Source organism: Mustela nivalis (assembly GCF_964662115.1).
Source record: "Mustela nivalis genome assembly, chromosome: 2".
NCBI classification, from domain to species: domain Eukaryota; kingdom Metazoa; phylum Chordata; class Mammalia; order Carnivora; family Mustelidae; genus Mustela; species Mustela nivalis.
The window spans coordinates 138,522,731-138,593,410 of NC_139021.1; the positions used below are offsets into that span (position 1 = coordinate 138,522,731).

The 70,680-nt window shown below is 45.3% G+C and overlaps 2 protein-coding genes across 10 annotated transcripts; one reads left to right on the forward strand and one right to left on the reverse strand.

Moving 5' to 3' along the window:
• Positions 1-3,152: 3,152 nt before the first annotated feature.
• On the reverse strand, positions 3,153-51,558 carry POLR3A (RNA polymerase III subunit A). Its single transcript, XM_082719526.1, has 31 exons — positions 51,363-51,558; positions 49,579-49,714; positions 49,209-49,346; positions 48,377-48,548; positions 47,977-48,131; positions 40,401-40,640; positions 40,128-40,290; positions 39,812-39,948; positions 38,193-38,296; positions 37,448-37,589; positions 34,917-35,057; positions 31,081-31,150; positions 30,530-30,657; positions 30,287-30,425; positions 28,621-28,785; positions 25,340-25,512; positions 23,483-23,594; positions 22,554-22,672; positions 20,583-20,720; positions 18,394-18,564; positions 17,342-17,455; positions 11,894-11,980; positions 11,723-11,805; positions 10,986-11,156; positions 9,945-10,038; positions 9,663-9,755; positions 8,450-8,614; positions 7,788-7,952; positions 7,438-7,569; positions 5,409-5,541; positions 3,153-3,744 (listed from the first exon to the last, which is right to left on the reverse strand). Exons 1-31 carry the CDS (start codon positions 51,404-51,406, stop codon positions 3,596-3,598), a joined length of 4,173 nt encoding a protein of 1,390 aa, XP_082575652.1. The 5' UTR covers positions 51,407-51,558; the 3' UTR covers positions 3,153-3,595.
• A 1,903-nt stretch (positions 51,559-53,461) lies between these two features.
• On the forward strand, positions 53,462-59,186 carry RPS24 (ribosomal protein S24). Of its 9 annotated transcripts, XM_082719529.1 has the most exons (7): positions 53,598-54,302; positions 55,086-55,151; positions 55,243-55,452; positions 56,050-56,160; positions 56,790-56,807; positions 58,681-58,702; positions 59,104-59,186. In XM_082719529.1, the coding sequence occupies exons 1-5, from the start codon at positions 54,261-54,263 to the stop codon at positions 56,793-56,795; spliced, it is 435 nt and encodes a 144-aa protein (XP_082575655.1). In that variant the 5' UTR covers positions 53,598-54,260; the 3' UTR covers positions 56,796-56,807; positions 58,681-58,702; positions 59,104-59,186. The 9 variants fall into 9 exon arrangements, with proteins under 9 accessions (XP_082575661.1, XP_082575659.1, XP_082575655.1 ...); XM_082719530.1 differs by lacking the exon at positions 58,681-58,702 and having other exon boundaries at positions 56,790-56,829; XM_082719531.1 differs by lacking the exon at positions 56,790-56,807.
• The last annotated feature ends 11,494 nt before the right edge of the window (positions 59,187-70,680 follow it).

Consider the following 70,680-nt stretch of genomic DNA (forward strand, 5'->3'; position numbering starts at 1 on the left):
TTTTTAGTTGCATTGGTATCTGATATACCGGTTTTATTTACTGCTGCTTTTAGTACCTAGAATATAGTAGGCCTTTATTCGCTGAATGAACTTCAGAACAGTTAGGCGAGGCACTTGGCCCCAGCTAGGTGGCACTTCCAGGAGGCTCTGCACGGTGTCCCACTGGGCTTGGATTAGCTACATGATGGGGGCGGGGAGGGGCACAGTGCTCACTGCTGACTTCTAGCTCCTGAGAGGTGGGCTTGTGGCAGGGGACACTAATTGCTGTGGGAGATGGAGCCCATATGTATCCCACTCACTCTGTTCCACAACCCATAGGGATGGACTGCTACCGTTATATGCAGTTACGTTTTCCTAAAAAAGTAGTGTTCTATCAAGAGGCAACCAAAATTCAAGAAAAATAATCATTATATGGTGTCAGGTTCAATCAGACATGAATCAATGTGAATACCCATGGATAAACCCTGAAACAGAAACACAGCACTGTAATTTGACTCCAACACAGACACAGAAAGATTCCAGAATGTCTCACCCACACCCAAAGAGCTGAAAAAGCAGGGGGCTATAACTGAGTCAATCGCTACTTGAATCCCTTTGTACAAAAGATGTAAAAAAGGCAAAGGATTAGATAGTATCACCAGTCGGAAATATGAATTTGTTAACGCATGAGACCATTTAAATGCATTTTTATTTTTTCCCCAACAGGCCTAGAGTAAAATCCCAACCTCCTATGGGACTTCCTTTCAAGACACTGCTCTCTGGATCCGGTGTCATGTGCTTGCATAAAACTAATGCCAGGGCAGCAGGTCACTCCACTGGGGAGTTTGCACACCCACCTAGGGCACACACATCAGGGAGCACAGAGTAGGGCCCACCAGCCAACACCGCCTATGCTAGGGGTCTCTGCAGGGCTGCCGCAGCGATGAGGACCCATGGTCTCTGAATGGGTGGTGTGTTGCTTCATTAAGCCTTCTATCTCCGCAGTGCCACATGCTGATTGATCCCAGGCCCCTGCCCGCATGTAGCACCATCACACACCGCGTGTCCAGGCACCCAGAGTCCTTGCTCAAGCAGCAGGCAGCTCCTGGCGGGGCTGTCTTTATTACTCACAGCCCTGCACATCAGCACATCAGCTCCCATCCCCACTTCAGAGACATGTCACACATGTCGGGTGCTGGTGCTCCCTCCCACTTGGGGCGTCCACCCTCCCACGGATGTGTCTTCTTGCAGTTCTGGATCTGAGCAGACCCAAGACTTACTCCCCAGGCAGGTTTTTGGGAAGGCAGCTGTGGCACTCTGTGGCTCTTGGCTGGTTGTATGAGGGAAGCAAGGCCTGTGCTGAGGTTTCAGATGGCACCCCTGAGTAAGTCTGTTAATAGGCTTCATCTGTGTTGGAACCAGGCTAGCACAGTTCAGAGATAAGGGGAGTGGATGTGGGAGAGGGAGGAAGATGAAAATTGACTTTTTCACCTTAAGAGAACTTCCTAAGTCAACCTCATGGGTACAGGGCCATGTCCTTAGGGCCAAACTAATTTAAACAGAATTTAAACCAGAGAAGGGCCAAAGGTTCAGGTAAAGAATTCTGGATTCAGGATCCCATCAGGATGCGAAAGAAAGCATTCATCCTGACAGGCCCACAGTTGATGGTTACATGAAGTGCCTCAGCAGCATTAACTCAGAACTTTCAGGAATCAGCTAGAGATGTCCGAAGAAGTAGAGTGTGATTCTGTGTACTACAACTTGAATTGTGAGTGCCTGCCTACTCCCTCCCCACCCACGCACCCACCTCTTTAACAGCCAAACCATTTTCTCCCTCAATAATAAACTTACATCTCTTCAGTCTGCACTGCTGTTTCTTCCAGGGGCGGGATACAAAGAGAGAAATTAGCAATGTTGCTTCAGAAGCAGAGCTTCCTAGGTGCATGGAGCCAGAAGGTAGGGTCAAAGTCCTACTTTTACCATCACCTCACTCCCAACTAAGCATCCTTGGTTTTCCAAGGCCCCCGGGCAAGGAAGGAAGAGCCAGGGCAGTGGGACTTGGCTCTGGATAGGAGAGGGAAGGGCAGGCTTCACGGAATATTCTCCAGAGGGAGTAGTGAGCGGCAGCCATACCACTTCTCTTGTGACCTTGGCCCAATCTTACGGAGCAAATTCAGTACAAAGCATCATGGTCTCTGGCAGCAAAACCCTTCTGCTCAGATAAGCTATGTACATTTTCTTCTGTTGCACAAAACCCCATCACAAACCTTGTGGGGTCCTCCTGGGATACCCTGCTAGCGCTCCTCCAGGCCTGACACGTGCTCTCAGTTGTTAGATTTAATTTTTTAGGAACCTGCTACTGCCAAATGGGGCACACCACCAGCTCTAGCTCCCTCTCCACCACCACCTGGGCCTCCTCCCTTCCTGTCTGGGTGGCCCTTTCACCTCTGCCTGTACCCAGAAGGGCCTTACCCCACCTCTGCCCCCAGGCACTTTTTAGCCCAGAGCTCTGCACCTGCCCTGCTTGCTCTGCAGCTATGGGAGGCAGGGCCCCTGCATGGATACCTCAGGGGGTGTGGTCACCGCCCAAGCAATGCAGGGGCCTGGACCAGCTTCACCCCATTACCTCCACGCATACTGACCATCCCCACCGCAGTGGGCTCCAAATTCTGGCAAGACTTCTAATGGCCATGAAGAATGGGTCCCACTCTTGTCACAAAGGCATGGTCCACCCATGGAGGTCAGTGGTAGACAAAAACAATGGGGTATGGGGCGCCTGGGTGGCTCAGTGGGTTAAAGCCTCTGCGTTTAGCTCAGGTCATGATCCCAGAGTCCTGAGATCAAGCCCCGAATCGGGCTTTCTGCTCAGCAGGGAGCCTGCCTCCCCCTTTCTCTCTGCCTGCTTCTCTGCCTACTTGTGATCTCTGTTTGTCAAATAAATAAATAAAGTCTTTAAAACAAAAACAAAACAATGGGGTGGCTAGAGGCCTCTGTGGAAGATGTTTCAGAGCAGCTTGGGCCTCATGACGGTTTTAGCTCAGTTACAAATCCTAGGCAGTCCCATCTGCTTAACCAGTTTTTCCGGTGATACTTCAATGCTGGCTTTCTTGGTTTCTATAGCCTCTTGCTTTCAAATTTCAAAAGTAAAGCCAAAATAATAACTCCAAACTCTCCAAACTGAATAAATAAATAATAGTGATAATATTTACATGAGTAGGCCATGTTGAGAGATTCAAGCATGACCAGCAACAGAAAAACCAGAACAGGCCCTGGTCTCAGACCTTACAGCTGGCTCTGGCTCATGGTGGGATACTCCTGAAAGCCGACGGTTGGAAGGATGAGCTGAGAATGAGCAAAGATGCCTGGCTGGGGCCTTCTGGTGAGGCTAGGGTTTCAAACAGACAAACCTCAGTTCTCCTAACCAGGCACTGTGGTGTGATGAGGGACCTGGGTGAGCTGTTCCTGGGGACGTAGAGGCCTTCTCTGCGTGACGGCATTGGGGGTGATATCAGGGACTGTCCCAGAAAGCACAATCTCTCTGGGTCAGCTGCCAGTCTCAACTCCTTTCCAGACAGGACAAGGAGCCGAGGTCAGGAATGGTCTCCTCTTCCCTGAACTATGTGACAAGGGGGATGTGGAATTCGTTTGTGTCGAAGATCAAGGGTCTCCTGGGAGGGCTTGGGTCCCTGTCAGCCTTGTGTAGCAGCTTGAAGAGCCCAGTTCCGATGTTCATGGGGATCCCCATGATGATGCATTCAGACACTCCTGAAATCAAACAGACACGGCATTAGGTGGCTTTTCACCACACAGGTGGGCTCCCAGCTCTCCTCTCCGTCTGGGCCACAGCTGCTCTGTAGGAGCAGAACCCTGACTTTGCCACCCAATGTTTCCTCAGTTTAGGGCCTAGAAGAAAAGCAAACAGGCTGATGGTAAAGACAAGTGCCTGTGGAAACAGCAAGAGAAACTTGTTCCCTATGCTCAGGGGTCAAGGCTGGGTCAAGCCTAACAGCTTACCAGCACCCCTGTGCCTTGGAAACCCACAGCCCTAATGGGAGTCACTTGGAAGGCAAGGCCCCTGCAGAGACAGGAGAAAGGCAATGGAGCAGATTCTTTCTCCGAACTGCAGTCCAGCTTTGGCTCAGACTTCTGGTTCTGTAACAAGCAAGTGCTTGCCTACTCTATTCCAGGCTTTGTGCTATTAGGAGACCAGAGAGACAAACTGCCAAGCTAAAGACCAACGTGGACCGAGGGCTGACTCTTAGTTAACAACAATGTAAAGGGCGAGGAAGGGGAAGATTTCACAGTGCAGGGTGGGGTGACCGTGCCAGGCCACCATCAAGGTGGCAGTTTGTGGGGCTGTAAGGCTCAGCACCCCAATGGTAGGGTCAAAGCACTGGCTATTAATTCCACTGTCAAGCACACTCACTCTTACTTTGGCCTTGGCCTTGTCCTGTTCTTCTGCCCCTATCTCTTCTCCCTTTTTCTTTCCTCTGACTTATCTTAAAAAATGATATAGTAATTTTTCTTTTCCTCTGTCTGCAACCTGTGTCCCTTTTGAAAAGAGAAGAGTTAATCTTAGGAACAAAGCAGCAGCATGTCCCCTGCCCGAGACCTCACCTGGCCAGCACCTGTTCGGCAAATCCATGTAAGACTGGGAGAGGAGACAGGAAATGGCCATGAGGAAGCCAACCTCTGGTGATAAGGATGGCAGCCAGGCTGGGAATCCTTGCTTGAGCCTGATGAGTATGTGACCTTGGCCTAGCTACTGAGCCCCCTGCGGACTCCCTTCTTCGACATGTGGTATGGGAGCCAGGGAAGAGCCAGCCGGGCAGCAGGTAGATGGTGACAGCTCTGCCAAGGCCCTTCTCTCCCAGGCCACCATCAGAGATGCACTGGGTGCTGTGGGGAGGCGGCCGGTGCAGGGCGAGACTCGTCAGCCAGTAAGATAGTTCCCTATGCGACTGGTGCAAAGGTTTAATACCTGTCCCTATAGATGTGCTGTGCTCAGTGCATGCAAGGTGCTGGGCTGGCAGCTCTCCTTCCCCAGAGGTCATGACAGCAGGGCCACCAGACGCTGCTCCCTCCTGTCAGCCCTGGCACCATACAGGAGGAGCAGGATCATACTGGCCCAACGCATCTCTAAGGTCTAGAACACTCACTGGTGCCCAGGTTGATCTTTTCTTCTTTGCCCCAAAAAGCTGTCTGTACTGACAGAGAAGCCTTCTAACAGATGAAGGGGGATACAGGGAGCCACAGCCAGGATGTGGAGATAAAAGATCTTATTTCCAATTCTGTGATCTGTGACTTTATGCCTAAAAAATAAACGCTCTGCCTACTCAGTTTCCTCACCTCCTGGGAATCCTCAGCCACAGTCTCAGCTATAAGCCACAAAGGCCCTCTGATGAAAGTCTTAGAAACACCAAACCTACCACACACGGAGTCCTTTTGCCCGAAGTAGGCAGCATCGAAGAGATGGTCAGCTGTCTTTTCAAAGGAGGCCAGCATCAGCACACTTTCTTTCATCTTGGCCAGGCCAAACCTCGTAATGCCCAGGACTTCACCCTGCATTGGGGGAGAAGGAGTCAGGGTGGTACTCACACCACTTACAGAAGGCCACAGCAAACCACACCCTCTGCCTCCCCTCAACATAGTTAGCCCAAATCGGCGAAGCAGCTGTTCAAGTCAGTCTCGGGTCAGGATAGGACCCTCACTGTAATCTGTCCCATTGGCATCCCCTTGAGGGCTAGCAGTCACTGACGACAGGGATCCTTACACTCCCAACCACATGCTGTTGGAACAAACAGTCACGAACTGAGAGCTAGTATTCAAAATCCAACTTTTAAAAAAGAGTACTTCTGGGACGCCTGGGTGGCTCAGTTGGTTAAGCAGCTGCCTTGGGCTCAGGTCATGATCCCAGCGTCCGGGGATCGAGTCCCACATCGGGCTCCTTGCTTCTCCCTCTGCCTCTGCCTGCCTGCCTGCCTGTGCTTGCTCGCTCTCTCTCCCTCTGTCTCTGACAAATAAATAAATAAAATCTTTAAAAAAAAAAAAAAAAAAGAGTACTTCTGAAGATATTTATTATGGCTCAAAGAAATCCAAACTCAAATAATTTAAAAGCCTCACAGTAGGGAAAGAGTTAAGTAAATTTAGGTGCTTTCGTTCAAGCAAACGCTGCACCATCATTAAAAAAGTATATTTATGGGGCACTTGGGTGGCTCAGTTCTTAAGCGTCTGCCTTTAGCTCAGGTCATGGGACTGAACACCGCACTGGCTCCTTGCTCAGCGGGAAGCCTGCTTCTCCCTCTCCCACTCCCCCTGCTTCTGTTCCCTCTCTCGCTATGTCTCTGTCAAAAAAATAAATAAAATCTTTAAAAAAAAAAAAGTATACTTATGGGGCCCCTGGGTGGCTCAGATGGTTGGATGTCTGCCTTTATTATTCACTTACTTATTTTTAAGGAATCTTTTTTTTTAAAAAAGATTTTATTTATTTATTTGCCAGACAGAGATCACAAGTAGGCAGAGAGGCAGGCAGAGAGAGAGGAAGGGAAGCAGGCTCCCTGCTGAGCAGAGAGCCGGATTCAGGGCTTGATTAAGGCAGAGGCTTTAACCCATTGAGCCACCCAGGCGCCCCTGGGTGTCTGCCTTTAGCTCAGGTCACAATCTCCATCCAGTTCCTGGGATGGAGCCCCACATCGGGCTCCCTGCTCAGTGGGGAGTCTGCGTCTCCCTCTCCCTCTCTCCGTGCTTGTGCTCTCTCAGATGAATAAATAAAATCTTAAAAAAAAACTATGTGACATGGAAAATAGGCAGAAAGTTACATGAAATAAGAGAAAACCCATAAGCCCACTATTCACTGCAAGAACATAACACAATATATGCAGAGAGAATAAGACCAGGAGGCAAGACTTAAAAGTGACAGCCTTTACTACAGGGAGGAGGAAACAGGTCATTTCTCTATCTGCTCTGTCATCAGGGACAGGTTCCTATGGGGAGGCACCATGAAAACCTTATGGCACTGCTACGGGACATGCGTACTACTATGGGGAATGGATACGTTTTGTAGAAAAAGAGAAAGAAAATGACCAACCTCATTTCCCACCTAGCCTCCCCTTCAGATCATGGTAACTTATCCTTTACCTGAAAATGGCTACAGAAATGTGAGGAATGGGTTCAATAGGAAATAAACACCTTGGTTTGCCATGGAAATCCCTGGGCTTTTGGCAATGGCTGGTTTTGCTCTAGGATAACATTTCTAATAAGGACAAAAATAGTAATGCCCCACCTCCTGTCACAAGGCTGTAAGTTTCATACCAGAGTTTCACCAGGACACCCAGCCCAACCCCATGCTTTGGTCTTTGAGCAATGGGGACATCCTGTTTTCTTTCTGCGGTGGTCATCACAGCTGCGTGTTCTCTAGGCAGCTGTGAGCCAGCTGGTGTGCCATGCACACCCACAAACCTTATAGGTCATCAGGTCGGAGAGCAGCATCACATGCCTTCTGTCAATGCTCATGCCATGGTTGACCATTGTGTACTGGATTTCATTGATGATCGTTGTCCGGGCAGCTTCGATGCCCAATGTTTTCTCCACCTACAGAGAGCCAGGCTGAGTGCAAGCAGCCTCTTCTGACACGGCGGCCCAAGTCCTCCCCACATCTTCCTCCGCTCAGCGGCTTCCCAGCACACTATAGGCCCTCTGCCAGAAATAGGCTGCTGGGCAATCTTTCATGCAGACCCAGAAGAAACAGTAGCATTTGTCACACCAGTGTGCTGGGACAACCCTGAGGTGACTCGGGGCATGAATGTTACCTCATAGGTGTTATTGGAGGTGGTGCGGGTACCCTTCACACCGTGGGTGGCCATGACTGCCCGCAGGTTATCACCCTCCACCAGGAGCTTGTATTTCTCCTTTCCGCTTTGCTCGTCGATGTGGATGACAGCTCTGGAAACCTCTGGGATGCCCTGCACCACCACCTGGACTCAGAGACACAGAAGGCTCAAAGCCCAGTGGGGCCGACAGCCACCCCCCTTCCCCCATCCTGGTAGCCTCTGAAATCACATGGCTGTGAGAACTGGGAACGTCATGCCTGGGTTGTCACCTTGACCAGCCCTGTTTCTCAGTGGGGTTTATCGGGAACATAACAAACCTGAAAGTACCCGGGTGCTGTTAGGGCTTAGGGAGAAAGCACAAGTTCAAGCGGCCGAGCCTCAGTCTACACCAGTTTTACCACAGAACACACAGGAATCTAACAGGTAGAGTTTGTGTGGCTGGGCAAAGGGGGATGTGGCAAGAAAGATGTGGGATATGGCAAGAAAGAAGAAATGGGGACCCCTCTCAGTCTCTGTAGTGACACAGTCCTCAGGTTTCCTGACACCTGGGTATTTGGGCCACAAGTAAACACAGTCTCTCCACCTACAAATGTCCAGGCATTAGGCTGGGTGGAGCCTCCAAGAGGGAACTTCTTTCTCACCTTGGGGAGATCCTCTTTCAGGAACTGCAGCACATAGTACATGGAGCTCTTGCTGTTCTCTCTGGGGGTGACACACACCACAGCCTCGCCATGAACAGCTACGTCGCCAGGCTTCACACGGAGCTTGGACATGCAGATGGAATAGCGCACGGTCTCAGCGTTTACCTGCAAGGTGACCAGACACGGCCCACCCACCCAGGATATTACTAACAGGGTTGGAGGCTTTGATTCCAGTGTTTCTTGGCCTTTTTCCATCACTGCCCCCTGACAAGCCTCATTTTTTCCCCTTACTCTTATTCCTCACCATAAAGTCCTAACATGTGACATATCGTATATTTGCTTATGTACCTCATAAGTATGTCTATTTTACTTATAAACAGAGGAGACTTTCTTCACAACCTCCTCTCACCCTAAACCAACTTTCGCCTCGACTGAAAATGCATGTTGCATTCACAGTAACACACACAGGCTCTGAGGTGGTTCCAGGAGGCAGTGGGCTGGAGAGCAGGACAATTTGTGTTAGTGAAGCCTCCCCTTCACCTGACCTCACCACAACTGCTCATGGGTCACATGCCTGGATGCAACTTAGCCCTAGTTCAAGAGTCATAAGGCACATGGCCAGAGGTAAGCCAGAGAAGTCCCTAGCCTGGAGACCTGACTGCTCAATTCTGGAATCATAGTCTTTGGGCAACACGAACTTGATACTTGAGAGAATGGGCTGAGACACAATGTGGCCAGGAAGACGAAAGTGCCAGAAAGTCACTCAGATTGCATCCCTGCCTCAGCTGCTCTGTGAGAAAGGCTGACAATCTCTCGATCTTTACCTGACCATGAACACCAGTAATACTAAGCCAGACTAGTCCATCCAGCCAAAAACATTGGAAGAGCCAGCCAGGCGCCATGCTGGGGCCCACACATGAGTAAGATACAGGTGGCCCTATAATCCTGCCAGACCCTCTAATATGTGTCACAGCAAACGGCTATCGTGGCCTCACAAAATTCCCGTGTGTCTTTAGGTGGGAATGTGTGTGTGAGGGTCAGGTTCAGAAAGAGAGAATTGGAAGGTATGATAGACTCTTACAGAACAGAAACCCAACGAAGCCTCGCCTCCTCGATGCTTCTCACACCTGGCTTAGCTCCTGCTCGGTGATCAGTGCCCAACCTGGGACTCACAGAGGATGACCTCCTACCTACATTTAATGACGTAACTCACTTCTAGTCTCAGAAGTCTGATCCGTTCCAGGGAGAGCTTGACGAGGATAAAGCAATCATCCGGAAGAAACACTTCTTCAATATACTCTGAAATCTGTCATGTCAGAAGATCAGAACATTACACGGTCACTCTCCCCCTTTAAAAAGCATACGCTGCTCATTTTGAGGGACCCAGGACAGAATGGCCCCACTGATTAGAAGGCCCACCACAACCAGAGTTTACATGTGCGTGCTTGCCACACTGCTGCTCCAAGTGTTCTTGTCACCAAGACGGATTTCTTACCTCTCCCAAGAGGGTTTTCTCAATTCTGCCCTTCACGAGGCGAGCGTAGTCTGCGTCATCATCCTTATCCAGCTGTGCTGTGATGATTGGGGTACTGAGAGAAGGCAGGGGTAGCGGTTACAGCCCAGGAAGGAGCCCATGGGGAGGCCGAGGCACTATAGGAATCCTAGTGCTAAAACCAGCTACAATTTCTGAAGCACTCACTGGAGGCTTCACATTCTTATCCAGACTTTCTCTGTTTAGAACTCACATGCAACCGACTCCATCAGTGAATGAGGTGGTTTTCGGAACATTCTTCCTGACCAAGTGAACCGACGTCTTCCTCTCTGGTCCTAGCAGGTAGTTATTTCAATTCTGTACTGACACTTCATGCTCGTGTATCAGAGCTTCTGCCACCCCTCTGTCCAATCCTATCACCCCCTTTCCAGGTTGACACCTGCCAATCACTCCTGGGAGACCAGAGCAATCAGAGCGGCAGTAGAGCTCCTGCCACCCTGGACGCCCACCAGTGCTGCTCTAGAACACAGTGTCGTGTTCCCTCATTGGATGCTATCTGTCATCACTCTGGAGGATTCAGATCACAGGTGAATCATCATGAGGTCACAGAATGCACTGTTAACGTAGTTCTATCTTTTCTGGTCTCAGATGACCTATAAATCCTACCACGAAATCACTAGGGAGTCAAAGACTGTGGCCACAGCTCAAGTGACAAACTCACCAGTCAAGCTTAGGCTGGGAATAACATCTGAAATTTAAACTGATACAGACATATTGATACAGTCTTTCCAGTCATTCTTCTTCTTCTTTTTTTTTTAATGTTTCTTTCTTTCATGTGACTTGTGGCCACAAAGAATGACTGCCTCATTTGTGACTATACCCAGTTTCCACTTATCTTTTTCTCAATGGGGTTTTTAAACAATCTGGATCTGATGAAGGCAAGCATGCCACCAGAGCTGACAATACCGCCCACTAACTACCAGCCGTAGTTAGAGAAGCACATGACAGGCAGCAGGAGAATAGAAGGGAGGTGGAGGGAAGCACCTGATAGCCTTGGAAGCATTGATGATCTCTTTGATCCGGGGCACACCGAGAGTAATGTTCATGGAGGCCACGCCCGCAAAGTGGAAAGTCTTCAGGGTCATCTGGGTGCCTGGTTCACCAATGCTCTGGGCACAAAGCGCGCCCACCGCAGAACCTGGCTCCATCTGCGCCCTAGAAGGTAAGGGCATGGAAGAAGAGTCCAGCAAAACTGTTGGGAAGAGGCTTCTGATTATCTCTTTTCAACAGAAAAAAATGCAGGTGTTGTCTGGGTCAGGAGGGAATATGCTATGAGCCAAGCCATGCTTTGACGGGAAGAACCTGGCATGGATCAGCCAGAGGTGTAGACAGGGGGGTCGGGTGGGGGTGCCACAGTCCAAGGGGCCCAATAATTGACGTGAACGCTGTGTGGCTACTTGTGGTCCGCTTGCAGTGACTGGGCCCAAACATCGACAGCCTGGAGAAGATCCAAGAGCTCTGCTAACAAACGGTGCCAACAGTAGACAGTGTAGCTGGTACCCACAAAGCATACTGGGAGTGACTCCATGGGGTAAAGACACTCAGAAATGCCTTTGCAATTATTTCTGCATCTTGGAACATCCAGCCTGCCTCCCCACTGGAACCCCTAAGAAGAGGTAATGGAACCTGCTCGCATGCTGGCACTGGAAATGCAGTGGGCAACAGGAAGGACAGGAGCCCCATGCGCCTGCCCCACAGTCTAGGCAAATTAGCATCTGTACCTCATGTACTTGTCCCTACAGGTCTCCAGGAACTTTTCGATTTGGGTGGGAGTGATCCGGTCCAACTGGTACAACACACGGGGCTGGAGGGACAGAAACCAAGTGAGGGGTCAGGCTGCGGGACCCGAGCCCATGAAGGCACCAGAGCCCGTTGGGGAAGCCGAGCACTACCTCTGTGGTACCATTGTCGTTGATGCCATATTTATCTCTGGTCTTCTTGATCTTCTCGGAAACGCCCTTGACGAAATTTTTTATTTCCTGAAAGATTACATAGCAAACATCAGTTGTGCATCTGTGGGGATTTGGATGGCAGTTTGTTTTATAAACTTCGGCAGTGTGATGAGCCCACCAGCCTCACGATGGTTCACAATACCCTCTCTGCCCTTTCCACGCAGCCACCTGCACAGCCAGTGGGAGCCACGGCAGGAGAGGCTGACACAGGCATACCTGTCGTCTGTATCCTTCCATCCTCCCAGCTTAGAACGGTTAGAACTTATAAACCTGCAGTTTCTAAACAGGCTTATTTTTGAGGCTTTCTTCGGAAGTTACTGTCAACTGAAGCACCAGCTAAGGCATAGCCTTGTAGATGCCATACACATTTCAAACACATGGTTTCGGCTTGCCTTCATTTCAAAGACACTCCCGAATCCCTACTTCTCTTTCTTTCTCTGACCCTCGCCTCTGCATCACTGCTACCCCCAGTCTTACTTGCCCTTCCCAACAATCAGGACTTGGTAAGGATTCTGAGAAACCAGGCTGGGAATTGAACATCGGGGTGTCTGTGGTCCCCTCTGCATTGCAGAGTAGCACTCTAGCCCCCAGATGGGGACTATATGGAGCAAGGAAGGTGACAAGGACATTATGTGGAGGAAGCACAGGACAGGGCTAGATGCCACAGACCTACATTTTCTCGTAATCACTCAAGCTGTAAAACTTATGTTTTGTAATTTGTGGTGTATCTCTGACACAGACAAGCCCTGCAGTCACCCCTAGAGCCAGGATCTAGAACCAGGATTGGCCAGCACTCAAGGAGAGTTATGGAGGGGGTAATGGGCTTTAGAGAGCTACGCCCATCAAAGCCTTGCTCCCAGGGACTCATGCATCAAGCACTGTGGGACCAACTCTAAGAATACTTTCCAGGTGAGTGGATGGCACACGCCATGCAGTGACAGCAATCTTCCAGAGGCTGCTGTGACACAGGCCTGGGGGCTGGCCATCAGCCACTCTAGTTTGATCCAGGGATGTTTTTTGAGAAAATGGGAAAGAGTGGCTAGACTGCACTTCGCCTCAGTAGCCCCCCTGGAAATGTATTTTCCCTCACTGAGTTTGGACAAATAACAGTGGCAGTGAGCTTAATTGTTTCTCTTGAATGTCAGTGCAGGTACCCAGCTGCTCTGTGTGGCTGGCTGAGGGCAGATCCAAACATGTAGGCAGTCCAAGGATGAAGGGAATACCGTCATGGCTGCAAAGCTTTAGGAAGTCTTATTTCTTGATTCCAAGGCAGGCTGAGGGACCACAAGGAGAAGACCAACATAACCCCCTATCCAAAGTCTACTCCATCTATATCACATAGCTGAAAATACCTGTTTTGTGTGAAATAAATATTTTAAAGCAGATGGAGCCAGCAGCCTACTCTTGGAAAAATAAAACCCTACGGGTATTCACGCAGAGCTTAAAACTTACCAGAACCCAGTTCTACCTTAAGCTTGCAATAATAAGTCTCCTTAGCCTCCCACAGACCACCTGTGGGAGGTGAGTAACAATCCTAGTTACTATGTTTCCTGAAAGCAAAAACCCTAATTCTTAATGTTTGTATTTTAAGTAGCCTTAACTTTTAATATACAAATAGTCCAAGGCTCATGGGCGGTTCCCAGCCAGCTGCTGCCTGGCAAGGTGAGCCCTCCCCGTGAGGTGGCATTGCATCAACCCCATCACTCTAGAGCGGAGGGCACCGATAGGCTCAGGGAGGTCACAGGCTTGGCCAAGGTGGCAGGCATCTCCCTGAAGTCAGATGCTTTCTCTGAAATCTGCTCTTGGGACAGGGGGTTCTGCAATGTCATCCTTGCCCACTGGCGATTTGTTTCCTTGAAGCTCAGCTAACCAAAGGGCTGCTTGTCCATCATATTCTATCCCTTGCTCATGAACGTAGCTTTCTTGTGATGACTGCACTTATGGGCCAACTCTCTTCCTTCTCCTTGAGAAAGTGTGGAATATGTGAGGGGTACTGTGCCTTTCCACTGTCATTCCATACAGGAAAGGACTTTTATTAATTTACAAGATCTTAGGGACGCCTGGGTGGCTCAGTTGGTTAAGCAGCTGCCTTCGGCTCAGGTCATGATCCCAGTGTCCTGGGATCGAGTCCCACATCGGGCTCCTTGCTCAGCGGGGAGCCTGCTTCTCCCTCTGCCTCTGCCTGCCATTCTGTCTGCCTGTGCTCGCTCTCTCCCCCTCTCTCTGATAAAAAAAAGCTCTCCGGGTTTACTTACTGATTGTGAGATGGAGACCACACTTTTAGGTAGTCAGTGACTGCAAACCAGAGGGGGGAATCTAGACTGCAGGGGGCAGTGAGACAATCATTCCTGCACGGCTCTGCTCAACACAGGCAATCTTAGCTGCTGCTGCCTCATCTTCCCTCTGCATCATTCAGTGCAGAGCCTCTCTGGCATTGGTGATTTCCTCCCCCAGCCTACACATCTAGCTGTGGCTGTATTCTTTAGGGCAAGTTGCTGATCGGCAGCTAGTCAAGGCTGCCCCACTGCTGACCTAGTAAAACCAAAGCAGGAGTCGAAGGCTCAGCAGACCCAGGGCATTTTCATCTGAGGAACTCTGCATACACGAGTAAAAGAACACGCACCAAAAACCATTCCTCAGCTTAGGGGAACTGGTAGGGGAACTGGAAAGGAGGTCTTTCAGCTACCACCCAAATGGACATGCTTCCATGGCTTTGCTGAAAGGAACAATTTTCCTTACACAAAAATTAGGGCGGATTTTCTCAAAGTTAGGCTTAAAAAAAAAAGCTCACTTTGTAGAAATGAAAACTGAAATAAGCTACTAAGAGTTCAGCTGAATTGATCCATGCATACTAAAAGGGACTCACAACATGACAACTGGCAGGCAATTAATCACACGGTTAACCAGCAGTTACGTTCTCACACTCACTCCACAGCACACCTGCGAGCACAGGCAGTGGCCTCTGGCGGGCCTCAGCTCTGGCACAGGCTGGGGCTGGAGAACACGTGAGGGGGTCAGACACATCTGTTCTGGCCCATGATTTTGGACCTGAGTTCATTAGGTGATAAGCCCCTAGAGGGTATAGACACATTTAGTCATCTTTTGAGGCGCGTGACACGTATTGAGGGCTAGAAGGAGTGCTCGCTGAGGAAGCACACACTGCGGGTCAGGGGGTGGGCACCCGTTAAACCCTGTCAAAGGCAAGAAGGGAGCCAGAGTGATGGAAAGGGAAGCCACGTGTGCCAGAAGTGAGGCAGAAGCCTGTCGAGTCTGGGGCTGGCCGACAGCCGCACTGCTGCAGACTTCACCCCTAATGCTCAGCATTCCCAGCATGCTCAGTGCAGTACCTCGTTATATTTCTCATAGCCTGTCTCAGTTAAGGTCTTTGAGGATAAACAAAAAAGTAAGTAAGTGAACATAATCATATATAAAAACAAAATCACAATTCTAATGTGTTAAAAAAGAAGAGTAAGGGCGCCTGGGTGGCTCAGTGGGTTAAGCCTCTGCCTTCAGCTCAGGTCATGATCTCAGGGTCCTGGGGTCAAGCCCCATGTCAGGCTCTGCGTGGCAGGGAGCCTGCTTCCCCACCCCCCACGCCTGCCTCTCTGCCTACTTGAGCTCTTTCTCTGTGTGTCAAATAGATAAATAAAATCTTAAAAAACCAAAAAGGTAAGAAGACAAAACAAAAGGCACTCAGCCCAGCCATACTCTGGATTTTAAACTTACTAAAATCTGGAAGAGTCTCTTTTTCCCACCTTAACATATAAAAGAGTCAATATATAAAAAGAGTCAAGAGCTTCCTTACCTAAAACATTTAAGTTTCGTTTTACTGCTGTCATTTCTGACATACTGAAAGGGATAGATTCCAGACAATCCTGTGCTGCATTTGAGTCACCAGTCGGTACACAAAGGTAACTATTTACTGGTTTTTGTACCCCTTTGCTTTTTTTTTTTTTTTAAAGATTTTATTTATTTATTTGACAGAGAGAAATCACAAGTAGGCAGAGAGGCAGGCAGAGAGAGAGAGAGGAGGAAGCAGGCTCCCTGCAGAGCAGAGAGCCTGATGCGGGACTCGATCCCAGGACCCTAAGATCATGACCTGAGCCGAAGGCAGCAGCTTAACCACTGAGCCACTCAGGCGCCCGTGTACCCCTTTGCTTTTGATTGTAACCATCATTATAAACAGGAAGGAGCTGCCTGAGCAGGTCAGTGACATTAAAAAAACAAAAAAACCCAACAAACTAAAAAGCCCTAAGAGAGGGGCGTCTGGGTGGCTCAGTGGCTTAAGCCTCTGCCTTTGGCTCAGGTCATGATCTCAGGGTCCTGAGATGGAGCCCCGCTCCATGAGCAGGGGGCCAGCTTCCCTCCTCTCTGTCTACTTGTGATCTCTCTCTCTGTGTCAAATAAATAAATAAATAATATTCAAACAAACAAACAAACAAAAAACATTAAGAGGCTATCACGGTAACAGTTCCCTGGAAGAAGGAGGCTGACTAACTCAATAAACTTCGGATTCACACTATGGTAACAGGAAGAGCAATTTAAAACATCACCACTAGGGGCGCTTGGTCAGCTCAGTGGGTAGGGCAGGTGACTCTGGGTTCCAGGCCTGCATTGGTGTGGAGATAACTTACAAATTAAATTTTTACTTATTTATTCATTCATTCAACAGACAGAGATCACAAGTAGGCAGGAAGGCAGGCAGAGAGAGGGGAAGCAAGCAGGCTCCCCACCGAGCAGAGAGCCCGATGCAGGGCTCGATCTCAGGTACCCGGGATCATGACCTGAGCTGAAGGCAGAGGCTTTAAACCACTGAGCCACTGAGGCACCCCACAAATTAAATCTTTGAAAAAGAAAAAGTAAACACACCATAGGAAAAAATCACTAGGGATTCACAACAACTGTGAAAGAGCTGGTTCCTCCAGATGGGGAAGTAAATAAAGGGGTTGATAGGACAAGGTTAAAAAAAATGAGTTCTAAAGGAGTATTTTTCTAGCAGGGTATGTATGACCCATACACTAAGGTCATGACATAAATTCTTTATATGTTGGCTGGTGAAATTTTGTCTGGATCAATCCTGATTTTTTTTTTTTAAATAAAATATTTATTTGACAGAAAGATAGCACAAACAGAGCAGCAGGCAGACAGAGAGGGAGAAGCAGGCTTCCTGCTGAGCAGGGTGCCTGATGTGGGGCTCAATTCCAGGACCCTGGGATCATGACCTGAGACAAAGGCCGACGGTTAATTGATTGAGTCATGCAGGCACCCCAATCCTGAAATTTTTAACAAAGAAATACTCTTAATGTCCTCCTCCCCAACCTGTGCCAACCATCTCTTGGTGATGGCCACACTGCTCCCCTGCCACAACCCCCTGGGAGCAGAACTCACCTGCAGAAAGCTGTCCTGGCAGCAGAGGAACTCAGTCTTCTTCATGATTGATTCAGTGGTCAGGACCAGTTCATTTTTACTTAGTGCAGGCTCACTCTGACACGGGAAGACTGCCTCGAGTATCGAAAGGAGATAGTGTGATGTGTATGGGGGTGACCAAGGGTGGGGGGCAATATTAAGCGAAAGAATTTATAAGAGACAAAATGACTATTCTCAGCACGAACTTTTACCAACCTATGATTTTTTTTTTCCTTTCAAAACGTATTTTATATCCTACCTTTAGTGTGAAGGTCAAAAGACGATAGCCCCACTCCACCCCACACAAAGACTTAGGGAATAGTGGGCATTGTTCCGTTACTCCTCAATCTTCATCCCATCCCAGATTTGTATTAAAAATATATACTGTTGTTTTAAAAAAACCCAAACACTTCAGAAGTGAAAAATCCCATCCCTAAGCTTGTGGGATTTCCCCAAAGTTTTAATGGTTGCATATTACCCTAATATATGGGTAAATCACTATGTATCTGATTTATACTTTACTGATGGTTGCCTTTACTATAAATGATGCTGGAAAAACAGTCTTGGCACATTTACATCATTTCTGTAAGGCAAATTTCTATAAGTGGAACTACCATGTCAAAAGACACTCACATTTAAATTCAGATCACTATTGTCAAACTACCTTCTGAAAAGGTTGTTATAAATTATACCCCCAGTTAAAATATGGTTTTAGTAAACATTTAAAGTAAACTTTCTTCTCAACACCCACGGCTTTTAACACTGGAGTGTGACATGCTGCCCTAGACAGAGAGAAACCCAAAGCCCTCTTTTGTGCATTCAATCACTACCAGTGCTAGGCTTTGAAACTGAAAAAATATTTTCCCTTAATATTTGGGAAAATTAAGCAGAGCACACAAGAAGAAAAATACTAACCCGGTAGCTGGGTAGAAGTAACTGAGGCATTAACTGTGTGTGAAACTCCAGAGGACACTTGCATTCTAAGAACACATCCTCAGAAACATTCTAACCCCAGATATAATACTAAATCTTACTTTGATGTTGTCCAGAACTCTTTTGAACTCTAATGGTTCATCTTTTCCCTCCATAGCTGCAGGATCCAAGCCATCTCCCCCGTAAATGAACTGGATAATGTCACCCGTAGAGCTTCGGACAGTCAGATCATACTGTGAGCAAAGATCTTCAAGGGACTTGACAAGCCTTCTCTGAAGGAAAAGAAAGAGAGGAAACAAACGCTCAGTTGCTTTCAGAAGACCAGTCACATGTACAGAGGATGGGATCTGCACACTAAGTTTCAAGGTTACTAGTACTTTCACCAGTTAAAACATTTTATCAGAAATCTTTTAGGGGCGCCTGGGTGGCTCAGTGGGTTAAGCTTCTGCCTTCGGCTCAAGTCATGATCTCAGGGTCCTGGGATAGAGCCCTCCATTGGGCTCTCTGCTCAGCAGGGACCCTGCTTCCCCCTCTCTCTACCTGCCTCTCCGCCTAATTGTGATCTTTCTGTCAAATAAAGAAGATCTTAAAAAAAAAAAAGGAAAATTTTAAAAAAACTGTCCCCTGATACTCAGAACAACAAACTCAAAGTGGCCCAACAGCCTGTGCAGGGGGATTTAGAATATGCTCCAACCTCATGCATCCTAGTGTACTTTTGAGTACATGCAATTTAAGCCTCATCACCCCCAAAGGACTCTGCAAACACCAGCTGTTTTCCTAGGCTGTTTTGCCTTCCCTTTCTTTCTCCCTAAAGTATAAATTAATGCAACAGCTTTGCATTTCTAAACACAACTTAATCCAGGACCCTTGTGGACTTTAATATGAATTACAGAGGATCAGGTGCAGGCCCTCTTCTGGGACACAGGGGGAAGAAGAGAGAACAGGGACAGCATTGTGTCTGAACCAGCGGGCAGCAGCCGCCCATTTCCCAAATCTGCTTAGGGAGAACCTTCCACCAGTGGAGCACTCCAGCTAGCAACAGGATGGTGGCTCAGTGAATTAAAAGAGAGCGAAATTTTCCTCCAGGCAACTTCAAAACAAAAATCCCTCATGCCAGAATAAATTTGTTCTAGGTTAACACAGTGCTCTGGGAAAGTCATACTTTCTACTTCAAAAAGGTAAAGTCAGAAAATAAAGTCAAAACACATTGTGGCAAGAGTGGTGAAAAGCATTTCACAGTCTGTTGGGTTTCTGACAAAAGCAGCACACTCCAAAACTGAAGGGCAATTTCCCACCCAAAGATAACGAGAAGGGAAGTAGATGAGATGAGGATACGCACGTGCAGGAGAGCGTCTGGACACAGCTGCCTACTGATGCGAGTCTGATCCCACCCTCAGCCTTGTTTGCTCTGGCGCCCTCAGCCACAACCCTGCTTTATCAGTCCTGCTCTCCCAGCCTGCAAAGGGCTGTGCTTCTCAAACTGGGGTCCACAGCAGGGAGAGAGGGGACACAAAACCACAGTGAGAGCATGGCCCACAACTGGGAGATTTAACTTCATCTGGTGTTATGAGGAAACAAAAATATTGAAAAAATGTAAAAGCAAACACAGATCATAGAGGACAGAATAGAAAATGATAATTAGAGAATGAAAAGAAATCCTGTGCTTGTGGTCTTGTGGAAGAACAAAGTCGGGATGTGTTCTCTCTCCTCTGCCATCCGGGGTATGTTTTACCGCGGCTGGAGAAGCGCAGGCATTGCAAAACCCTCTAGTTTCATTCTCTCCCCTAAGCCTATTATCCTGGAACTGTGCAAACAATGGAGAAAGAGCCATCCCTCCAAGTGGCCAAGGCCTCTGCCGGCACTGGAGTTAAGTTCTCGGCGTCAGTTAAAATTATCCTAATAACAGGTTACACAAATAGTTGCCATGTGAGAAGCAGAGTCCTCTCAGTGATCGGGAGGTACTATCATCCCCATCTTCATGTATTGGGACACAGAGGCCCAGTGCGGCTCAATGCTGTGTCCCCAGATGCACTTCCAGTATGTTCTCTGCAGAGCTTTGGTGCGTGTGGTTTTGGCCTTATCTAGTTCCCTCGAGGTACACAGATGAAGGGAACACATTACCTTGTTAGGCTATTTATTTCTATGGCACCTGAATTTCTCAAGTTTTCCTTTTTAATTGTAGGACTCGATAAATTACAGCTCATGTACAAAATATGTAAACACTCAGCAGTCAAAATCCTTGGAACCCTGTAGTGCTCGGCCTCAAATGGCCTACATTTCTTTGAATTACCTGCATGTACCCTGTTTCAGCGGTCTTTACGGCTGTGTCAACGAGACCTTCCCGGCCAGCCATTGTGTGGAAGAAAAACTCAGTTGGAGTCAAACCGGAATAAAAGCTATTAGCCACAAAGCCTTTGGCAGCTGGGAGCTAAAGAGAGGCGGTGGGGGGTTGGGGAGAAAGAAGAAGAATCAGACAAAAAAACCTACAAGGTCCACAATTTTAAAACCCATTCAAATCACAAAATGCCCCACCTTTAGACTATAAATACCCAGTCAGTGCACTCTTATGAAGGGGGAGACTTTATAAGCACTTTCCTAAAGGAGGAATAACTTGGCATAAACTATCCTTTCCAGAGGCAAGCAAGGGTGATGTCCCAGTCAGGGCTGGTGCTGGTGCCAGTGACAGGCAAGTGGACCAAGGGAAGTTGGGACACCCCCAGCCTCTCCTCCAAACTCGTCAGTCTCCCTTAGAACTCTGAGCTTGCGGGGCGCCTGGGTGGCTCAGTGGGTTAAGCCGCTGCCTTCGGCTCAGGTCATGATCTCAGGGTCCTGGATCGAGCCCCGCATCAGGCTCTCTGCTCAGCAGGGGGCCTGCTTCCGCCTCTCTCTCTGCTGCCTCTCTGCCTACTTGTGATCTCTCTCTGTCAAATAAATAAATAAAATATTAAAAAAAAAAAAAAAAAAAGAACTCTGAGCTTGACATGCACAGCAGGCACCATTCCAATGACCACTTGGCTGTCTAACTTCTAGTGAATTCTGATCTTGGGCAGAGACCCTAAAATGTTCCTGGGGCTGTTTGGATACAGACAGTACCTATACACTCTTAGGACAGCAGTCCTGTCTCCTCAGGAGGGGCTGGACAGAAATCCTGCAGTCCCATGGGACAGGAACTGCTGGGGCTTCTGTGCTTTAATGGGAGTAAGAGCTGACTCCAAATACAGAATCTGAGTAACTAAATCTACTCTAAGTTCCTCAACTAGATTTAATAGTTGTCTGCCCCTGAGTTCCAGAAAAAGCCCAGCACAGATTTGTCTATCTCTGCTTATATCAGCGCTCAAACCACAAAGCCAATGAAACCAAGAGGTCATTTAAAAACTGAGCTTGAGGGCGCCTGGGTGGCTCAGTGGGTTAAGCCGCTGCCTTCGGCTCAGGTCATGAACTCAGGGTCCTGGGATCAAGTCCCGCATCGGGCTCTCTGCTCGGCGGGGAGCCTGCTTCCTCCTCTCTCTCTCTGCCTGCCTCTCTGCCTGCTTGTGATCTCTCTCTGTCAAATAAATAAATAAAATCTTAAAAAAAAAAAGAAAAAAGAAAAAAGAATGAATTAAAAAAAATAAAATAAAATAAAAACTGAGCTTGAGGGGCACCTGGGTGGCTCAGTCAGTTAGTATCTGCCTCTTAATTTTGGCTCAGGTTATGATCTCCGTTCAGGTCATGATCTCAGGTGTGAGATTGAGCCCTGTGTCAGGCTCTGCGCTGGGGGTAGAGCCTACTTAAGATTCTCTTTCTCCTGCCGCTCTCTCTCTGCTCACATGCACAAGCACGGGTTCACTCTCTCTCAAAAATAAATAAACCGAAAAAATGAATTTGAGAACTCAAGAGGAGAATCTGGAATTTGCCGGCCAATATATCATCACTATTTTAATATCACCATACTTTGATGTCAGTGCCCCCCAAATAAGCATAGAGATTGATCACGTATGAGGTAACTTTATATTCTGACTACTGAATGTAGGCTCAATAGGACCCTGAAATCCTCCTCCTTGGAGAGAAAACAGGAGAGGGTGTTGATCTTCCAGTTTTACAGCTTCGAGTCTTACAAGGCTCCTACAGGACTCTGTTGGGGATGAAGAAAGTAGACCCCTGAGCAGCCCTGGCCTCACAACCCCTCCTCTAAGGGCTCCTTGGCTAGTGGCATGTGCTTCTGTTCCTCTCCTATGCCATCGGTTGCCCTTCAAAGTTCTGCCTGAGCCACTACACTTACCTTTGAGTGCTTTTCAAAGTGAGGCAAGGACCTGTTTTCAAAGCCATCTGGCACTCGAGAGCCACTGATGGCCTGCTGTCCCACACAGGCAATCATCTGTGATATGTTAATGAAAGAACCTGGGAAAACAGGTCAGGAATATAATACTCGTTTACCAAAATCACATTAACTGAAGCATGAGCAGATCTGTGGGATAAAACAGGACCATGACGTACCAGGCTCCCAGTCTAGGGACAGTAAGAGCCAGAAAGAGAATAGTATAAGATAGAGCCCTCGGTAACAGAACAAAAGCAGAAGGAGGGTGGGCAAAGCTCAGCAGGAAGTTAGCACTTTGGGACTGGAGGAAAGACTTGTAGGTGAGGCTGCAACTGGGCTGAACTGTGGCAGGACACTACAATTTGGACATGAAAAGGATGAGGAGAGGAATTCCAAAGTAAGGGGAAGAGTGGGAAGGAAAGACACAGGAAAGTGGGGGGCATGTATGTGTACCAGGAGCAGGAAGTAGAATACTGAGGGGAAAGGCAGCAAAGTTGGACTTCATTCTGCTAAAAATTTTTAAAGAAATAAAAGCATGGAGTTTTTCAATCTGAGTGCAGTACCATGAAACCTAACGCAGGTTCTAAATAACTATGAAATTTGAGTGTTTTGCTATTGCATTAAATATACTAGTTCAGAAAGGTTATTTTTTAAAAATAAGATCAAGTTGGCTTAAAGCATCTTTGAGCTCTTAAATCAACACATATTATACAAGTTCCTCCAGAGGAGTTAAATTACTGCAGTGCAGACAATTCTCTTTCTGTACATGTGATTTAAAAAGCTATCCCCTTATAAACAGAAGGTCTGAAGTTGTGATGCATACATGTGCTGGCACAACCCTGGCCAGCCGACACAGAGAGTACGATGGTCGCGGTAGCCCAAGATGCACTCACCTTTGGAGCCGCATAGAGCCATGGTGAGTGGGCTGTTGCTCTTGTCCAGTTCCCGGAGGCAGGCGCTGCCGGCGTGGTCTCGGATCACAGACAGCTCCTTCAGGATCAGAGCCTGGCGGGTGGGGGAAGAGAGGTGAAAGGTGAGTGGGGTCTCTGCCGACTACCAACATTCAATCTGACATTTAAGGGAATTTGAAAAAATTTAAGCCAGAGGTCATATTTCTAAGTAAAGTTTCTGAGCCTTTGAAGACCAGTATGCCTTATCTATAAAGACCCACATCTTCCACAAGGTTCTAAAATCAGTGCTTAAGGTAAAACTGATAAGTAACAAAACCTTGAAAAATCCTTATTTTTAAAATCCTTTAAATGGCCCATAAGGGGGACACCTGGGTGGCTCAGTTGGTTAAGCAGCTGCCTTCGGCTTAGGTCGTGATCCCAGTGTCCTGGGATCGAGTCCCACATCAGGCTCCTTGCTCAGCAGGGGGCCTGCTTCTCCCTCTGCCTGCCACTTTGTCTGCCTGTGATCGCTCTCTCTCTCTCTGACAAATAAATAAATAAAATCTTAAAAAAAAAAAAAAGGCCCATAAGGTAGAATGCGAATGGCCCTGTATATAGAGAGTGGCCTACAATACAATACGTCTGTATATATTTTACTGTATGCATCCACATCCGCTTAAATAAACATACGAAGTATAAGCTAACGTGTAGCATATAGTGAAGGAGAACTGCTTGTACTATTTATAATACTTACTTTTTGTTTTTTACTTTCCAGGCACAAACGTGAATTCCCCCAAGTTAAGAGTGTGTGGTAAGGTGTCTCTACAAGAATATTCTAGTCTTTGAGCTCAGGCTGTCCTTTATCAACTCACAGTTTAGGGTGCTGAATCAGTGAGGAGTTAGGTTCCATGAAAGCCAAGTGCTGCTGAAGGCCCAAGTTACAAGTCAGTGAGAAACCTGTGTGTCTCTCTCAGGACTCGGTGAGATTAAGAAGGAGCTAATGGTGAATAGGGCCTACAACTCTTCTTTCTTCCTAGTTCACAAAAAATTCCTTCCATCAGAAAATTTCTAACTGTTTATCTGTTCTCGCAAACTTAGGTGAGTTAAAAGCCCTTAGCCAGGGGCTATAGGAGAGGCAGAAGAGAGCCAGGCAAAATCCCGGTGCAGTCAGACTGCTGATACTGGCTGCCTGAGAGAGAATGTAGGGCTCATAGAGGCTGATGGTCGTTCTGATTCTGACACCTGCTGGTCAAGTTCTCAGTTAACCTAGTTCCAGAGGGGACAAGGGCAGGAGAAAGGCATGTGACTCTCGGACATGAATATTCCCTCTTCTGTGTCCAAGTCTCTTTCGAAGTACATCTGCTGCTTTTTATTTTATTTTTTGAAGATTTAATGCTTAAGTAATCTCTACACCCAACGTGGGGCTCAAACCTACAACCTGGAGATCAGTTGTGTGCTCTACCGACTGAGCCAACCAGGAGTCCCATCAGACCATTCATTTAAAGAGCTATGGTTGCCAGGCTCTACTGGAAAGATGCTAGAAACATTAAGGGCAGAAGCACTGGAGTACCAGTTACAGCAGGGGTCTAAGTGTGATGCTGGGGCAAGAGCGGCTCCATGTGGTCAGAGTGAGCCGACGGCCCCACCGAGGACTGAGACAGCCACAGGGGATATAAAGGATCTAGTCAAGAGTGCTCCCCTCATTAAATGAATGAGCACACACCCAAGGAGCAGAGAGCTGACCTGGGGCTAAAGCCACACCGTGCTGACGTCCCTCTCCCCTCTGCTACCAACTCTTCCGGCCCGCAGCACAGGCCCACGCGGACCACGTGGCTAACCCAGCTGAAGAGCCTGACGCACCTCCAGAGTTTCCTCAGCGGTGCAGCCGGGCTGCTGCTGCAGCTTGCCAGTGTTCAGGGCTTCGATGTACTCGTCACATTTTTTATAGCCAGCATTCAGCAACTCATACTTGGCCTTCAGTAGTCCCTGACCAGGTGTGACGTCACCAATCCCAATGGAGAATCCACGGTTGGCTGCAGAACAGTTGGCAGGTGGAGCAGAAAGAGAGGGCCATGAATGGTCGTCAACCTACTACATGGAAACAAGTTTACACCTTCAAAGAAGGCGTCATGATCCAATTAAATAAAAATGTATCACGGCAGTCCTTCGCAAGTTACGTAAAAATGACCCAGACTCACTGAATCCTGTCAGAGACCTTACAACCCAGCGGGGGGCAAGTCCTGCCCCAACTAATTACAATATAAAGGAGACCAATATTAAACACTAAAAAGCAGCCAGAGAAAGCCAGCAATGGAAAGTGAGCCTTGTGACTTCTGGTTCTAAGATACCATCTTAGAGAATTTTCTGCCCACACCCCCTTTCCTTCTTCAGAAATCATTCCCAAACACAGAAACACCCCATCCTCGAGGGAACTATGCCCCTCCAATGACTTAACCTAAGATGCATAGAAATGGGTGGATGAGAGGCACCTGCCTAAGCAGTGTGGGGAAGGGATGCTTAAGAGTGGCTGTGGATATGAGGACCCACGAGACTGGGAAGGCTCAGAAACTATAGCACCAACTTCTTCAGATGCTGGAGATAATATAAGGGTTGGAAGCAAGGAAACCTAGTGGAAAACCAGTATTTTCCTGTGGGAGATGGAAGTTTGCTAATGGAACTAGAGAACTCTGGACTGGGGGATAGTAGGTGCAAAAAGATGGGAACAACTGGGAAGCAGGGCACAAGGGAAAGTATATTTCATGGCTGTGATCCCTTGGACCCTTTCCCTGCCTGGCTCCCAGAATCCTGGCAAGCAGGTCTCAACCACTGGGGGACAGGCAGTGGGGAGGGGAGACTGAGATTGGAAGATATGTTCCTGGAGAAACCAAGCCTCCCTAGAGAAAAGCATTACTGATAGGGGCATTTGGCAGTTCCTCAATAAAAATGCTGGTTTGCAGCTCAATCAAGGAACAAAGAAGCCCATCAATTAACAGACTCCATTTCTAATCAGTGTTTGGTGCCTTACTCCTAAAATTATGAATGGATAGCCAGGGACCACCAGATGTTTGAGGAAAGTCTTCAACATGAATGACTGAAGACAACAAAGACACAGAAAAATGAAACCCAGGCAGGGCACCTGGGTGGCTCCGTGGGTTAAGCCTCTGCCTTTGGCTCAGGTCATGATCCCAGGGTCCTGGGATCGAGCCCTGCACTGGGCTCTCTGCTCAGCAGACAGCCTGCTTCCCCTCCTCTCTCTCTGCCTGCCTCTCTGCCTACCTGTGATCTCTGTCAAATTAAATTTAAAAAAAAAAAAAGGAAAGAAAATTGGGAGGCAAATGAAACTATGAAAAATACTGTGTCTGATAGAGACGATGTATCTAGAGATCACGAACAGGTAGCCAAGGGGTGCCTGGGTGGCTCAGTGGGTTAAGCCTCTGTCTTCAGCTCAGGTCATGATCTCAGGGTCCTGGAAACGAGCCCCGCATTGTGCTCTCCGCTCAGCAGGAAGCCTGCTTCCTCCTCTCGCTCTCTGCCTGCCTCTCTGCCTACTTGTGATCTCTGTCAAAAAAATGAATAAAAATTAAAAACAAACAAACAAACAAAAACAGGTAGCAAAAAAACAAAAATAAAAAAAACCCAAACAACACAAAACCCTGAAAAGCAAAAAATTACCTGCAAATGAGAACAATGGAAAATATCGTTGGAAGCTAAATAAATGATTGTTAAATTAAAAAAAAAATCAACAGAACAATTCATTTTAAAAGATAAAAAGGGGGGCGCCTGGGTGGCTCAGTGGGTTAAGCCGCTGCCTTCAGCTCAGGTCATGATCTCAGGGTCCTGGGATCGAGTCCCACATCAGGCTCTCTGCTCAGTGGGGAGCCTGCTTCCTCCTCTCTCTGTCTGCCTCTCTGCCTACTTGTGATCTCTCTCTGTCAAATAAATAAATGAAATCTTTAAATAAATAAATAAATAAATAAATAAAAGATAAAAGGAAGGTCGCCTGGGTGGCTCAGATAGTTAAGTGTCTGATGCCTTTGGCTCAGGCCATGGTGACAGGGTCTAGGGATTAAGCCCCATGTTGGGCTCCTGGCTCAGCGGGGAGTTTGCTTCTCCCACTCCCTATCCCCCTACTCCTGCTCTCTCTGTCTCAAATGAATAAATGAAATCTTAAAAAAATAAAAATAAAAAGAATCCAGAAATGAGGAGATGGACAACAGGGAAAAGAAGATAAGGAAATCAGACAGCCCATCTAGAAGTTCAACTTATGCAATGACTAGGAACTACAAAAAGAAAGAACAAAGATAATTAAGGTGAGAAAATTACCAACAGTAGTAACAAAACCCCAAAACCAAACCAAACCAAACACAAAAAAATTTCCACAACTGAAAGACACATGGTGGCAGATCAAGAGAGCTCACAGAGTGCCCAGCACCATAAATGAAAAAAGATCCATACCAAGGGTCTACCACTGTGAACTTTCAGAACACCAAGAACAGGACTCTCAAAATTTCCAGAATGAAAAGACAGCTACAACAATGTGAAAATAAGAACAGAAATCCATTTTAATGAAGTTCTGAAGGCTAGAGTAGAGCAGGACCTTCAAAATTCCAAGGAAAGACAGAATTCAATCCAGAGCTCTATACCCAGCCAGAGAAATGATCAAGTGTAGGAGGTGAATAAAAATGCTTTTGGGCATGTAAAAATATGGACCTATGGCCTGCTCAAAGCCCAAGCTAACAAAGGAAACAGACCAGTGCAAGGAGAGAAGGGAAAGATGAGGGCCTGGCAGAGATGAGTCAAGAGGGCCCAGTGGGCTGTGGTCGGAGTGAATACACCTGAGAAGCAGCCCGTGAAGGGCCCTTGGTCTAACAACCCTGTCTGATGGGCAGTAGAGACCTATGGCATATGCGAGACAAGAACCCAAGAGCAAATTCAAATCTGAACCAAACTGGTCAGTACTGAGCTAATTTTGTGGAGTGAAGTCACAAATGATTTAGCTGGTAGTAAGTCTCCTTTTGGGTGCACAGGTATGAGTGTGGTGTGTGTGGGTGGGGGGAGTCAAAGGTAAAAGAAGGAAATAGCCCAGAGCCCCTAATACCTCAGCAAGTATAGCAATAAAACGAGGATGGTAAGATACTCACAGAGGTAGACAGGAGCCAGCCTTGCAAGCCGTGACATCGCATCGGCGGCTTCGTTCTGCCCCCAGTCTCGCAGCAAAATGTAGAAAATGTTGTTCTTAGATCCGGACCCCAGAGTTCCCTTGTCCATGCTGCCACTCATCAATTCACTGTTCTGGATAGTAACGTCTGCAAGGACAATGAGGACCATGCACTTAAATGAACAATTACTACTTAGCCTTGCTCTAAAACAACATGAGGCAGTTGAGAAAATACCTTCCCATATTGAAAATTAAAGCAGAGCAAATAAAAATTCTCTTAAAAATGTTTGAGGAGGAAAAACAGACATCTAGGGACTTTTGAAAAGCATGAAAAGTCCAGTTAGTTACTTTACAATCCTAACTCTGAAATGTACTATTTGACCCTCATTTTCAGCTAGGAGCTGAAAATGAAAGTATCGACCACATCATCTTTATGTCACAGGGATATTTTGAGCATCTGATGAAATCATATGCAGTATACTCTATAAACTACAAAGCACGTTGTTATTCACACAAGAGAATGAAAACCCATGGCAGCTAGAAGAGCCTATACCAAAAAATGAAATTCACATCTAGGTAGAAACAAAACACAGTCTAAAACAAGAAGCCAAAAACACCTAAAAGGCTTGAGAATGTATTTTCAAAGTTAACGGTTATAAACCCGAGAAAAATTGGTGCCCTTCATAACATTTACTCATGACAAAACAGTGCAAGTCTTGACCTGCAGAGACTTTGCAGTTCAGTTCTTCAGTACAAAGTCCTGGAGATCTCCCTGTCACAGGCCTGGCTAACAAGGCCCATTCAAAGTCAGTGTCGTTCAGAGTAGCCTGCTGGGGAACTGTTTGCTAAAAGTCCAAGGGGAAGCAAAGGAGCTAGTGGCACAAACCAAACACCGGCTGAATGGCATTGGTCTGTGGACCATACTTTGGGTTGAATTAGTCTAGATGACTTAGATGGTTTAACATTTAAATTCTCTCACGGTTGGGCGCCTGGGTGGCTCAGTCAGTTCAGCGTCTGCCTTCGACTCATGTCATAGTCCCAAGGTCCTGGGATTGAGTCCCGCGTTGAGGCTCCCTGCTCAGTGGGGACCCTGTTTCTCCCTCTGCCTGATGCTCCCCTTGCTGTCAGAAACCTTATTCTCTCTCTCAAATACATAAATAAACAGATAAATAAGTATCTTGGAAAAAAACTTCTCTCATGGTTAAACCTGATCTTCATGTTATAAAATATTAAATGACCAGGAAGCAGTAAAAAAACAATCTTATTAGTTATACTTTAAGACAATGAGCACATTTTTGGATGTAAAATGATAAATTATATGCCTTAAATAATGAGAACCCTGCTGATAGAAAAAAAAAAAAAAAAGTAGGGCCGGAATAAAAGAAATGGCATGAATTTAAAGAAACTAGTCCCTAAAACACATCTGGAGCTCTGAAGAAGAACATTCTAATCACTGGACCACAGATCTACATGATCTCTATTTTCTCAAGAAATGGGGAGTCACACTAAGAGAAGAAAAGCCTACTACATTCCCCCGAAAAAAAAAAAAAAAAACTCCTGCCTCAGAGAAACCTCGGATTTGCTTGCACCAGGAAGGAAGTCACTGGCCACCTGCTTTTCGCCCCCTCCAACCTGCGACCTTCACTCACAGGAATCATTGACACAGAGATCTTCTCCTTTGCCACAGTACTGTTTGCCCTTTGTTCGGAGGTTGGCTCTCACCGGGTTGTCATCGCTCGGTCTGAGGATGACACTGAAGATCTGTTTTCCTGTCCACAGGGTGACAGGCTGCAGGAAGAAGGAAGCCACAGCGTTAGTTGGCTGGGCCTGGTCTCAAATGCAGAGTGTTTGCGGGCTAACCTGCCACGAGCTCTCCCAGCGCCCACACAAACCTTCAGTATTGTCGGGGGTGGGAGGTGAACTTTGATTTTTTCATCCTTGCCAACCAATATTGAAGCAATGATTTGGCAAGCCTTGGCGCGGTCAAAGAAGGTGTCTTTAAGGGTGAGGAGATAGGCACCTAGAATGTTGGAAACAACACAACACAAAGAAATGGAATGAAATTGTGAGAAAAATCACAAGGTTTCAATTTTAAAATGAATTTGGGCTATTACTAAAAGAGTGAATTAAAACATTTGGCTGCTTGCTGGCTCTCTCTTACCAGAATCAAACCTCCGCAAGGAGAAGGACTTTGTTTGACTCACTGCCATATCTCCAGTGCTTAGAAAAATGTCTAGGGCACCTTAGGAGCTCAATAAAGGCTTACTAATTCCAGGCATAACCAACCAACACAAAATATCTCAAGCTGGTTCACAATCACATTGATATACAAACAACAGAATTAAACACAGGAAATCACACAGCTTTTCAAGTCGCTGAATGATTCACTGTGAATGAGAATCCTGGTGTTCCAGTCTCCTTTCAAGTGAATTCATAAACGCACCTGTTAGAAAATCCTGAATAGCGGCAATTAGTGGTTCTCCATTCCTCGGCGTTACCAGATTTGCCTTAGTCTGAAGGAAACAGAAATACGTTAGCTATTCCATCCATCTCTGTGGACTGCATGATGTAGGCCACGGAACTGCACCAGAAAGATGACGAACCGCTGCATATACAGAATAGCCAGCGAACGGAAAAAAGAGGCTGAAAAACGGAAGCCAGGGGTCCCAATCCCAGCTTTCTCACCAGCTCCTCTTTCCTTTATTCACCAAGGGGAGACAAGAAAATGACCTCAGACATAGCAACACAAAAATCAATACTGAGTGAAGTTGTTTTGGATTCCTACAAGAACTGTGTATGTGTAAGACTTCGTAGTTATTAATAAATGCAATTCTTCAAAGAAAATTCACTTCTATAAATGATGAGCAGCAGTTACCTTTGAGGTCAATCAATTTCATACCTCTCCACAACAATGGCAGAACTACTGAACTTTTCTTGGTTAAGACACTAGGTTCTAACAATAATTAACAACAGGATTTAATTAAAATTTAATGAGTGCCTGCACTGAGCAAAAAGGGGTGCTAGTTGTTCAGGGCATAATTAACAAGTTAAAAGAAGATTCTATGCATCAGAATGCATTTGGTCAATTTTTGCTATTGTTGAGATGTAATTAACAGATAAATTTGCTCAAATCTTGACATGGCGATGGCTCGTGTTAATTGTGGGTTGCCTGGGCAACCTCACCTAGAGTAAAAGGCCCCCGAAGGGAGAGACCTCTCCTGACTTCTTGAGAATGCTGCACGAACAGTGATCCTCCAACTAGGGCTGGAAGACAGTTGTTTGTGTCTGCTTTTGAGAATCTCTCTGGGGTGGGATAGGGAAGTGGTCTGGGGGCTGAGGACATGAAGCTGGGATCTGCGTATTTTGCAAGTCTCGGGGGTAACTTGGGACTACACTTAGGCTAGGGCCATACCCACTCCTCTGAGTCAGAACTGCTGAGTCAATACAATAGCTGACGATTTTCTTATATGAAATGGAGGGGATTTGCGATGATAACTAAAGATTCTTCCATCCCAATATCCTTGGAGCCTGTGTTTTATGGTTGTCACTTTTAACTGATGAATTATGTTATTATCACAAAATGGGCCCTCAGTACAAAGCCAATGCTGAAGTCTAACTGGTTGGTGACAGGCTGTTATCACTAGAAACCAGTTACACAGCTGATACCACTGGGAACATTATAAACATGACTTTTTATTACAAAAATAGTATGTTCCTTAGAGGAAAAAAAAAAACACCCTAAAAATATAAACACGTAAAAAAGGTGAAAAAAATCCAAAATCCAAAAATACATCTCTCCAAGGAACCAGAGAACTGGTTATAAGATTTTGGTATATAACCCTTCCAACTTCTGGCTATAAATGTTTTTACAAACATAGAAGCATCTTTTTGCCAAACAAAATTGGATCATGTCATACACAAACCCTGCTTTTTTAAGTAAAAAATAAATCATAAGTAGCTTTCATGCCAACAATGATACAAACTATGTCCTCATTTTTCAGGGCTGCACAGGGTTCTGTGGTATGAATGTGACATAATTTAATCTTACCAATTTTTTTACTAGTGGACATTGCCTGTTTCTACTGTTTTACTATTACAAGTAATTTTCCAACTCTGATTATAGCCTGATTGCTAGGTCAAAAGGAATGATTAACATACTGTCTGACTATAGGAGCATGGAACTCTGTCAACACCTAACCTGGTGCTCATGATAACTGCTACAAATACTGATGCTTATGAGGAAACAGGCTAGACTCCTGCCACGCCATGTATGATCGTACCACTGGGTTCTTCTGCTTAGACTGCTCGTATGCTGACAGTCACGCTGCTCATTCTCCTACTTCTTTCAGAAGGTAGGTCAAGTGTTATCATTCCAATGGCCCTCCCTGACCATCCTCTATGGAATAGGACTTCTCTCATTTTTTTTCCTCCTTGTTGTGCTTTGTTCTTCTCTTCTCAGCACTTACCACCTCAACTATTTTCCATTTGTTTATACTCTACTTCTCCCTATTTGAATAGGGATGAGAACAAAAACTGACTTTCTTATTCTGTGCTATGTTCCTAGAAGAGTACTTGACACATAGTAGGTGCTCAGTAAGTATCAACCAAATCATTTAAAAAGGCTGAGGAGTCTGAAGAAATGATTCAGAAGAAGAAAGACTCTAAATACACAAAGATGGCCACTGAGGGAGTCATTCTCATGGCAAAACAGGGAAAACACCTCAAGTTTTAACAGAAGGTAGATGAATTTTGGTGTGTTAACTTGGTGAAATTCTGTGAAGCCATTATAATCATTAATTATGAAGACTTTACAACAAATGGGGGAATTTATTTTTAAATTTATATTTATTAAATTTTTAAGGTGGGGAGGGGCTGAGGGAGAAGGATAGAGAGAGAATCTTAAGCAGGCTCCTTGTCTAGCATGGAGCCCAACGAGGGGCTTGATCTCACAATTCTGAGATCATGACCTGAGCCAAAACCAAGAGTCTGACACAAATCAACTGAGCCACCCAATGCCCAAATGGGGACATTTATAATACATTAAGTATTACTATCACAAACCATGACCACAAGTATCTAAATTCCAGAGAAGGAACCAACAGATAAAAGAGGTGGAAAGAAAGAACCCAGAGGAGTTGTGATATGGAAAAACCTTATCTTATTTAAATCACTTCATTATGCTGGAACATTTGAATAAATAAGTCAATTTTTAAAAGAAATGAAAGATCACAGTGCATTTTAGCCACATGAATTTCTTAATAGTTAAGCGTGTACATAAAATCTGCACCACATTAAATACTTGACTTTACCAGAAAAACAATGTGAACTTCAAGCATGAAGAACCCAGGCAGAGGCCAAGAATGCAGCCCCTGCTGCCTGTCTCCACCGAATCCTTCTGTAGTTTAATAGATATGCTTGCAGAAGTTAATTGCCTTCACTTTAGAATCAATACTAACACCCTAAACTAAAACAGATTTAAAAAGCACGGAATCAGAAATAGTGTGAATTGTTTTAGAGGTAGGCACCTGGACAGCGACAGACAAATCGGCCCATAACACAGAAAACCAGAATACTGGAAACAAGGAAAACCTAACCTCTATAGAATGATTTTGTTTAGCATGTCCTTTAGACAACAAACAAGCATGTAATATACTGTTAGAAGATTTTTGTTCAGAATGTTCAACAAAGAAGAAAAAAAAGAGGGTGCCTGGGTGGCTCAGGGGGTTAATTAAGCCTCTGCTTTCAGCTCAGGTCATGGTCTCCGGGTCCTAGGATCGAGCCTCACATCAGGCTCTCTGCTCAGCAGAAAGCCTGCTTCCTCTTTCTCTCTCTCTGCCTACTTGTGATCTCTGTTTGTCAAATAAATAAATAAAAATCTTTTAAATTAATTAATTAATTAACTAATTAAAAATAACTATATGAGGACGGAGTTTAGGCAGTATGCTAAATGTCTGCCACTCGCGGTTAAATGCTTCCAGATATAAGATGAACTATGGATAGAGAGAAGGATGGATTGAAGGGACTGACCTGTGATAAAACCTAATAGTTAAATGTAAACTAAAGGATCTAGGGCTACACACTTGTCTTATTGTTTCATAGCTAGAGCTCGCACAGGAACTTTCCCTTAGAGATGCACATTATAGGCCAGAAGATACTCCCCTGACTCCCCACCTGTCACAGACACTCCCTTACACACTCTAAGGTGCTTTCAAACAGGACCCACTGCCCTTCTCCTCCTCTCAAGCTGTTCTACAGAGGCAGGGCTGCCACCCTACGTACCCCCATCAGCACAAGGGCCTCTGCTTTAGCTTCCTCCGTCTGAGGAAGATGAAGGTTCATCTCATCACCATCGAAGTCCGCGTTGTAGGGCGTACAGACACACTCGTTAAATCTGAAGGTTCGGTGTGGCTTGACCTTGGCCTGTGGAATGCACACACGCACACACACAAAACAAAATGGAGAAGGACTTAGTCATTTATCCAAAAGCTTCATGGTTTCAAAACATTAATAAATGGCTTCCTGGAAAACTGGATACTTTAGATTAAGAAAATAAATTTCTAGTACGTTTGGTCCAGTGATAACATGTCACTTGTGGACTTATTCAAGTAGATTTGTTAGATCAAAACAATGCAATGAGTTTAACAAAAGGCAAGTACCAACCTAAGAGCCACAAGAAAGGACTTCCCTGGCCAATGATGTCACAGTTTGATATCAAACAGATTCATGGCAGAAGTTGATTAAAACACACAGACTAGTGACGCCTGCGTGGCTCAGTGGGTTAAAGCCTCTGCCTTCGGCTCAGGTCATTATCCCAGGGTCCTGGGATCAAGCTCCACATCCGGCTCTCTGCTCAGCAGGGAGCCTGCTTTCTCCTCTCTCTACCTGCCTGCCTCTCTGCCCACTTGTGATCTCTGTCTGTCAAATAAAAAAATAAAATCTTAAAACAAAAACCAAAAAAACCACACAAACAGACTAAATAAAAACCCATGAGTTTATAATGACACTGAAAAAAAGGAAAGCAAAACCACACACAAAACCCAAACCAACCTAGTTGGAAGAAACTGAACACCAACTTTCTCCTCCTCAAACTGATAATAAAGGAAAAAAGAATCAGGCATTTATGCTTGTTCCTTCAGGAATTATATTTCTGGATAAGCAAATAACCCTAGTTAATAAAACAAAATTCTTCATTATACAAATGGTAGCTATGAAATGTGAGAGGAATGACAAATTAGAAAATCTCCATTTTTGAAGACCCCATGATATAATGCTGGCAATAATCATAAGTGGAGAAAGCCTTTAGAAAAAAGGTCAATAAAGAAGCTTTCAAGGGAGACACCAGGCTGAAGTATCTGATGCCCTAATCTTCTCAGAATACCAAAGAGTGGGGCAGTCAGACAACATATGCCTTCTGAAATAAGGCAAGAGGATTTAGCCAGCAGCACCTAGGAGTTACTCTTGCTAGAAGTTGAACATGAATCTGATCCTGCCTTGAGAGCTGTCCAGTTTATAGGAATAAAAGGAAGAATGAAGAAACTCTTAATGCCATGTGTATACATACACAGAACACAGGACATTTCTTCAGGACAAATGACCTGGCCTTCTCAGTAACAGTGAGATTAAAAGGCTGGGGGCAGTTGTTCTAGATCAAGACAGACTGAAGACATGTCAACCAAATGTCATGTGCAGACTTTGCATCCAGATATGGACAAACTAGCCATGAAAAGATTGTTGAGAAGCTTGTGGAAATGTGAACATGGACTGGGTGCTGGACAATACCAAGGAGTGAGTGTTCATTTTGTGTGGTGTGGTATGGCACTATGGTTATGTGTGTTTTACAGAAGTAAACTGAATACACACGAAGAAAGGACATGGCATCTGGGGCCATCAAGGGAAAAAGGGAGAGAAACAGGAGTGGCAAAACCTTGAAAATTATTAAATACAGAGGATGAGAATATAGGAGCTCTTCATAGGATTCTTCCTACTTTTGTATTTATATTTGAAATTTTCACACAAAAATTTTCATTTGGAGAATGCCTGAAAGCCAAGCAAAAGTTTCTAGAAAGGGAAGGCTTTCTGTTTCCCTCCCTAGATCCCCATATTGTAACCCCCATAATCATAAACTGCTTCTTTGGGATTTCCAGACTTAAGTAAAAAGACTGACAAAACATGTTCATGAAGGGAAAAACTAAATCTAGAAAGGCACTAACCAAAAAGCCTGTTTAAGCACTGTCTGCAAACGCTCATGGATTTAACGGCTTTGGAGATAGGACAATTTATGCATCTTTAGCGAATCAAAGTTGCATCTAATTTCCATTTTACATCTCCAGAAAAAGGAACTGCTGTTGCTGCAAAACTAAATCACCGAAGAAAATATGCTTGAAGGTCTCCGTTGGAGGGCCACTGTGATGAGAAATCTCCTAAGCGTTTTCGTTCCGTAGTTAATATGCTAAGTCAAACCTGTAATCGACTCTCTGCCATATCTATTTTACACAAGTCTGTGCACACACATATACGTATATATTTCTGTTTGCAAGTGGAATCATGCCAGTCACTTTCATGCTCATTTTCAATTAGCGCCTTTCTGTTTCACTGTTGTGTGTGGATTTTATCAATATGAAAAACACTGAAGGGAAGCTTGAAATGTAGAAGTTTCACTCCAACTAAAAAGTGAGAGTATAGAGTAAAATCAGAAGTCCTGAAAATTTGAGATTACTGGCAATCTTGAGTTTTAGGGGCCTGGAATTTTGCATCGCTGGCCCAGCCAATTCCCACCCAACAGAAGCTAAAAACAGAAACGTCATGCTCACCAGATGCGCCATGATGCTCAGTTTGTGTAGCGATGGTTGCCGGTTGAACAGCACCACGTCTCCGTCTATGAGGTGTCTCTCCACAATGTCCCCATACTTGAGCTCCTGAGCCATCTTTTCCCTATTTCCGTACTTCAAAAACCTGAGTGTGTGATAAGAAACGTGACCTGTGAGAGTAACGCCTCCTCACCCAGTCGCTCCCTCTTCACATCAGGGTTCAGTCTCGAAAACAATCACATTGCACTGAGCTGAAGGTGCCTCCACCAGCCCGTCAGTTAAACTATGACGCACTGTCAGTATATCTTCCTTTCATGTATGTTAAAATGTGAAAAGAGTTATGTCTCAGAATCACAGAAATGCAGTAATAAGTCCGCTTCTCCCATAGTGGCCTGTTGGTGTATCTCAAGAGATCCAAAGGCACCAGTGATTAGTGGAAAGCCAGAGCAGGCAAAACAAGGCTGGAAGTACAATAAGTAACCCCACAGAGCGTGTGCGACATAGAAAACGACTGGCTTTCCTAACTCCACATGTTCTGTCTACCTAGATCCAATGATAAATGCTAGGGAATAAGAGGATATTTTGTGTCTATGTGATAAGCAAACACAGCAAATGATGAACCTGCACTCATTGCAATTTAAACAGTATTTTCCACATGCTAACATGTGACAGACGTATTCTGTGGCTGAGTATGGCAACCTTGGGGGCAAGAACGTCGTTACATATGGCCATCCTGGGCCAGCACTACCTTTTCATCTGTGTGTGTCTCTGCTGAATGAAATTGGCTCCTGGGTGAACTTCTGGGCCATTTCGAACGAGTTTCCTCAAAAAATTGATGTTTGCTTTGTTCACCTGCATGAGCACAATAGAAGACATGAGAAGATACCATGAGGTTTCTGTAAGATAGAGCATTATCCTGAGTTGTGTCTCAATCTTGACTTCCCTTGGGTGACTCCAGGAGAAAGAAAGGCAGCATCGTGCTGTCTTGGGTCTTTTTTCTTACCCCCACTGCAGTTTGTTTATTTATTTATTTAAAAAAGATTTTATTTATTTATTTGACAGAAAGAGACACAGTAAGAGGGAACACAAGCAGGGGGAGTAGGAGAGGGAGAAACAGGCTCTCCGTAGAACAGGGAGCCCGATGTGGGGCTCAATCCCAGGATCCTGAGATCATGACCTGAGCTGAAGGCAGGTGCTTAATGACTAAGCCACCCAGGAGCCCCTGTCTTGGGTCTTGAGTTAAATGACAACAGCAGATTGACACACAGGAACCAAGGTTCCAATCTGAACTCATCACTGGTGGGGTGAAACGGCCAAGTCCTTTACTGGCCTTTGGTTTCCCTATTAGTAAAATGAGTGGGCTGGACTCAGCTGTAGGGACCTTCTGGCACACACTGTGATCTAAGAACAGTTAGCATCTTCACTAGCAACAATGTACCATGGGCTCCTGAGGTTTAAAAGCCGTGACTCCAATACCACTACGCCCTGCTCTGCACTGTCACATCATGCAACCTCTCAGACAGCAATCTTGTGGGACACCATCTCAGATAAGGAAACTCTGGATTAGATACATAAAGTATCTAAGGCTCTTTTATAAAAGCTTTACCAGAAGATTCCATGAACGGGGCTAATTATGAATCTCAAAAGCAAAGCTAAAGCCCATATCTTCCTATTATTAGGGCTTACAGTTTTCTATACCTCAGTTACTATAAATTCCATTTTATACTCATGATGAGTGTGAGTTGATGTAAAGTGGTGTAGCCTTTCTGGCTATGCATCAACAGCCTTAAAATACTCAAAGTATTTGACTCAGTGATTATAAAGTTAAAAAAAAATCCATCCCAAGGTAATTAACTAGGTGTGGTGCTTATTAGTTAGTTACTTTAAAAACATGAGGTAGGGGCACCTGGGTGGTTCAGTCATTAAGCGTCTGCCTTCGGCTCAGATCATGATCCCAGGATCTGGGGACTAAGCCCCGTATTGGGCTCCCTGCTCAGCTGGGAGTCTGCTTCTCCCTCTGCCTGCTGCTCTCCGTTGTGCTCCCTCTCAAATAAATAAAATCTTTAAAAAAAAAAATGAGGTAAGAATGAACTAAGAGGTCAAAGACCATACTACTTGGAAAATAAGTTGTAGCAGATTATGTCTAATGTATCTGTGATTATATATATACAGAGCCAGACCCATCTGTTGTTGTACTGTTGTAGATGGCATCCACGGTGGTAGATGTATGAAACCGGAAGATAACATACACACACCAAATTGGGGTGTGTGTGCATTACCTGGGATTTCCCAAGTGTCTATTGTTTGGAATCTCAAAATAAAAGACTAGACTGAAAACACAGAAGTGAGTGGCTGAATGGTACTTACCTTCTCAGGAAAAGTAAGAATTTTGGCCACGTGAACCGGCACAGCTACCTCATCAATCCTGAGATTGGGGTCAGGTGAGATGACTGTTCTGCCGGAAAAATCCACTCTCTTTCCTGAGAGATTGCCTCTAAATCGACCTAAATCAATAAAGACACGTCATAGATCTCCCTGGAACAAACATGTGCTGTTTCGGAATAGTATGACTGCAGAGAACTAGGAAAATCTGTGATTTCCAATCAGATAAGCTGGACATATACTCCAGAAAAAGGTGACAAAGGCAGTAGACTGTTTTCTGCACATTTTGTTGGAAACGTACCCTGTTTTCCCTTCAGACGCTGGACGAAACCTCTAGTCCATTTCTTGGGCGCCATGTTGAGGGGAATGCCTGAGAGCTCGCTGTTAATGTAGAGGGCACACTGTAATTGCAGGAAATCCCAGTCTTCCATGATCATCTGGGTCTTTGCTCCTGATATCCGATGCTAAAAATGAGCGAAGTATGAAGAAAACACAATCCTGGGTCATCCTGACTTTCTTGATGAGCAGTGTTTGCATATATAGGCTCCTAAACCTAGGGACTGAAAGTACTGACCTTTTTAATGACATCATTTAGGAAAATAATTTCTGTCAATTTCATAGTCAGATCATCTTCATTGGTGCCAGACTTCAAATCGCTCACGACAGAAGGTCTGATACACAAAGGGGGCACTAGAAGTCGTGTGAGAATCAAATCAGAGGGCTTTCCAGCTTCTGGGTTCATTAGAAGTAGAGGGACATCCTCAGCTGGGATTCGTTTAAATAAATTCAGAACTACTAAGGGATTCAAGTTTTCCTATGGAGAAGAGGAAAGAAGAATGGAGAGACACGTTAACTTTCCAGTCTGGGCAAGGGTTTACTTCTCCATGCTCTTCACACCATTCACCACTTACCTCAGTGTTAACTATACGCACTGACAGAAATTTCTGTCAGTAACATGCTACAGTGGCAGAGCCCTAAACATGTACATGCCTTTTAATTCAATTATTTAAGCCAGTAATTCCACTTCTAATTATTCCAAAGGGAATGACTTTAGAAATCAACACAGAGATTCAGCAGCTATAGGGATGTTCTCTAAAGCTGTTAAGAGTGCTAAGTTGGAAACAGCCTGACAGGTTGCTGGCTAGATAAAACCATCGTATACCCCTACATGAGCAACCATGTAGCCATTAAAAAAAATGACACCCTCACAGAAATGACACTGGTAAATGAAAGAAGCATGTGTACGATATGATCTCATTTTGGGGGGAAAATGTGTATCTGTACAGAAAAGAGGAAATGGATGTTTAGCAAGGTGTTAATAGTACTGTCCACAGATGAATGGAATTATAATCTTTTTGCATCTTTGTTTACATTTAAATTTTCTGCAGTGTGGCACCTGGGTGGCTCAGTGTCATAATTCCAGGGTACTGGGACTGAGCTGTACATCAGGCATACATCCCTGCTGAGAAGGGAGCCTGCTTCTCCCTCTCCCTGCTCCTCCCCCTGCTGTGTGCTCTATCAAATAAATAAGTAAAATCTTAAAAAATAAATTTTCTGTAATGAACATATATTGCCTTATTATTTTTAAAGATTTTATTTTTCATTTATTTGAGAGAGAGCAAGAGCATGAGCGCGGGGAAGGGAGAGGAAGAAGGAAACTCTCCACTGAGCAGGGAGCTGGAAGAGGCGCCCTATATTGCCTTTGTATCACCTTTATGTTATAGAATTGCTATGTTGTAACAACTTACTCATAAGAACTATGCACCTTCTCAGAGATATTCAAAGATCAAAGATAGGAATGGTCAGCTTGTGTCCTGCTGCTCTAAGTTCTATTTTCTTGGGATTAAAGACTGTGTGACAAAGAATACATGATACAAGCAGAATTTGCTATGCATAACTTAATGAGACAGGGAACAAAGTTAAGAAAAGTCCATAATCCACTTCTATTAGGATACTGTCCCAAGAGCAGGTTTCTGTGGGCCCACCCTAGACATGACAGCAGACTTGGGGAGAAAGAAGGAATCTTGCCTGAAGATCTGCAGTCCAGGTCCTTGCCTACAGAAGTCCCTTCCTCACCTTCCCTGCCTCCCAGCAACGAGCACCACACACTACATGAGGCAGTCAGAGGAAATCTATACTAAGAGTTCTAGGAACTGGGTGAAGGCCAGATGTCACTTACAGTACCAGGGTCAGGGCTAGACAAGAACATCATATTACTGGGATGCCTGGGTGGCTCAGTTGGTTGGGCGACTGCCTTCGGCTCAGGTCATGATCCCAGAGACCAGGGATCTAGTCCTTCATCAGGCTCCCAGCAAAACAGGGAGTCTGCTTCTCCCTCTGACCTTCTCCCCTCTCATGGTCTCTCACTCTCTCTATCAAATACATAAATAAAATCTTAAAAAAAAAAAAAAAGAATATCATGTTACTGAGGTCTAGAGGACAGGAGGGCAGGAAGACTGGCAAGAACCTGGAGACCAGTTCCTGGCCAGAGTCATTACTCCAGAACGTCATTAACACTTGCCCTCCACAGGGCACAAGAAGAGGGCCCTGATTTATTGTTATATACTAGGAAAACAGAAGTCAGAAACCACTGGAGAGACAGAAGAAGGGCTGTTTGGTCTGAGGCACAATATCTAAATAGCTTGGGCTCCCTGGTGGAGTGTGTGGGCTGTCCTGGCTGGCAGAGATGCTTAGTTTACTGCTCAGTCTGCTAGGGATGCTGTGGAAGGCATTTCTACCTTGTGGGGTTGGGAGGCAAGACTGATGCTATTTAAAAGAAGACTTTTTCTTTTCTTATTAAATTTTTTTTTTTAAAAGCAGGCTCCATCTCCAGGGTAGAGCCCAATACAGGGCTTGAACTCAAGACCCTGAGATCAAGACCCGATCAAGAGTTGGACACCCTAAAATTAAAAAAAAAAAAAAAAAAAAAAAAAAAAGAGCTGGACACCCGGGGCACTGGGCAGTGGGTTAAAGCCTCTGCCTTTGGCTCATGTCATGATCCCAGAGTACTGGGATCAAGCCCCACATCAGGTTCCCTGCTCGGCAGGGGGCCTGCTTCCCCCCCACCCCGCCTACTTATGATCTTTGTCAAATAAATAAATGAAATCTTAAAAAAAAAAAAAGGCCTAGTGGGTTAAGCCTCTGCCTTCAGCTCAGGTCATGATCCTGGGGTCCTGGATTGAGTGCTGTGTTGGGCTCTCTGCTCAGCAGGGAGCCTGCTTCCCCCCCACCCCGCCTGCCTCTCTGTCTACTTGTGATCTCTGGCAAATACATGAATAAAATCTTAAAAAAAAAAAAAAAGAGCTGGACACCCAACCAACTGAGCCACCCCGATGCCCCTCTATGGAGAGTCTTATCTGAGGTTGGCCAACTCCTGGATTTGTGTTAAAACGGGGAGTAGATATACACTAGTCTTCTGGGGACAGAGTCCAGAGTTTAATTCCTAAAGAGGTCTGTGACCCAGAAAAGGTCAAGAACCACTGCTCTAAGGTGTTGTCTAACTCAAGGGTGCTGTGCTGCCCATAAAGAGACATGAGGTTCCATGTTTCTGGAAATCAAATGGGTAAACATGTTGGGATCTGGACCATCCTGAGATTAATGAGCTTCAGGGTAATACACTCACCTGTCTGCATTACACCTCTCTCTACAAAAGCTAAAAGTGACTCATGGATGCTTTGTTCACTTTGGTGACTACGGGGCCCTCTCTGAGGGAGGGCCATTCGGAATCTGGCAATGCTGAATTCCTGATTTGCCCCCTCCCTCCTTTCACAGTTGGCGTAAGAACCAGGATGAGCTGATGGTCTGGCAACTCTGGAGGCACTGCCACTGCTCCAAGCACTGTAAAGGCCTCAAACAGGACCTCAGAAAAACAGATCTTGCTACAGACCACACTAAAGGAGAAACCAACTGGGGCACCTGGGTGGTTCAGGTCATGGTCCCAGGGTCCTGGGATCAAGCCTTGCATCGGGCTGCCTTGCTCAGCCAGGAGCCTGCTTCACCCTCTGCTTGTGCTCTCTTTCTCTGTCAGATAAACATATATTAAAAAAAATTTTTTTTTTTTCCTAAAGATTTACTTATTTGACAAAGAGGGATCGTAAGTAGGCAGAGAGGCAGGCAGAGAGAAAGGGGGAAGCAGGTTCCCTGCTGAGCAGAGAGCCTGATGTGGGGCTCGATTCTAGGATGCTGAGATTACAACCCAAGCCGAAGGCAGATGCTTAACTGACTTAGCCACCCAGGTGCCCAATAAATAAGATATTAAAAAAAAAAAAAAAAGAGAAACCAATAGAAATACAAGATGGAATACAAGTGTTACATGAAGCAGGGACAATGAGAAAAGGTTGAGAAAAGGTGAGTGAGATGAAAGGGTCGGAAGAGCAGAAGCTGCAGAAAAGCTAAGGCAAGGGGGCCTCTAGTGAGGGGAGAGAGCAGCATCAGTAAAATAAGCCGAAAGGACGCTGAGTCCCAGCATACACGTGGAGAGGGGAGGAATCCTCACCTGTCTTTACCATGACTGTCATTTTTAGAATTTTGTTGTAAATTAGATCATACAGTTGCATTAAAAAAGTTTATTTTTATTTATTTATTTTGAAAGATTATTTAAGTAATCTGTACACCCAATGTGGGGCTCGAGCTTATGACCTCAAGATCAAGAGTCCCACTCTTTTGACTAAGCCAGCCAGGCACTCCTGTCACTACTAAGACTTTTTTTTTTTTTTTTTTTTTAAAGAGAGGGAGAGAGGGGCGCCTGGGTGGCTCAGTGGGTTAAGCCGCTGCCTTCGGCTCGGATCAAGGTCTCAGGGCCCTGGGATCGAGTCCCGCATTGGGCTCTCTGCTCAGCAGGGAGCCTGCTTCCTCCTCTTTCTGTCTCTGCCTACTTGTGATCTCTCTCTGTCAAATAAATAAATAAAATCTTTAAAAAAAAAAAAAAAAAGAGAGGGAGAGAATCTTAAGCAGGCTCTAAGCCTGGCATGGAGTCTGACTCGGGGTTCGATCTCACACCCCTGACATCATGAGCTGAGCCAGAATCAAGAGTCAGAGGCTTAACCGACTGAGCCCCCCAGGTGTCCCATCCTGTCATTATCATCATGATAACGTCAGTAGCAGTGGGTAGCAACTGGGTAATGCACTCTAAGCACCTGCTCTGCACTGGGCACTGTGCTAAGCACGGTATCTGGAGTTCATCTGTTAATCCTTACAATAGTATTAAAGCAGATACTCTTGTAATCCCTGTTGATAGTTGAGGAAACTCAAGTCCAGGTTGGGTCACGTGTCTACAGTCACTGAACAAATAAGCAGAACTGGGCTCTAAACTCCCATCCTAAACCACCTCTAGGGTGTCATTCTGGGCAGAGTGGGGTGCGGTCCACAGGGAGGCGGTGGTGGTGGGGGAATGATCTGAGAGTCGAGCTGGATGCTCAAGGCTAGTGACTTAAATGGGAGGGGGTTACCTCCAGAGCTGAGTTATTTAGGAGAATGCCCTAACAAGAGGCCTCCCAGGCCATAAGGGAGTATCGTGCTGCTGTGGACACAGTGTGGAGCAGACAGCAGCAGCTCGGGCCTGGGCAGAGAGCTGGCCGGGGGAAGTGGTGGTGGGGGGATGCCTGGGAGGCTGATCTGGAAGGAGCAGAGTGCGTGTAGGGGGATGGCAAGTAAGGTTGCCCCCAAGAAAGCCCGGACACCCCTCAAACTCACAGACTGAGGCTGCCCCCTGGCTTCTGACAGCTCTGTGAACAGCCAAGAGCCTGCAAAGTGCCTTTCTCACAGCTGTACAAGGGCAAGATCATCTTCCTCAGCTCACACCCTTACTTCCCCTGCAGTAGCTTCACCGTAACTGCCTTGAAGATGCTTCTGCTTGAATCAATCGCTGACACCCGGTCTCCCCATTTCCAGGATCACTTCCATTTTCCAGATGTCTGTGCACGTGCTCACTCACCTCTGACCACTTCCTCTCCCGCCCATCTCCCTGGTGGTTGGTCATCAACTCCTGTCCGTTATCATACACAGTGACTCTGGTCTCTGGCTCCTTCATTGCCACCTAGGCTCAGGGTCTGTTTTCCTTTTAACCCACCCCCACAACCCGCACAACATCAAGGCAGAATTCACATATAGTAAATTGCACAAATCCTAAAGAAATTGACCCATTTTAACACATATACACCACACACACTAATGTTCAGAACAAGATACAGAATATTTTCATATTTTCATAAAAGGACCCTGGTAATTCTTTTTATCAGCACCAAGCCCTCAGCCCAGGGGAAGTGCTCTGACATCTGTTTCCACAGATCAGTCTGGCCTGTTCTTGGACTTGATCTACCTGGAATCGTACATCATGTACCCTCCGGTACGGAGTTTCTTATTCTCAGCAGGATTCTGACATTTGGCCAGGTTGTGTGTGTCAAGAGTTCACTTCTTTCACAGGATAGTATTCAACCGTGTGGATCTATGACAACTTGTTTATTCTCCTACTAACAATCATCTGGACTATTTCCAATAGTGGCTTTTATTAAGAAAGTTGCGATAAACATTCTTGTACAAATATTTCCGTGGACACAGGCACCCATTTCCCTTGGGTATGTACTGAAGAGTAAATCTGCTAGGCCATATGGTAAGCGTAGATGTCACTTTACAAGAAATCGTCAAATGGATGTTCAGAGTGGTGATAACTGTCCACACTACCACTGTCAATGCAGGAGTACCAGTCTTTTCACATCCTTGCCAGCAAGTGGTTTTCACAGTTTTTTTTTTTTTTTCACATTTTAATTTTTTTGGTGTGTGTATAGTTTTAACCAGCATTTACCTGATGATTAATCATATTGAGCAAATTTTCACTTATTTATTAGCCATTTGAATATATCCTTTTGTGAAGTATTTTTTTTTTTTCCCTTTTGTGAAGTATTAATTCAAGTTTTGCTCCCATGGCTTCAAATCAGGTTGTATTTTTCTTGTTGATTTTAAAGGACCCTTTCCTATATTCTGGATAGGACAGTCCTTTGTCAGATACACAAACGTTGACTGCTTTCTCTCAGCCCATGGCCTAGCCTTTTTACTCCGGTAATGGGGTCTCTGGAGGAGCAGCCAGGCTCTTCTTCTGCAATTTCATCAGTTATTCACCATGAACCTTCCTGTTTAATGCCTTCCCTGGCTCCACATTCTCAGAGCAGGATAAGCTCTCACCTGTCTGGTCCCCAAAATTCCAGTTCCCTGGGCTACAGTTGATTGGGTCATCTCAGACAAGGCTGTCTCAGGCATTCCTGAGGATTACACAGGAGGCAATCCATGTGAAGAGCCTGGCCAGTGCCTGACCCTAGAAGCAGTTGCTGAAGGCAGGGTGCTTTTATTAGCATTCCCTGGTCTTTCAAAGCCTCAGCTTCAGCATCAGCCTAGACACTGTTGCCTGGACATGCTGAGCTCACGGCCCTTGACTCTGTAAACCTGACTCACCCAGATCCCACCATGTCTTTCCTCAGTCTTCCCTAACCAAGTCCGAAGTGACATCTTCCTCCCCATTCCTCCTGAGTTTCCTGTCTCCACCACTCGTGTGATGGTCAACACTCTGCCCTAGGGATACCAGTTATCTTTTCACAGACTAATTGCCTGCGACACATCTAAACTGTGGGACCAGTGATAGTAGAACCACTATCTTGCAGTTTCTGTTACTCCCCCTAAGTCTGACAGAACTTGGTACTCAGTAACAACTCAACTCGTTTGTTAGTCTTGTATACTACCAATTCTAGACTGTACTGTGGGAATTAAATACTACTCGAAATCAGAGCAAGACCGAACAGGGTCCCTCATAAAATTCACTAGTTAAATCAGTGCCAAGTTAAGTAATGGGAGTTACCTACAATTTCTTAGATCTCAATACCCACATGAAAAACAGCATCTCTCAATTTATGATCTATACAGCCACAATCTCTTAGGATAAAACACATTATCTGTACCATAAAAAATGTGTTAGTTACAAGGCCAGTCTATCTTAAACATAGTGTACCATAAGCACTTTACACAAAGCATTCCTAGAGATCTAACTTAATCAGACTTCTCATTTTGAAAGATGAGAGAAGATCAGAGAGAAGGAGGGGGTGAGAACAGGTACGTGTGATGCAGGGGGAGGTAGGCAGAGGACAGGCATGTGTGCTCAGACTTACCTGTGCCCTTCCCAGCAGGGGTTCTACTTCTTTGTTATGCTCAATGGCTGTTTCAAAAGACTGAAGGAAATTCGATACGATAGGATCCACCACTTTTTTGTTGGTTTTGTACTTCTCATGAATTATCTTCAGCAATCCGCATTTCTTTACGGTACCTGTTAAGAGTGATTTTATTTACCAAGTTTGTACTAATGAGATAGTTGGTCAGGCTGCCCCAAGGTTGTAGTTTGGGTAATGAGATCACTGAAAATGCATTTGCTAACAGGGCATCGGTTGCTAGCTCCAAAGCATCATTTGCAAGAAAAAAACCTGACTTCCCAACACTGCATTAAACTAATAAGCTAAATGGGCCAGAGTGAATGGAAAGGGCTTTCATAAGCCTTTTACGTGTACTGCTCACCATTAAACGCTCCGCAGTAATGGCAGATGTTCTTCTTTCGGCACTTATCTGAGATTTTCTTCTTCAGTCCACGTTTCTGGAGGTAGGTCAGGCCGGGTCTCTTCAGATAATCCAGAAACTGCTTCTTTTCCTCCTGGGACAGCATGATGTGGCAGCAAGTTTTACAGATCATCTTTTAAAAATTAAAACAGAGAAAAGGATGAGAGATGAAAAAGTCTTCTTTTAAAAAAGTCACCCCGGGGTGCCTGGGTGGCTCAGTGGGTTAAGCCTCTGCCTTCAGCTCAGGTCATGATCTCAGGTCCTGGGATCAATGCTTAGCAAGGAGCCTGCTTCCTCCTCTCTCTGTTTGCCTCTCTGCCTATTTCTGATCTCTGTCTGTCAAATAAATAAATAAAATCTTAAAAAAAAAAAAAAAAAAGAAAAAAGAAAAAGAAAACAGCACCTTTAAAAAAAAAAAAAAAGTTACCCCTACCTCATGCCCAGGACACGGAAACTGAGCAACATGCCCAGAGAGCTGGGTGATGTTCAGCATCACAGCTTGCTGGCAGGATTTTTGCTAACTGATTTGTTAATTTTGTGTTGTTCTGTACTGCTGGATTTATGATTATTTTTCACAGTGTCCTATCTACCATCTACTCAAGAAAAAATAAAGAATAAAGAATCCTTATGCAATTTAATTTACTGCAAGATGCAATATTATGAGTGTAATGTAAACATTCTCCCTATATGTATCCCTAATATCCTTAACCACTCACAATCCTAAACTCACTCCAATATCCCTGAGCAGTAATTCCCAAGTTTACGCCTTGAAAACAAACATGCCTGCACCTACCTGTAAGATGCCGATAACTGCTCTGAAGTAGCCCACGTGAAAGCACGGCAACTCCAAGTCAATGTACCCGTAGTGGCCCAGACAGTCAGCCAAGTTCTTCCCGCAGGTTTCACAAGGACGATCTTTCTCACTGGTACCCTTTGGATAAGAGCATATCCAATTATTAACGGAGACTACTGGACCGGAAAGTGGGACCAGGTGATTCTGGAAGGCGCAGTGTATTCACACCCCACTGACCAAAGGCTAGATTCCCTGAGATGGTGCAGGACGAATAAGGGAGGAAGGAAGCTCTTGCTTCTTCTGAACCTGGCAAATCATCAGCTTTATCAGCATGTCAAAACACATGGCTTGGGAGGGGATGAGGCCTTACCATCCTATGGTCAAGCACACCGTACAGCAGGGGAGCATGGTTGTTGTCCTGGCTGTACAGGTTCTTACTCACAACCTGGATGTGGGCCTGCTGGCGCATCTCCTCAGGGGACTTCATTCCAAAACAGATGTGGCTTCTGGAATTAAAAAAAAAAACAGGGGTGGTGGTGCCTGGGTGGCTCAGTGGTTTAAGCCTCTGCCTTCAGCTCAGGTCATGGTCTCAGGGTCCTGGGACTGAGCCCTGCATTGGGCTCTCTGCTCAGCGGGGCACCTTCCCCCCCACCCCCCCCACCGCCTGCCTCTCTGCCTACTTGTGATCTCTGTCAAATAAATAAATAAAATCTTAAAAACAAACAAACAAACCAAAAAACCAAAACAAAACCAAGCCAGCATAATAGAGTGCAGAAAATTAATGGCACAAGATGAAATCAGTGTGGTGTATGGGGTCCAGTCATGCTGTGCTTGGGAAGGCTGGTAGAGATTTTACATGTTAGTACAATGGAAAGCCACAGGAACGTTTTAAACTGGAGTCAGAAAATCTAATTTGCATCTTAACAGGGTCTCGTGGGCTCCTTTGTGAGAACAGATTACATCTGAATATGGGTGGGGTTTGAGGGGTGGGACTGAAGGGCCAGGTGAATACGGAGAGACCACTAGCAAGGATTCCTCCAAGTAAGACACTTGTTTCCCATGAACGGCAACCAACCAAACAGCTGCCCAAGCAAGAGATTCTGTGTGTCAATTTTACACCCTAAACTCCTCTGAAATCCAGCTCTCCAGTGACTCTACCAATCTCGTGCAGAAGGACATCATCATCCCCTGCCTGGACCCCTGCAGTGGCATCCAAGATGTCCCTCTCATTCTGTCCCTCAAGAATCGAGGGACATTTCAGGAGAACTCTATTACCAAGACACTCCCCTGCTTAAAATGCTTCAGAGGTTCGTTATGGCCTGCAAGAGGATTCTGGAACACAGCTTCAGATCTCCTGCTTCCTTCTCATCACCCATTTCTCCCTCCAGCATGCTCCTTATAGGCTGCTGGGTCTGCATTCTTCTGTTTGAATCCCTTTCTTATTAGGTGTTTGTCCTTGCACTTGTCAACACTGACTTGCCTACCTTCTCCAACTAAAAGAGGCAGTAAGGTCTTATTTGCGTCCTAGCTCTAATACTTATGGCGGGGCCTAGCACACAACACCTTCCTCAGTTAAGCGTCTGTTGCAAGAATGATTGGTTTATTTTTTCCGTGTCAGCTCTAAGAGGAGGCCACGGTCTGATAAACAAGTTCTGAGGGATAAAAGGTCCAGAAGAGCTGCCCCATTTCTGAGACTGCTACATATCACCCAGTGGGATAGCTTTCTAACTGGAAACTCTATCCTTTCGGTCAGCAAATATCGCCTCCGTGTTACATGCTCTGCAGCAAAACCACAATTAGACACAGTCCCCGCCCGAGACTGCGCCCCATGCTGCAGTGGCAAAAAGATCTGCTGGGAAAGGTCATCGTTTGACCTCGGGAGGACTCGTGCGTAGGGCCACAGCTCGCGTCACACAGCAAGCCCCGGGACCACCCCCAGCCTGCAGTCCCCCAGGTGTTGGTTTACCCTCTGCCTGACCAATAGTATTTGGCCTATCCTGATACTTCTGAGTTTTGCCCACACCTTCCGCGGACCTCTCGGCCCTCCCCTTCCAACCGAATCTCATCTCCGACTCTTCGAGACCCGGGACCCCTGACATCGCACCCCCTTGCCCCTCATTTCTCCACCCTTTGACCATTCTTGCTTCTCCTTACATTTTCTTGGCCACATCCGTCTCTCGGAACTGTTCCTTCACCATGGTGACGGCTGCCGAGGTACCCTCCCCAATACGCGGGGAGCTAGAGAAACGTACGTCCCCGCACCTCCTGAGGCTGCTAGTCGCCTCGCTGCTAAAACCTCCGTGGCATCCTGTCGGCCACCGTAGAGCGCCCCACGTGGTCACTTCCTCTTCCGCTACTCGCCGGCGCGTCTGTCAGTCAGGAGAGGGCTTCGGACAGACCGCTTTCCGCCTTCTCCCTACACTGCCATCTTGCGGCACCTCGTTGAAACTGCAGCGGAGCCGGTTCTGGTAATTTCAAAAGCCTTTTTGAGGTTCGTTTCTCCAGGTCATGTGACCCCTGCAGAGACACTGCAAAGCCTTGCCTCAACGTTTAGGCCATCAGAGACAAAAACTGCATAAAGTGGAAAATCGTCATTATCCACATCAATACCACCGTAATTAAGATCGATCCTCTAATTTTTTACATTAAGGTGGAGGCTTAAATGAACCTGCCCAGGGGACAGAAGTACCAAACTGGAAGACCACCAAAGGAAATAAATGGGTCAGGAAACGAGGTCATGTGTGCAGTTTACAAAGTTTCTTTGAAAAAGAAATGAGGGGCACCTGGGTGGCTTAGTGGGTTAAGCCTCTGCCTTCAGCTCAGGTCATGATATCAGGGTCCTGGGATCGAGCCCCGAATCCGGTTCTCTGCTCCGCAGGGAACCTGCTTCCCCTCTCTCTGCCTGCCTCTCTGCCTATTTGTGATCTCTCCCTATCTGTCAAATAAATAAATAATAAAAAATAAAAAAGAAATGAATTAAACTTATATGATTGATTACAAAACCCGAAGCTATAAATCTGTTAAAAGTAAGTCATGGTGAGCCAGATGAAGGGAGAATAGGAGTTGGAGATCATTAACGTAGTCAAGAAATAAACAACTTGCGTGCAGTCTGTGACAACCTGTGGGAGGTGATCCTAGTGTGACATCTCAGCACTTGAGACTACCAAGGAAACCACACCACTGTAGGATTTAGTGCTACAGAGCCTGAAACTTCTTTACTATTTGTAAGAAACTCTAGACAGAACTGAATCAAGTGGTTCAACACCTTTGAGTTTTAAGAAGGGATGCTATTCAGACTCCATGGATCCTCATTGGCAAAACACAAATGTAAAACAAAAGCAAAGCAAATTAGACTTTACTTATTTCAGCAGTTAATCACTTAAAATCTCTTTAGAAGAATATAGACAGTACTAACAAGATTTGATGAGTGGCTTTTATCATAGAGGTCAGAAGCAAAGGTTCTGGAATCACAGTCGCTCCTCCGGTACCACCACCTAAAGCTGTGTGACCTTGAGAAAGTTATTTGGTCTTATTTTGTCTTGGTTTCCCCACCTTATAAGAGAGGTAATAAGTATCCTACTTCTTAGAGTTATGGGGAAGGTCAAATGGCAAAATGAATGTGAAAGTATTTAGAATGTAACAGGCACAGAGCAGTCACTCAATGAACATTAACTATTGTTATTCTGAAAAACGTAGAAAAGCTATCCTCAAAGCCTGCACCTTTGTCGCCTCTTCCACACTAATCTTTGGAGGTCTTAATGTATGTATTTGAACATGCACCTATGTTCCTTATTTTTGCATGGCCATGTCACTTTAAATAACAAACTTATGGATCAAATATTCATAAAAGTCTTTTTTTTTTTTTTTGGTAAGGACTAAGGTTTTCAGAAAAAACACAAATTAAAGAAAGATTCTTTTATTTTTAATTCAGAAAACTACCACAGGATCTCAAAAAAAGCAATATTTAGCAAGAAACTAAAATGGTCGGTTTTGTGCAGTTGAAATAACAAAAGGTTTTGAATTGGTTTCTGCGGTTTCCCTCGCTATAAAATGAGGCTGGTCAACAGGATCTCCTAAGATGTCTTCTAGCTTTACGAAGGTTTAACTCGCATTGAGATAATTTAAACTATAATTCGGTTTACCGTAATTTTAAGTACGGGAAATTCAGGACAGCGAATTGAATTGAGACTGAACGTCTGCCTTCGTAAATCTAGTCTATGTAAGGTCCGTGGGGGCCGGCCTTGGGCACTTTCAATCAGGCATTGGTGCGGCCGCCCTCGCCGGGCTGGCCACGCCCCCACGCCTCCGCGGGGGCCTTCCTTGCGCATTGATATGATTGGCCGGCGGCTAGTGGGTCTCTTTTCCTCTCCGGCTGCTTGAAGCTCGGCCGCCATCATGGTGAGTCTCCCCAGACCCGTGCAGTCATCCTGCACGTATCTGAGCCATCCTTCGTCCCCGGGTCCTCCCATTTGTGCTACGGCCACCCGAAGCCCTGTCGCTCTTTTTTTGGCTGTGTCTGACGGAGGCTGGTTGCCGAGAGTCCCGGAGCCGTCGGCGGGGACCTGACCCGGACACGCCGGGCTTTAGAATCCAGGGCCTGGGGATTGCGAGGGCGCTTGCTGCGTTTGTGGCGTCGTGGAGTCTAGTGGATCGGGCGGGGTGGTCTGAGACTCCTCTCACCTGCGTTCTCGGTTTGGGATAGGCGGCTTGCAAGTGATGGCAGCCCCAGAGATGAAGCGGGCGCCGCCGGCGCCCGGGCGATTTGTGTCGCGTGAAGCTGTCCGCATTTCTAAGCTAGAACATTGTCAACTGGACGGAACCTCTTGTACTTTGCGGAAACCGAGACCTTGGAAAGGGAGGCCTGCAGAAAGCTTGTCTTGAGTACATGACCCCTGAGCTCTGTCAGTAAAGGCTCAGCACCCGTTCGTAATTCCACCGAACGTGCAAGTTCCCTCTTCCCTCCAATGTTCTCAAGAGGTGGGGCTGTTAGAGTGAACTTACTTCGGTGTGGCTTTTCGCACTGAAGTAGAAATTCAGCAACCAGTCGTTGCCATGAAAGCCTCTCCTTTCTTTTGGATGAAATTTCTTTTCAGTGTAAGCATGCTGAATGCCCACGTTCCTAGGTGCTTATTTGTGTAAAAGCTGTTGGGCCATTTAGAAGGGAGTAGGTTTTCTTGTGGGGGTGTAAGTTGGCCATGCACGGTGGGGAGTTGACATGCAGATAGTGGCAGCGTTTATGTCACATTTGTGAGGGTGTTATAAATGTAATGGAGGCCGTAAGGTTTGTACAAGTTCATGTAGTTTTTACTCCACAGAAAGGGTCCTTACATGAGGGTGAGGGTGGTCTCCCTCCGCCCCAAGGAGACAGTGCAGAATCTGGCGACATTTTTGATCCAAACTGGAAAGTTGGGGGTGCTACTGGCTTCTAATGCAAGGGTGCTACTGGACGTTCTAAAATGCACAGGACAAGCCCCCACAGAGAAGTAGTGGGGCCAGAGTAGTAATGTTGAGATTGAGAAACCCTGCTCCAAAGTGATTCCCATAGCAAAGGGAAGATTCCATAAAGCTGTGGAGTATGTTCTCTTGATACTGAGCATATGTGTGTTAGGTGTGTCTTAGGAGTTAGGCAGTGGGGGGGGGGGTTGTGGTTTTTTTTTCTTTCAGTGAAAGCGTTCCCACCACTAGCTCATGTAGCTGTTGAAGGTTTAAAATGTGGCGCCTGCAGCCTTGGAATTGCATCTTAATTGTGACTTTATGTTTGTAAATCATCCATATGTGGCTCGTAGGTACCCATTGGCAGTTCTGTACTTTGGAAACTAAGCAGGGTCAAGAAAAGTTTGAGTGGATTGCTAATTCATGGTTTATGTATGTTTTTAGAACGACACAGTAACTATCCGGACCAGGAAGTTCATGACCAACCGACTACTTCAGCGCAAACAAATGGTAAGGGCGGGTATATCAAAGTTTCATTGTTTTTCTCTTTAAGAGATTCATTTTGTAATAATAAGCACTAAAACCTGTTATTTTTTTTTAGGTTATTGATGTCCTTCATCCTGGGAAGGCAACAGTACCTAAGACAGAAATTCGGGAAAAACTAGCCAAAATGTACAAGACCACACCAGATGTCATATTTGTATTTGGATTCAGAACCCATTTTGGTGGTGGCAAGACAACTGGCTTTGGCATGATTTATGATTCCTTGGATTATGCAAAGAAAAATGAACCCAAACATAGACTTGCAAGAGTAGGTGTTCTCATTTGTTCAGTAGTTGCTGAAGACTGAGTTTTTCTTTTTTTTTTTTTTATTTGACAGACAGCGAGAGACGGAACACAAGGAGGGGGAATGGGTTTGGAAAGGTTGGCACCAAATTGAGATCCTTAATTCCAAAAGTCTTGAGTGAACTAGTGAACTACAGCAATGAGTGGAGCAAGCTCCCTTAGATTCTAGATTATAAACTATCGATTATTATTTTAAAGCAGTACTTGTGTTTTTCTCTCTTTATTCACTGCCATCAGGTAAGTCTTCCAGTAGAACAGCTGAGGGGAAATGATGGTGTGGTAGACAGATGCTGTACTCATTAGTTGGGTTCCCTCGGAGGCCTTGCTGAGGAGGTGACCTTTAAGCTGAAATCTGTGTGAAGATTTGAAAGCAGTCTGCGTGTCTCAATTGGATTATCTTTCCTGTTTTAGTACAAACAAGCATTGTTAAATGTACTTGAAACACTTTTGATTTGGGAAGGTACATTTCTTGAGCTGCTTGACTTGCTTATGGTCCCTACCAGATCAGTTAATGCTGAGTTGATGTTCACAGGTCACTTAGAGGTACTCCTTTTTCCTTTAGCATGGTCTGTATGAGAAGAAAAAGACCTCAAGAAAACAGCGAAAAGAACGCAAGAACAGAATGAAGAAAGTCAGGGGGACTGCGAAAGCCAATGTTGGTGCTGGCAAAAAGGTATTGCTCATCAAGAATACAGAAATGTCAGTTGCAGGTCTTTAGTTTCTAGAAAGGAGGGATTTGTTTCCTTAATAACCTTTTTTAATGTTTTTTCTTTTCCCACTTCTTCTGGATTACAGAAGGTAACGTGTTTTGAGACGCTACATGATGTGTAGTATCTTAACACCTCACTAGAGTAGCTTTGCCCACCCTTTGTCAGCTCACAGATCAGCACAACACAGGGGCCACATCGGTTCAGTGATCCTAGTAGGCACCTTGCAAGCAAGCCCTGTCAGGAAAAAGTTTTCATTTTTCTGCTAATTGGTTTGGAGTGTTAAAAGGGGAAGATTAAACTTATTTGCTTAAAACAGATAACTGGTTTAAGAAGCAGTTGAATCAATGTGGCCCATGTTTTCCTGGCATGCTGGAGAGGCAGCTGAAATCTCAGTTGATTTCCTCTTCAGTTAGCTAAGACTTAAGTGATTTTAATGATAAGCAGCTTTTTACCAGCTTTGCCAGCTAACTGTAAATAATAGTTGAATTAAGGTGTTGGGTTGTTAAATTAACAAATAATCAAGTGTTCTGTGAACTTTTTTTTTTTTTTTTTTGCCTTTTCCCTCTACTTTCTTGGATTTCTTATTCATCAGAAATGAAGTGTCTAGCAGGTACTGAGATTGTGAGCACGGTGTGGGGATGCATCACCTTCACTGAGTTTGCTTTGATGCTTTGCATGTGTTGGCTTTTGGACAACAAGAGTTTTATGTAGTATGATCTCTTATAATTTAACTGCTTTGTTTTAAAATGGTGTATAATGAGGAAGGAAGAGAAACTTTTAATCACATTTATTTTGGAAATTCAAAAATGCATGCTAATGTTGCGAAGTGACCTGGTGGAGGAAGGTGGGTACTCTACCGAGTAGGCATCTTTTAACTTGTAGTTGGGAAATGCTGTGTCCCGGAGTTATATACCCAGGAAACAGCTTTAGTTAACACAGGGCCTGAGAAAGGGCCTCTCATTTTGTCATCAACAGTCTTTCCCTTGGGGACCCTGAGGACTGGTCAATTTCTTTGGCAGCTCTGGTAATAAAATGGCCTAGGAGATCTAGCGAAGCTTCTGTCTAGAAAGCGTTCACTCAGATCTGCCTTTTACGGTTATACTGCTTTTTATTGATCTCTAATTTTTCATCTGATGTCCATTTTTCTTTTAATTGAAAAAATTCCAAGGTAATTGGATATATGATATATGATATGATATACTGATATATGATATACTTTCTCTGTAAATTTTTGGTCAGAGTGGTCCACTACCCCATGACATTTTTGCATATTTGAGCAGCCTAAATCATGTAAAGTGGGTTTAAGAGGGATTGGGAGTAGTAGGGTTTTGAAACACTGGTAGTCCTGCCCCTATTTACTTCCTGTAACAATGACTCCCTGCCCTGCCAGGCAGTAAATCTGGTATGCCTGCCCAGGCCTCTCTAATCCCATTGTCTTTCCAGCCATGGAGTTCTAGTAATGGATGACCTGCCAGAGGAACTATCTTCTGCTTAGAACTGCTCCCTGTTTGTGAGGCTTACACTTATCAACGGAGTTTGCTGAGGTTGCAAAAAGTTAGTGGACTGATCTAGAACCCAAGGACATTTAACCCATTCTCGTCTTCATTCAGCCTTTGGGCCCCGTGTGTTTGTGCTTGTTAGTGTTCGCCAGTGACGTGTGGAGGGGCTCCCTGTGGGGACCTGAGCCATCACTATTCTCTCTTGACATGGCACTGGTGCATTTCATTAGCAGAGCTCTGGAAAATTGGCTGGGAAATGAATGCATGAATGAGCACATGTGTTCTTTGGCTCCAACTAGCCAGGTTTACTAATACTACTTTTAACTGTTATTGTTTGGATGTTGGAATTGGTTTTTGCTCTTACCTTTTGGGTACAATAGAATTGTTTCAAATTAAGGACTTGTTCTTGTTTGAAGAGCGCTTGAAGCATTTTCGTTTCAGCCCAGTTCTGCCTTTTTAAGAACTAATTTGCACTACTTTTGGTGGCTGTGAACAGTAGCTTTTAAAGTATTCGGCTGAGACAGGTTTTAAAAGACATAGCTTGATCATTTAGAACTCTCTTTGAGGTTAGTCTCTAGCGTGAGATGATTCCTGGCTCTTTTGGTGGTGCTTTTGTGCCCAACATGATGTTGCTGAGCAGAACAGGAGGGTTGAGGGTCAGGTATGTGTGCTTCATGTATACGTAGGCAGTGGCAGCCTGGATTGGCACTGCTGTTGGTATGATGATCTCTTCCTTGTGAAACCATTATGCCACTTTGTTTACATAAGAAACATAGTAATCACATGAGGTATTCTCCAAATTGAGAGGAATAAAGAGTGTGTCTAAGCAGTGCTCTGTATATAGTTAAAAAGAAAACAGTTATTTTTAAGGTGACTGATTGCATGCATGTAAATGCAGATTATTTTGGAGTTTGAAAAGGGACTATTAATGAAATGTTTGTTTTCCTTCTTCCCTCCTTTCTCCCTTCCCTGCCACTGATTCAGTGAGCTGGAGATTGGACAACAGGTATAATTCAAGCTTTTCATGTGTATCATTAGGCTTTACTGATAACAATAATTTGAAAGTCTAGAGCATGTGAAATAGTTTGTGTTTTTTTTTGTGTTTGTTTTTGCATGTGAAATAGTTTTAGAAGTTGATTCGCAAATACTTTCAAGAATCATAGCTTTTTAAATACTGGTTTTGTTTTTAAAACTTAATATTTAATTGTTTGTTTCATTTCTAATGTGAATGTTTGCAAGCTTTATTTCTTGATGTTCTCATTTTGTTATCGCAAACTTAACCTTTTAGGTCACTAATACCTGTTTTGCATGAGTGTCATTAATTTTGGAGTTAGCTGAAGATTTTGAACTTCAAAGAGTTTTAAAGGTGGTTAACTAACTAAGTTTTTCCTTTTCTTTGTTTCACAGAAGGAGTAAAGATGCTGCAGTGGCTTTATCTTTGGTGATTGTGCAGATTTTTCATGAGAGGATTAATAAACTAAGAATGTTAATGTGTCTGTTTGTTTGAAATGTATTTGAAATTTACTGGGAGTGTCAAGAAAATTACTCTACTGTTAGACTAGATTTAGATTGCTGCCCAAGTTTACATGTTCCAGTACGCTTTTAGTGAAAACTTGGTATGTTTGTTGTTTTTTTAGTAGCACAAATAATGTAGGTATAGGGTATCAGCAACATGAGAGCATATAGGGCCAACCTCGTGTGCTCATTGTTAATACTTGCCATCAGTTTAGTGGATCATTATCTGAAAGACACACTTGAAATCTGAATTAATTCCTTTTGGTCTTCCTAGAACCTGACATCGTTCTTATTACTGAAAAATTATTTGCCGACCTCAACAAAAAATTACTAGTCCACATTTTCATCATTTATCATGAAGTAAATAGGATCTGCCAAAATTATCTGTGCATTGTAGGTTTGTGCTTGTGGGATAAGTGAATGGTGTATTATGAGTGGGGAATTTGAAGAAGAAGTTAATATAATGAATATTTGGATGTAGTGTGTAATTGTTTGGTAAATCTGTATGTGCTTTTGGTGAAACATGGAGGGTTATGTAGTTTCACTTTTTCTTTGCTGAATGTCACTTCTGAGTTTGGTTTTTTCAGGTATCAGAGTTGATAACCAGGTTGATAACGCTGAGCTCTGGGTTATTGGTCACTTGTTCAGCTTTGAGAGGTGTTTTTTTTGTTTTGTTTTGTTTTTTAAAGATTTTATTTATTTTGGGGAGAGAGAGAACAGCAGGGGTACCAGCAGAGGGAGAAGGAGAAGCAGACTCTCCATGGAGCAGGGAGCCTGATGTGCGGTTTGATCCCAGAACGCTGGGATCATGGTTGGAGTCAAAGGCAGACGCTTAACTGAGCCACTCAAGGAGCCCTGGCTTTGAGAGATTTGAAGGGCGGTTGTTTTAGGGTTACTGTAAGGGTTGGGGTGCCTTTTGATGAGGGGGTAGAAAGTGAGGAGTTGGGAGTGCTTGGGTATTTGGGAATGGGGTGAAGAGGCATTAATGGCTTAAGGGTTTTGGATTCCATTTTCCCCTGAAGTTGGTATAGGATTGGTTTGTACCTTACATGGGTCCATCTGGGAGTCAAGCTTATAAATATGATTAGGAGCTATGTAAGTAGATGAAAAGCACCAGTGAAACCTCAGGAAATTATAAAGGAGTAAAGGACCTGCTTGGTTGAGTAGATGGGGTATTCGGGAAGAAGGAAGGATCATGATAGCAGAAGGCATGAGGATGCTGGAAGGTATGGTTGTGTGTTTTGGAGAACATGGTGAGAGGCCTCAATTGAAGAGGGACATGCAGAATAGAGAGCAGGGATGTAAGGGCTGGACCTGCTGGCTGAGGCCTGCTGATGGTGGGTGTAGTTTCATTTGGAGCTAAGCTCAGGCTGTGCTTTTGGGTTTGTGGAATTCATGGCCCTCTGGTTTCCCTTGCTAGGGCCAGGACCTAAGCCTGGCTGTACTGACAGGACAGTGTGGAGGAGTAGGGGATTCAGGACTGCTAGTGTCAGTTTTCACCAAAGTGGCTAAAAGGTGATGTGGAGTGGGGGATTTTTCAGCTAGTAGTGCAGAAGCCATTCTTGCCTGGTGGCTAACATTGCGGAAGATGGGGTTCCTGTGGCAGCGAGGTTGAGGGAGCAGAGGATGTAAACAGCATGCAGGGGCAAAGAAGGAAAAAGAGAAGGGAGAGCTGGGAGAGGTGATACCTGGGCTGGCCCAGGGTAGAGCACTGGATGAATTGGAGGTGGGGGAGGTGTTAGAAAGTTGAGGAGCAGAGCTAAGAGAAGCAAAATAAAGGGTATGAGGTGGCTTTGAGAGTGGGGTATTAGAGACTGAGAGGGGACAGCTGTGGCCAGCCTGAGTGGAGGTGAAGGTTGGTAGCATTCACAAGATGAAGAAGCTTTTCTGTTGGGATGTATTCAGGAAGGGCAGAGTTGACAGTCATTCAGCCAGTGTAGCCTCTTTGGGGAAGGGAGTTACTATTAACTCTGGCTGGGCTTGGTTTTCCAGGGGAGCTGCTTAGGCTGAGCTATTGCAGAAGTCACTGATACTCTTGTCTGTAAGCTCTGTTGCACAGGCACAACATGTTTGAAACTGGACATGTTACACATAAAGATAGAGATTTCCAGCTTCTTGAAATACCAGGCACCAACAATTTCTCACCTTCCTGTGTGATGATAGTTTGCAAGGTTAAATGCTTGGGTGCCTGCGTTAGGATAGGTGTTGTGCAGTCCACCATGGCCTCCAAGGTCTCTGCTCCTACAGCTAGCTTGTAACCTCTCTGCCTGCCCTCTGGTTTTGTTTCCCTTCTCCAAGATTCTTCCATTTAGTCCAGCTGGGTGTTGGCAAGTCACTTGGTCAACTGATGGAGTAGCTTTTCTTTCTTTTTTCAGATTTTATTTATTTATTTGACAGAACAAGCAGGGGGAGTGGTAGGCAGAAGGAGAAGGGGACAGGCTCCCTGCTGAGGAAGGAACTGGTTGTAGGACTCTCAGGATCCCACATCATGACCTGAGCCAAAGGCAGATGCCCAACTGACTGAGCCACCCAGGTGCCTCCGGGTTAGCTTTTCTTTAAGATTTATTTACTTTAGAGAGTATGTGAGTGTGAGCACATGCACGAGAGGGAGGTCTCTGGAGGGGCAAAGAGAGGAGGAGAGAGAATCTCAAGCTGATTCCCTGCTGAGCAGAGAGCCCAAGATCCTGAGATCAGCTAGCAGACCCTGAGTTGGATGCCCAACTGACTGAACCACCCAGGTGCCCATGGATTAACTTTAAATTGGGGTACTCAAGGGTACCTGCTCTGTTGACTGGACTGAAGAGGCTATTTTGAGGCCCAGATGATGGAGGACCTGTAAGAACAGTTTAGAAACTGCAATGCTAAGCAATGTGTGATAGGAAGGAAGGACACACAGGAACTCACTCAAAATTGTGGAAGGTATGTGCTGTTGAACTTGAGGATTTGTAGAGATCCAGCATTGTTGCCCCAGACAGTAACCAGACCGTGCTCTGCTGGTCAAAAGTCTTTTTGAAAGAGGCTTTTTGGGAAAATGGAAAGTTGCCTTTCCTAAGCAGAGTCAGCAGGGAGGGAGAGTACCTTCCTTTTCTTAATTTGGCACTGGGGGGAGGTTGTGGATTCATGAGAGGAAGCAGGGATTTTTAGAGTGGCGAAGAGGCTAGAAGTGATTCTGAATGGGGTGGTTTTACAGTCTCCAGTGAATACTAGGGTGCTGCTTGGCCTCTTATCCCACCACCGAAGTTGGATTTATAGTTAGCTGCATGTGCCCAAGCAGTCAAGCAGCTTTTAACAGTGTTCTGCTCTTTCTTTGTTTCCTGGTAAGTTATTTTGGGTTCTTAAAAACAGCATCTTAATAGGTCATAGTCTTGGAGGCAAGGCGAGTACCATCTAAATTCTGTGTAAATTTTCTCCTTTATCCTGCACAATAACCCTAAGAGACGGATCTCACTGGGCCTATGGAGGAGAGTTTTGAGCAGTTAAGTGGTGGGGCTGGGAGTAGGGCACAGTTGTCTTGACTCTAGAGAATTTTATTTAATTTTTTAATTTTTGAAGGTTTTTGACAGGGAACACAAGAGGGGTGTGGGAGAAGAAGCAGGCTTCCTGCTGAGCAGGGAGCCCATGTGGTGCTCAATCCTAGGACCCTGGAATGATGACCTGAGTTGAAGGCAGACCCCTAAGGACTGAGCTACCCAGGTGCCCCTGACTCTGCCTTTATTCATTCAAATACGAATTGAGCAGGTCTCTGCAGGGCATGTAAAGTTTAAAGGTGAACAAGACTTGTGATTCGTATACCCACTGTGTGCTCAACAAGGTGCCCATTGCAATGGGATAATTGAAGTGGTAGATGGCCAACTGAATTTCCTGTTGGCTAGACTGCTGTGTACCCTGGTCCCTGTGGGGGGCCTGGGGAGATGAATGAACTAACCCTTATCTCAAAGCTCAGGGGGTTTAACAACTCCCTGCAGTCTCATGGCCTGGTTCCTCACTGTGAAGCTGCACACAGTGCATAATTGTGTTAAATTACATGATAGGAATCTGAGGCAAGAGAATCTTCAGATTGACTGGGTCTTCAGGTTGACTGGGTCTTGGAAGGCTTATGAAGGAATATCACTAACAACCTGATCTGGATGCATGGGAGCAGGGTTTTCTGATCTAAGGTGGTAAAAGCAGGGAGGTGGGAACAAGTAGCAGCTGTGGGGTGAAATGAACCCAGTCATTCTCATGGTGTACAAGTGGGATGAGTTGGGGAGGGTGGGAGCAGAGTGCTTATAGGTGAGATGGAAGATCTCTGGTGACTGTGGTGCCTTCCAGCAGTTTTGCATAATGCACCTGGTACCAAAAACTCCATTTCAAAAATAGACTTCAGCTTGGTTCTAAGGACACAGGTATGCTTGATTCATTTGTGCTGACAAAGTAGAGGCTTTCCTGAGTTTTGGAGTTCTGCAGTGTGGGTCCAGGGTTTTAACAGTCTGGTTGAGGGTTAGGGTATAAGTAAGGTCCTGAGGGAACTGAGACTACAGAGGCCAGCAGGGAGCAAGTTAAAAAGAGGATCTCGTACTTCAGGCTAAGGGTTTTTCTTGTTCAACATTTTGTTTGAATAGAAACTACTGGATTGAGTGTCCTTGTCACATGTTGAATTCCTCTGCATGGGGGATACTTAAGCTCTTCATCATGCATAGTGGAGCGGGGATTTGTGCCAGAGGCTAGGCATTGAAAAGATGGCATCCATGCCATGTAGCTTGATGGAAAAGAACTAGATTAGAATCTAGAGACCTGGTTTGTGATCCTTGCTCAGCCTCTTGCCATCTGGAGTTATGGGTGGCAAGGGACTTTACTGAGCCACCATTTCCCTGTGTCTAGATGAGGTACAGGGATGGATGAGTAGTTCCCAAACTTGGCATCTGGGGGCTTGTTGAAAATACAAATGCCCAGACTTCCTGCTCCAGTTTCCCAGGTGAGTTCTGGTGGCAGCCAAGAGTCTAAGGTTGTGATTACTTCCTAGGTGCTGCTATGTTATGGGTATTTTGGACTCATGGGTCCCTGAGATCCCTCCTGCCTCTGTGAATTGTTGAATAAGAGAAATGGTCCCTGCCTTCAAGAAGCTGGCAAATGAGGGGCGCCTGGGTGGCTCAGTGGGTTAAGCCTCTGCCTTTGGCTCAGGTCATGATCTCAGGGTCCTGGGATAGGCCCTGCATCAGGTTCTCTGATCAGCGGGGAGCCTGCTCCCCACTCACCCCACCCCACCCTGACTCTCTGCTTACTTGTGATCTCTTTCAGTCAAATAAATGAAAGCTGGCAGATGAACAGTAATTTTATTATTGCTACTGCTAGTAAAATAATGACAGAAGAGCTAACCTTTATTGTTTTTTATGTGCCAGGAACCCTGTTGCATGAATTCTAGGTTTTCCCAGGTATTTGAAATTAGAGTGATCCTGTGAAAACTTTGAGAACCTGAAAAGGTGTAAAGAGAAGAACTAATTTTATATGGGAAAATTTTGGAGTGTTCTCAGATCCAGAAAATAACCTTCCAGCCTTAGGATGCATTTTAGAAAACATCTTGCTAATGGATGCCCAAAGTACACTGAGATAAAGCACAGGTGCTCACAATACCGTTCACAGCTATAGCGTCTTGATGCCGAGATGCTGAGTGTATTTTGGGGCCAGGGGCTTGTGGTGCCTCTTGCTGCTCAGGGAGCGCTGCAAAACAAACAATGTTATTTCCCCCCCCTTTTTTTTCCCCTGCAAAAGTGAAAATCCTCTTTGGATTTCTTTTGGTTAGTAGAAACAGGTGCTAATGTAGGTTTTTTGAGGGGTATATCTGTATCTCATTTGCCCTTTGTAGCTACTCTATGAGGGAGCTACTAACCCACATTTTACAGATGAGACAGGCTCAAAGAGCTTAAGGAACTTGATCAAAGTTACATAGCTTTGACATTGTATGATAGGCCTGGGGACATTTGTGGAACATCTCAAAGAGCTAGAATTTGTGCTGAGCCTTGATGGATTCAGAGAGATTAGGAGAGGCAGTGGGTCTGAACAGGCTGTTGTCAGCATCACCAGAGAACTTGTTAGAAATGTAGAATCTCGGGCCCCACCCCAGAACTACAGAATCAGAAACTGGGCGGGTTCCCAGCAACCTGTGTTTTAACAAGTCCTCCAAGCCATTTTGATGCAGACTGAAGTTTGAGAACCACTCACTGAGTTAGGGGAAGGGGAGGACATTCCAGAGGGGCTGGCAGGTCCCCAAGGAAGGGTGGTGCTATGGACTGCTCCAATCACTGGCCTTTGCTTTGGTGGCATGAAGAGGTCTGATGAGCCACAAAGACTCCCACGAGGGGGCACTGTGGGCACAGACTTGGAAGCTGCCTGCTTTGTTGTCCTGGCTGCTATCCTTGCGGAAGCATGAAAAAAGCCTGATGCCACATCAACTGGAGAGGTCACTCTTTCTTCTCAGAGAAGGTCTAATGGGGGTGGTAATCTTGTTTATAGGATTCGGCCTTCGTAGAGAAGCTGAACTGGCAGGGCTTTCTGCTGTTCACATGCGCTTGGTGGTGTCTACCCATCCGTGCTGCAGTGTTTCTGCAGATCCAGTGCAAATAACATTCCTCCTTTGTAAGCTGCCCCAGCCAAGGGGCTTGCAATTTATTTGGGAGGAAGAACACTCGAATCCTACTGGCCTGATTATGATTCATTGTTCTCCCTATAGTGTGATGGCTTGGTTCAGTTCTTGAATGGTTTGGGTGGGGTGCCAGAGTACCGGGTCCAAGACCTTATTCAGGCCTTAGCTCTGTCTCAGCCATACTTCCTGACCTCAGGCAAGTCCCTTTTCTCCTGTGGGCATCAGTTCCCTACTCTCTAGGATGAGGGAGTGACACTGCGAGTGGTGGCTTTCAGTACCTTTCATAAAATTTTGTCCTGGGGAACCAGAAGACAGACTTGTCCTACTCAAGGATCTTGGATTGCAGGACAGCTGCAAGCCCTGCTGGAAGACATCCATCTCCTGCATCCACTTAAGTAAGCCTTGCCAGGGACTTGGTGCAAGGCAGTAAGGTGGAACTTATCAAATTGGATTTTTTAAAAAGTACAGATCTCTAGATGTTACGTTTGCTATAGATTTCTATTCTGCGTTTCTTGGAAGAAGGAAAGATTTACACCCTTTCTCAGCTGCAGTGTGCATTCTGAATATACATTGCCTCGGAGGGAGGGGCTGTCACAGCGGAGGGGGGTTCAGCATTCACCTCATTAATCCACGGACTGGCCTACTACAGCTACTACAGCTGCTGTGCCTGGGCGTTAATCTCTGGAATTGTGTTTTCAGAGGGCTGTAGACCTTCATATCACAGGGCCGTGGGGGAGTCCAGGGAGGCTCTGAGTCCAGCACTGTGCTGGCTCCCATCCTCTAGGATATTAGAAAGTTTGGTTAGAAATTGTGCAGCTCATAGGCGAACATCATTGAACTGCATCTCTTGTTCATGGAGGAAAAGTCTTAAAACAAGATGCATATTTCTGGCAAGGCTCTGTGAAGGAAGAAAGTTCTTTAGCTGATCTGGCCCCTCCATTTTGTAGGCAGGTATCACTGCATTTTCTCCTGTTTATGAATGAGGCCATGAAGGCACAGAGTGACTTTCCCCAGCTCACACAGCTCAACAGTGGTGGGCAGAGGACTGAGCTTTGGGCCTTTTCACCTTGAGCTCACTTTCCTTCCAACAACAGAAGGAGCCATTTGCTACTCAGGAGTCATTTCTTCCTTCTCTTAAGACAAAAAACCAAAACATCCTTTGGTTCTCACTTCTCCATTTTATTGAGCTAATACTGACATCTAATATGATTAGTTTAAGGTGTCCAGCATGATATTTGATACATGTATATGTTGTGAAATGATCATCATAGTAAGTTGAGTTAAAATCCTTCACCTCGAGTTATAAGTTTTCTTTTTCATGTGATGAGAACTTTTAAGACTTAGCAACTTTCAAATACACAATAAAGTATCGTTAATTATAGTCACTATGCTGTCCATGACATCCCTAGGGCATATTTTTATAACTGGAAGTTTGTACCTTTTGATTGCCTTTACCAGTTTCCTATACTCCCTACCCCCTGCCTCTGGCAACCACCAATCTGTTCTGTTTCTCTGAGTTTGGGGTTTTTTTTTTAGATTCTACATGGAAGTGAGATCATACAGTATTTTCTTGCTCTAATGCCACCATAGTGCCCTCAAGCCCATCCATGTTGTCTCAAATGGCAAGATTTCCTCCTTTTTTAGTGGCTGAATAATATTCCATTGTGTGTATTTGTCTTCCACACTTTCTTTATTCATTCATCTGTGCACGGGTACTTAGGTTATTCCCATGTCTTAGCTGCTGATAATGCTTCAGTGAACATGGGAATGCAGATACTGCTTCAAGGAAGTAATTTCATTTCCTTTGGATGCATACCTGTGAATGGGATTGCTGGATCATAGAGTAGTTCTAATTTTACGTTTTTAAGAAAACCCCATACTTTTTTTCCAGAGTGGCTACAGCAGTTTTCATTCTCACTGACAGTGCACAGAGTTCCCTTTTCTCCACATCCTTGCCAACACTTAACTCTTGTCTCTCTCCCTCTTTTTTTTAAAGACTTTATTCATTAGAGAGAGAGAAAGAGCACAAGCAGTGGGGAGAGGCAGGGGGAGAGGCCCAGGGAGAGGGAGAAGCAGACTCCCACCTGAGCTGGGAGCCTGACACCGGGCTTGATCACAGGACCTGGAGATCATTACCTGAGCCAAAGGTGGATGCTCAACCATCTGAGCCACCCAGGTGCCTCAGGCTCTTGTCTTTTTGATGATAGCCATTCTGAGGTGATATGTCATTGTGGTTTGGTTTGGTTTGCATTTCCTTGATGATTAGTGAGTTGAACGCCTTTTCATGTATCAACCATTTGTATGTCTTCTTTGGGAGGAATGCCTATGCAGTTCCTCTGTCTGTTTTTAAATTGGATTGTGTTTTTTTGTTGTTTTGTTTTGCTTTTGCTGTCGAGTTGTAGGAGTCCTTTATATATTTTGGATATTAACCTCTTATCAGATACATGATTTGCAAATATTTTCTCCCATTCCATTGGTTGCATTTTCATTTTGTTGATGGTTTCCATTGCTAATTTGATGTAGTTGCACTTGTTTATTTTTGCTTTTGTTGCTTTTACTTTTGGTGTAGAGTCCAAACAATCATTGACACCACTAATATCAAGGTGCTTACCCACTAGGTTTTCTTCTAGGAGTTTTATGGTTTTGGGTCTTACCATCAAGTCTTTAATTCACTTTGAGTTGATTTTTGTCTTAAGTGCACAGTGTTAGATAGAGGTCTAATTTTATTCTTTTGCAAGTGGCTGTTCCGTTTTCTCAATACCATTCTTCTCTCGTTAAGGTTACAAAGCACTGCAGTCTTGTCTGGGGCACTTTTCCGTGCTGTTCACCTCATTGCCCTCTGCTGTCTTGCAGACTGGTACACAAGTGCTCCCTGAGAAGCTAAGAGTTGAGATGCCTACTGTTGCTCCCCGAGCTGGCTTTGTCTCTGGTTTAGGTGGTGTATTAGGTAAGAGGCCTGAAGGCTGAAGCTGAAGCTACAGAACACTGAGAGCTCCACTTAAAGTGTCTTGAACAATGAGGACATTTATTTGCTTACATAAGAAGCCATCTAGATGCAAAGAGGTGTTCAGGGTTGATGGATGCAGCAGATCAACAGTGTCACGAAGACCTAGACATTTCCTCTGCTTTGCTATTCACAGTGTTGGCTCCATTTCGTAAATGGTTGCCAATTACGGTGGGGGTATTCCAGGTCAGCGGGAAGCTGTCCCTTGCAGGTGGTGAGTCAGGAACCCGGACTCCTCCTATTATGTGCCTTTGCCATCTTAAGGCCTCATGGTCTCCTGTATCTGCCTGGCAGAATGGGGAAAATGTGGAGGAGAGGCACTCATTCTCTACAACCTGACCAGAAGTCACCCACATCAGTTCTGTTCCTGTCACATTAGCTGGCTCTCAGTCTCCTGGCATACCTAATTGCAAGAGGGCTGGGAAATGTAGGCTAGCTCTAGTTGGGGGAAAGGTGGGGAGAATGGCTTTGGGGGATAGCTACAAGTCTCTGCCATGGCAAGAAGAAGGTAATGGATGCATCATGGGGACTCTTTGAACAGGGGTCTCCCAAGCAAAAGGAATTTACTGGAAAGCTGAGAGGTTTAAAAACCAAGGTGTGGGTAGTCCTGGTGGCCTCCCTGTTATCAGGATTAAGAAATCAGTTCTTCCCTCCTTCCTTCACCTTCTCTGAGTTCTCTCCCACTCTCTTTCCAGGCAGCTTTTTGCGCTCTCCTTTCTTTCTCACAGCTGCCCTTTCCATTGCTTCCTACTCCAGGCATTCAGTACCACTCATTAGACCCTGCATCCTACTTATCACTTCACAGGACTGTGACACTGACTGGCCCACTCAGGACAGGGGTCTCTCCCTGGTCCTGCCAGCTCATGGATCCCAGTCTTCACTTAACTGAGGCAGAGAGGCAGTGAGGAGAGAGGGCTGCTGAGGGGTCCACAGCAGCTGTCCCTCATGTTGCTAAGACTTCTGCCTTTTCTCCACATCACTTCCAGACCACCCCATGTTGCCATTTAAAAAAAAAAATTCTTTTTAAAAACGACTTTATTCATAATTCATATACCATAATAGTCATCCTTTCAAAGAGTATAATTCAGTGAGCTTCAGTATATTCACAGAATCTAGCACCTACCTAATCACCACCACCCAGTTTTTGAACACTTTCGTTGTGCCAGAATGAAACCCTGTGCTCCTTAGGAGTCATGCCCTGTTTCCCCCCATCTCTACTCCCCAACCCTTGGTAACCACTGGTATACTTTCTCTCTCTCTTTTTCTTAAAAATTTTATTTATTTAATTGTCAGAGAGACAGAGTGCAAGAGCATGCACAAGCGGGGAGCAGCAGAGGGAGAGGGAGAAGCAGGCTCTCTGCTGAGCATGGGTTCATGCCTGAGCCCAAGGCAGACCTTCAGCTGACTGAGCCACCCAGATGCTCCTACTTTCTCTTTTTATAGATTTGCCTGTTCTGGACATTTTCATTTCCTGTAAATGGAATTATACAATAGGTGACCTTTTCGTGACTGGTTTTTTCACTTAACATGTTTTCAGTCTTTGTATTATAGCACGTATCAATATTTCATTCCTTTTAAAAAATACAGCTTTATTGAGACAATTTACATGCCATAAAATTCACCTTATGAGGTGTACAACTCAGTTATTTTTAGTATATTCACAGAGAATGTTATCACTCCAAATAAGAAATCTCTTACCCATGAGCAGTCTCTCCCCATTCTCCCTCTCTCAGCCTCTGACAACCACTCATCTGCTTGAAAGTCTCTGTGGGTGAGCTTCTTCTGGACATTTTATGTAAGTGGAATCCTATCATGTGCAGGACTTTATGACAGGCTTCTCTCACTG

Excerpts from the sequence above, each read along its gene's own strand:
- RPS24 (XM_082719527.1), top strand. The coding sequence starts at position 54,261 with ATGAAAGCCTCTCCTTTCTTTTGGATGAAATTTCTTTTCAGT. Across the intron at positions 54,303-55,085 it reads GGATGAAATTTCTTTTCAGT|AACGACACAGTAACTATCCG; the intron begins GTAAGCATGCTG and ends GTATGTTTTTAG. Across the intron at positions 56,161-56,282 it reads ATGTTGGTGCTGGCAAAAAG|AAGGTAACGTGTTTTGAGAC; the intron begins GTATTGCTCATC and ends TCTGGATTACAG.
- POLR3A (XM_082719526.1), bottom strand. The coding sequence starts at position 51,406 with ATGGTGAAGGAACAGTTCCGAGAGACGGATGTGGCCAAGAAAAT. Across the intron at positions 49,347-49,578 it reads GTGTGCTTGACCATAGGATG|GGTACCAGTGAGAAAGATCG; the intron begins GTAAGGCCTCAT and ends TCTTATCCAAAG. Across the intron at positions 37,590-38,192 it reads AGACACACACAGATGAAAAG|GTTTTTGAAGTACGGAAATA; the intron begins GTAGTGCTGGCC and ends TCACACACTCAG.